The 60,948-nt window shown below is 49.7% G+C and overlaps 2 protein-coding genes across 10 annotated transcripts in view; both read right to left on the bottom strand.

The window, feature by feature from the left end:
- Window positions 1-3,935: 3,935 nt before the first annotated feature.
- On the bottom strand, window positions 3,936-47,882 carry VASP (vasodilator stimulated phosphoprotein). Of its 9 annotated transcripts, none has more exons than XM_083627502.1 (17): window positions 35,977-36,084; window positions 35,211-35,270; window positions 34,111-34,164; window positions 33,717-33,791; window positions 16,380-16,551; window positions 15,067-15,235; window positions 14,851-14,927; window positions 13,694-13,757; window positions 11,209-11,501; window positions 10,973-11,070; window positions 10,329-10,383; window positions 9,665-9,698; window positions 8,275-8,320; window positions 7,965-8,030; window positions 6,415-6,502; window positions 5,991-6,048; window positions 3,936-4,427 (listed from the first exon to the last, which is right to left on the bottom strand). In XM_083627502.1, exons 1-17 carry the CDS (start codon window positions 35,991-35,993, stop codon window positions 4,390-4,392), a joined length of 1,464 nt encoding a protein of 487 aa, XP_083483628.1. In that variant the 5' UTR covers window positions 35,994-36,084; the 3' UTR covers window positions 3,936-4,389. The 9 variants fall into 9 exon arrangements, with proteins under 9 accessions (XP_083483628.1, XP_083483630.1, XP_083483629.1 ...); XM_083627504.1 differs by having other exon boundaries at window positions 9,665-9,695; XM_083627503.1 differs by having other exon boundaries at window positions 13,694-13,761; window positions 14,858-14,927.
- A 5,258-nt stretch (window positions 47,883-53,140) lies between these two features.
- Window positions 53,141-60,948, bottom strand: part of LOC310768780 (amino acid transporter heavy chain SLC3A2-like) — a 25,186-nt gene continuing 17,378 nt past the window's right edge. The window contains exons 7-9 of the mRNA XM_083627548.1: window positions 57,517-57,691; window positions 56,391-56,519; window positions 53,141-54,005 (exon numbers count right to left, since the gene is read on the bottom strand). Coding sequence (XP_083483674.1) covers window positions 53,655-54,005; window positions 56,391-56,519; window positions 57,517-57,691 — 655 coding nt within the window. The 3' untranslated portion in view covers window positions 53,141-53,654. The remainder of the gene's footprint in view (window positions 54,006-56,390; window positions 56,520-57,516; window positions 57,692-60,948) is intronic.

Here is a 60,948-nt window from a genome sequence, read left to right as displayed (position 1 = left end):
GACCGAACCCAAAGGGTGCTCATCAATGGTTCCTCTTCATCCTGGAGAAGAGTGACTAGTGGGGTGCCACAGGGTTCTGTCTTGGGCCCGGTCTTATTCAACATCTTTATCAACGACTTGGATGATGGACTCAAGGGCATCCTGATCAAATTTGCAGATGACACCAAACTGGGAGGGGTGGCTAACACCCCAGAGGACAGGATCACACTTCAAAATGACCTTGATAGATTAGAGAACTGGGCCAAAACAAACAAGATGAATTTTAACAGGGAGAAATGTAAAGTATTGCACTGGGGCAAAAAAAAATGAGAGGCACAAATACAAGATGGGTGACACCTGGCTTGAGAGCAGTACATGTGAAAAGGATCTAGGAGTCTTGGTTGACCACAAACTTGACATGAGCCAACAGTGTGACGCGGCAGCTAAAAAAGCCAATGCAATTCTGGGCTGCATCAATAGGAGTATAGCATCTAGATCAAGGGAAGTAATAGTGCCGCTGTATTCTGCTCTGGTCAGACCTCACCTGGAGTACTGTGTCCAGTTCTGGGCACCACAGTTCAAGAAGGACACTGACAAACTGGAACGTGTCCAGAGGAGGGCAACCAAAATGGTCAAAGGCCTGGAAACGATGCCTTATGAGGAACGGCTAAAGGAGCTGGGCATGTTTAGCCTGGAGAAGAGGAGGTTAAGGGGTGATATGATAGCCATGTTCAAATATATAAAAGGATGTCATATAGAGGAGGGAGAAAGGTTGTTTTCTGCTGCTCCAGAGAAGCGGACACGGAGCAATGGATCCAAACTACAAGAAAGAAGATTCCACCTAAACATTAGGAAGAACTTCCTGACAGTAAGAGCTGTTCAACAGTGGAATTTGCTGCCAAGGAGTGTGGTGGAGTCTCCTTCTTTGGAGGTCTTTAAGCAGAGGCTTGACAACCATATGTCAGGAGTGCTCTGATGGTGTTTCCTGCTTGGCAGGGGGTTGGACTCGATGGCCCTTGTGGTCTCTTCCAACTCTATGATTCTATGAGTCCGACAGCTCTTACCATCAGAAAGTTCTTTCCAACGTTTAGCTGGAACTTCCTTTCTTGTAACCCGAGTCCATTGGTTCGGGTCCCCTCCTCCAGAACAGGAGAAAACAAGCTTGCTCCATCTTCATGGCAGAGCCCTTGAAATATTCGAAGGGGCTCAGTCTCTTCTTTCCCAAGCTGAACATACCCAACTCCTTCAACCGTTCCTCACAAGGCTAGCTTTCCAAACCCTTGACCATGGGTCTTTTCCTCTCCTGGCTAAACATCCCCAACTCCCTCAACTCTTCCTCTGAAGTTTCAAAACGCGGTCTCCCTCCTCTGCCCACCTCCCAGCCTGTCAACATCCTTACATTGTGATAATATAATAATAATTTATTATTTATACCCTGCCCATCTGGCTGGGTTTCCCCAGCCACTTTAGACAGCTTCCAACCGAATATTAAAAACAATGAAGTGTCAGACATTAAAAACTTCCCTAAACAGGGACGCCTTCAGTTGTCTTTTAAAAGTAAAATAATTGTTTATTGCCTTGACATCTGATGGGAGGGCGTTCCACAGGGAGGGTGCCACTACCAAAAAGGCCCTCTGCCTGGTTCACTGTAACTTGGCTTCTTGCAGTGAGGGAACTGCCAGAAGGCCCTCGGAGCTGGACCTCAGTGTCCGGGCAGAACGATGGGGGTGGAGACACTCCTTCAGGTATACTGGGCCAAGGCCGTTTAGGGCTTTAAAGGTCAGCACCAAAACTTTGAATTGTGCTTGGAAACGTCCTGGGAGCCAATGTAGGTCTTTCAAGACCGGTGTTATGTGGTCTCGGCGGCCGCCCCCAGTCACCAGTCTAGCTGCCGCATTCTGGATTAATTGCAGTTTCTGAGTCACCTTCAAAGGTAGCCCCACGTAGAGCGCATTGCAGTAGTCCAAGCGGGAGATAACCAGAGCCCAGAACTGGACACAGGACTCCAGCTGTGGTCTGACCAAGGCAGAACAGAGTGGGACTATGACTTCCCTTGATCGGGACACTAGACTTCTGTTGATGCAGCCTGGAATAGCAGCATTGGGTTTTTTCTGATGCTGCGTCACTCCTAACACCTGTGTCTAGGATTCAAAATGCCAGTTCATAGCTTCAGTCCTCAAAGCAGGAGGAGACCCCGTAATCCAGCGGTTCTCAATCTGTGGGTCCCTAAATGTTGTTGGACTACAATTCCCATCATCCCTGAGCTCTGGCCTTGCTAGCTAGGGGTGATGGGAGTTGTAGTTTGACAACATCTGGGGACCCACAGGTTGAGAAAGGCTGCCATAATCCTCATCAACTACCGTATTTTTCACTCTATAAGACACACCAGACCACAAGACGCACCTAGTTTTTGGAGGAGGAAAACAAGAAAAAATATATTCTGAATCCCAGAAGCCAGAACAGCAAGCGGGATCTCTGCGCAGTGAAAGCAGCGATCCCTCTTGCTGTTCTGGCTTCTGGGATAGCTGCGCAGCCTGCATTTGCTCCATAAGACGCACACACATTTCCCCTTACTTTTTAGGAGGGAAAAAGTGAGTCTTATAGAGCAAAAAATACGGTACCTCCCATTTCTTATCCATTTGCAAACACACACCAGGAAGGGGTTTTTCCTTTCTGCCATCCCACATACAGTTCTCTGAGCCCAGTGAGAGCACCCCCAGTAAGAGAGGAAAAAACCACGCAGAGGCCCTTTTTTTTTGCAATTTTACAAAAAAGGAAAAGATTTATTCCTAGAGAAGTTTGGTGCATGTGCCCAAGACCCTAGTGCCGATTTGCAGGTGAACATGTGCGGTGAGGCCAGAGGGTGGGCAGAAATACCCGGCAGTTCAGTAATAATAATAATAATAATAATAATTAAAAAAATCAAAATATAATATTCCATCCAGCTAGACAAAAAAATAACAAAAGTCAAAAAATTACAGCTCAGTAGAAAAGCCAAGAGCCCTGCCTTGCTTTCCCCTCGGCGCTTCCCGATAGGAGGCAGAGGGGAGCGAAATCCTCTTTTTTATTATTATTAAAAATAAAAACAAATCATTACCCAGAGAGGTGAGAGCAGAGAGATGGGTGAGTGGGTGGGGTTGAGTAAAATATTTTTTTTCAGAATGAGCCCAGCAAGAGAGAACATGTGAAATGAGAAAAGGTACTAGGAAGTGGGGTGGTAATTATTATTATTTGGGGAGGGGGACGTGGAAGCTGTCCTTTTCAGCAAAGTGGTCCATCTTCCAGGGGTGAGCATGCATGACTAGCGAGGAGGGGGGGCGTGCATTGCAAGTAAGGGTGCCTTTTTAAAAATAAAAAGGTTGTGGTTGGCAACTAGGTGGCGGGAATTTGGCCCGGATCAAATTGCCAGCAGCGGGAACGCTGCGGTTTGTCACCCTTCCGCTGGGGAAAATATATAACTGTGCCCCCAAACTACAGAGAAAGTTCTGGCCACCTTTTTTTTTTGTTCCTTGGTCCCCTTATCGCAAACCCAACCCCTGGCGTCGTGTCTGGAAGAAGGGAGGGTCCGAGAGACCTACTGCCTTAGCTAAAAAGGGAAATGTTGCTGGTTTAGGTGAGGAAGGAAGCTCAGGAAAGTCAGGGCAGGTTTGGCCTTTGGGGCAACCTGGTTGCCGACCACTACCTTCAAAGGAAAGGAAACTTCTCCAGTTTGGTTAAGCTGACAAAATTCCCTGAAGCCCGGGAAAAGCAGGTGTTTCTCGTGCCACTGACCCCCCCATAATGTCAGAGGGTGCCTGGCTGGGCTGCCTGCGCACGCCCCTTCCCATGCCATGGTTTTTTTGGGGGGCGGAGGAAAGAAAGGAAAAACAGACACAGGCATCTTGGTCCAAGCATGAAAAAGGATGGTTTGCGGGTGATGGAGAGTCTAGCCCTCTCTGGGAATGGCACAGTGTTAAGTGGTGGCGGGAGGGGGGGGAGGAGCCAGTTCCGCCAGGGAAACGCACCCCCCCTTGCACACCTCCCGCGGGAACAAGCCCCTCGTTGTGGCGGGGGGGGGGCGGGGAGGAAGCAGAGGAAGGAGGGGTGTTGCTATTGCTCTGGGTAAGGCACAGGTGGGGGTCCTGCCCTTCCTGGGGTGGGGGGCTGCCACAGATTCTCCTTTCCCCCCCTCCCCGGAAATTGCACAGCGGGAGCCTGGGAGCCGACGGGAAAAGGTGTGTGTGTTGTGTGGAGCTCATCTGGTGCGTTTGTGGGGGGGGGCGTGGGGAGAAAAGGGGTGATCAAGTTCGTTCTTTTTATCTTCTTCCGCTTTTATTCTTTCCTGCACGTTTCGGAGGACTGAACTGCGGGCTCCTGGAGGCACCGGCAAGTTGGGGGGGTTTCTCTTTCTTTCTTTCTTGTGGGGGGGCACTAAGGAGACCCCCGCTTCCGTAGCTCTGTCACAAATGCTGCGGAGAGAGAGAGAGAAAACGAAAATATGAAGCCGGGCCCTTTCAGCGATCCAAAATATTCCAGTGCTGTCTAGAAAAGCCAGGCTTTTCCAACCACTGGGAGGCCTTTGCATAGCTGCTTCAGACTACAACTCCCATCAGCCCCTGCCGGCACAGTCGATGCGACACTCTGGCTCATGGGAGTTGTAGTCAACACAGCTGGAGAGCCCCAGGGTGGGGAAGACAGCTGTAGGTTATACATTGGTACCTCTGCATGCAACCAGGATCCGTTCCGGAGCCCTGTTCACATCCAGAGCAGAATGCAACCCGCGTCTGCTCATACGCAGGTCGCGATTCGCCGCTTCCGTGCATGTGTGTGACATCATTTTGAGCGTCTGCGCATGTGGCGAAACCCGGAAGTAACGTGTTCCGTTACTTCCTGGTCGCCGCGGAGCGCACCCCGAAAACGCTCAACCCGAGGTATGACTGCATACCGTATTTTTCATGCCATAAGACGCACCTAGTTTTTAGAGGACGAAAACAAGAAAAAATATACTCTGAATGAAACAGTGGATGTATGATTTTTGTGGTTCATGCTGTGGCCACAGACATGTGATTTGACGGTGAGTTTGGGGTAGCCCAATGCAAAAATCCTGAGGATCCATGTGGATCCGTGCTTTGTAACCACGTTTTTGCGCCATTGCGGCCCCACGAAACAGTGGGTTGGGTGCAGGCTGTAGCCATGGACATGCTATATGATCTGATGGTGAATTTGGGGTGACCCAATGCAATGAGGACCCATGGGCTTTTACCTCCCCCCTCCCAGGCAGCCTCCTTTATCACTAGAGTCCCTTATCTCTCTTCCGATCCCACCAATCAGCTGTTTCCTTTCAACACTCCCTTCCCTCTTGTTTGCCTTAGTGTCTTTTCCTTAACTGGAACAGTTGTTTTGCTCCTCCTTTTCTTCTAATTTCTCTCCTCATTGCTTTCATCTTCCTGTCTCCTCTCCTTGCAAGTTTGCTGTCTTTACCTCCCCCCTCCCAGGCAGCCTCCTTTATCTCAAGCGTCCCTTATCTCTCTCCCGATCACTTGCCGATCAGCAGATTTGTTTCAACACCCCCTTCCCTCTTTCAAAAAGAAAAGTTACAGATAGGTAGCCGTGTTGGTCTGCCATAGTCAAAACAAAAAATTTTTTTTCCTGCCAGTAGCACCTTAAAGACCAACTAAGTTAGTTCTTGGTATGAGCTTTCGTGTGCATGCACACTTCTTCACACTTGAAGAAGTGTGCATGCACACGAAAGCTCATACCAAGAACTAACTTAGTTGGTCTTTAAGGTGCTACTGGCAGGAAAAAATTTTTTTTGTTTCAAAAAGAAAAAGCATGATCTGCTTTTTGCCCCTGGGCAATTCGGCTCCAGGGACCACACATCCGCTTATTAAGACGCACAAACATTTCCCCTTACTTTTTAGGAAGAAAAAAGTGTGTCTTATTGAGCGAAAAATACGGTATATATAGAATTTATTTTGTTAAATTTATATGCCACTTATTTTTTAAAAAACCCAAAAGCCTTCATAACTTACCTTGTATGATCTCCTCTTTCATTTTCTGTAATTCCCGCCGGACCTCCTGCAAGAGTTCCTAGGGTGGGGGTTGGAAAGACATGCATTTAGGGCCCAGAGGGAAGAGGGAGAAGACAGACACCCCCTCCAACAAGTCTGGCACCAGGGAAAGAACACAACAGAACCCCCCCAACCCGCCTAAAAAGGAGTATCTTTGAAATAATCATTAGCTGATCATTAGCTGATCTGTAAAAAATGTTACTTGGGAAAAAAGAGCGAGAGACATTGTACATACTTTTGTAAACCAAGAAAATCTTTAATTAAAATAAAATAATAATCATTAGCTGAGATTCCTGCATTGCAGGGGGTTGAACTAGATGACTCTAGGAGCCCCCCTTCTCTGGTTCTAGGTGACGTTAGCTTGGACCCAAAAAGGCAGGTTTACCTGTTTCACCCGTTCCAGCTCCGACTCGTCTCCTCCACCGCCGCCACCAGCAGGTTCCGAACCGGTGATCGCTCCGGCGGATTTCATCCTGGGGGTGGCGAGAAAGTAAAGGAAGGATTTCAGGGGGGCAAGCTAAGCTTTGCAGCATCAGACCCACCAAACAGGCAGCTGCCATCGAGTTTTCCATGAATGCAAACAGCTGCTTCGGAAGGGGGGTTTTCCCCTGCAGGAAAACCACCCCCCTCCCCGGGGCTGCTATTTCGTTAACAAAAACCAGATGCGTTCGTTGCAAAAACCAACAGCCGATCTCGTTTGGCCCTAAGGGAGCACCAATAACGAAGTCAATAACTGATAATCATATTGTGATTATTTTATTGTGTTTCTATCCCACTTTTATTTCAAAAGTGGCACTCCAGGTTCTCCCCCTCCCTCATTTAATTCTCCCCCACAAACAGCAACAGAGAGATGCAGCGACAGTGAGCTTTGTGGCCGAGTGGGTGATTCGAATCCAGGTCTCTCCTCGGTGCCAGTCCAACGCTCTAACCACTGTACCACACTGCTCGGGAATGGGGCTGGGTGGGAGGCAGCCTGCATAGCCCTCATACAGGAAGTATTTGCCTATGGGGCGGGGGGAACACTGTGGGGCAGGTTTGCTTGCCTCTCTCCCTGCCTTGCAAGCTTTCCTTCTGCAGAAAAAATTCTATTTTTCGTTGGCAACAGAAACGCCCCCACCCCCCGTGCTTTTCTTAAATGCCACAGAGTCCCGGAATCAGCTCAGAAAGCTGTGCTTCGGTGCCAAACTCCCATCAGCCCAGCCACGGAGGAGAATGGGAGTTGTAGTTCAGCGGCGCCTGGTGGGGGCACAGATACGTCTCCACCCAGCCCGGTCTTAAAAGAAACCCAGCAGTGAGAGCTAAGTGAGCACCCTCTGCTCACGGAAGGCTCCAGGCACGTTTGAAGTTGGCCGCGATTCCTGCATCACGGCAGGTTGGGCTTGATGAGCCCTGGGGTGCCCTTCTATGGTGCTACGGGGGTACTTAGCAGATATGTCTATCCTCCACCAGGGCCTGGGCCTTCTCAGTGATGGCTCCAACCTGGTGGAATGCTCTGTCCCACGAGACCAGGGCCCTTCAGAATTTAACCTCCTTCCGTCGGGCCTGTAAGACAGAGCTATTCCACCTGGCCTTTAATTTGAATTCAGCCTGATTTCCCTTCTCTTCCCTCCCCCTCCCCTTTTATGAAGATCACCCACTCTGGGATCCCACAGCTAATTCTCCCCTGGCCTCCTCGCTGGCCCAAGTAGGACCAATTCAGCCAGCTAGCCCTGGAGATTATCTAATTGATTTTTGAATTTTATTGTTATTTATGTTTTTATACTTTATTTTATGCTGCTTTTACAACTCAGTGTTTTAAATTTGTTTTTAGCCGCCCTGAGCCCGGTTTTTGAACCGGGTGGGGGGGGTATAAATAAAAGTTTATTATTATTATTATTATTATTATTATTATTATTATTATTATTATTTTATTATCCAGCCCTCCCTGCCTGATACCTAGACTGGCCGAACTGTGGACGGGCCGCAGCTGAGGGCGTGGTGCTTCTCTGGGTCACAGTTGTCCTGAGCGTTGGGGGGGGCAGAGAAGAGAAAGACTGAGACACAGCTTGGGTGGGGGGCAAGCAAGATAGCCGCCCCCCCACCGCCTGCTCCCCACTTTGTGGGTCAAGGAGGGAGAGAAACACGGCACACAAATAAAACACAAACACACCAATTCCACTGGCTTCGTGGAAACTTGGTGCCAGGGAAAAGGGTGGGGTGATTTCAGAGAAATTCAAAATGACCATGATGGACAGGTGTCACTTACCTGGGTAGCGTCGTGCTGGTCTTCTCCCAAGGCCTGCGGAAGGAATCTAGGACAAAGCAAGGAGGGAGAGGATGGGTAGGGGGCTGTGGAAGGCAGAGGCGCAGACCCCCTGGACTTCCTGTTGAAGCCCCTGCTTAGCGTTCCCCAGGCGCCTGGGAACTCTAGAGCGAACGGCCCTCGCGTATCTCCAAAGAGACCGGCTGCTGGATCAGGCCAAGGGGGGCCCATCGAGTCCAGCGCCCTGTTCTCACAGCGGCCAATGGCCCCCGAGAACGCAGGAGTCCAGATAGACTGCTCCTGGACCTGGAAGCTCCTTAAGAAAAGCCCAGCTTCTGGATTCATGATGATCATTTTAACTATTTATACCCTGCACATCTGGCTGGGTTTCCCAGCTTCCAGCACCTATAAGGGACCCCTGACCATTAGGTCCAGTCATGGCCGACTCTGGGGTTGCGGCTCTCATCTCACTTTCTTGGCCGAGGGAGCCGGCGTACAGCTTCCGGGTCATGTGGCCAGTATGACTAAGCCGCTTCTGGTGAACCAGAGCAGTGCATGGAAACGCCGCTTACCTTCCCGCCGGAGTGGTACCTATTTATCTACTTGCACTTTGACATGCTTTCGAATTGCTAGGTTGGCAGGAGCAGGGACTGAGCAACGGGAGCTCACCCCGTTGCGGGGATTCGAACCGCCGACCTTCCGATCAGCAAGCACTAGGTTCTCTGGTTTAGACCACAGCGCCACCCACGTCCTACCTTACTAGTAGTCAAATACTACCAGCACATCATATTCATATAGTTTCCTTTAAGCATACAACGCGCCAAGAATTTCAAATCAGATTTCCATAATCTTTCCCAATCTGAAAGCTGGATAAAGGTAAAGGTAAAGGGACCCCTGACTGTTAGGTCCAGTTGTGGACGACTCCAGGGTTGTGGCGCTCATCTCGCTTTATTGGCCAAGGATGCCGGCGTGCAGTTTCCGGGTCATGTGGCCAGCATGACTAAGCCGCTTCTGGCGAACCAGAGCAGCGCACGGAAACGCCGTTTACCTTCCCGCCGGAGCGGTACCTATTTATCTACTTGCACTTTGACGTGCTTTCGAACTGCTAGGTTGGCAGGAGCAGGGACCGAGCAACGGGAGCTCACCCCGTTGCGGGGATTCGAACCGCCGACCTTCTGATCGACAAGTCCTAGGCTCTGTGGTTTAACCCACACGTAATAAATCTATTCCAGTGTCCTCTTCTCCCCAGGGACAGCCAAATGCCTCAAAGGGAAAGCCGCAAGCAGGATTTGAGCCCAGTAGCCATGGCAAGCCACGAGGCGGGTCTTCCAGTGGCCTGAGGGCCTAGTGCCCACTCTAGTCTATCGCCCGCCTTCTGTGCCCCACTGCCTACCTGTGGTCTTGGCACCAGCGTCCGTGTCGTTTTGCTGGGGGGAAAGAAACAGAGAGGGCAAATGAGACATGAGAAGCCACCAGCCTGAGTCCCACACCCAGGGGGACCCTCCTGCTCTGCAAAGCAAAAACCAGAGAGGGACGCCAATCGCTGCCTCTCAGCCCAACCCGCCTCCCAGGGTTGTCGTTGTTGTTGTAGTGAACTGGGGACGGGGAGGGCAATGTTTGCCACCTTGCAGGAAAAGGTGCCATATAAACTGGCCCTACTACACAGGAGCCAATAATGCCCCTTTTCTGCATTTGCAAGAACTCGGTTGTTTGCCCTTTGGAACTCCCTGCCTCATGAGATGGAGCAGGCGCCTTCACTGTACCCGTTTTTTGGGCGCCAGCTGAAAACATCCTTGTTTAGACAAGCCTGTGCAGACACTTAGAAAGGTAATTTTTTAATCTGTTCCATATTTGGTGGGATTTCCCTTGATTTTATTTGTCTTTCATATATCAATTCGAGGTGTGTTTTTCTTTTCAATCCAGCGTTGGGAAAACTGCATTGCAATAATAAATGAATGAATTTTGCAAGGGGGGTGGAATGAATGAAACCCAGATTTCTAAACTTCTGGTTCTCAAACTGGACCCTATGGGGCAGGGAAGGGGAGCCGGGTACTTACGGGACCTTCATCTTTCTTTGGAATGGGTTTCTCACCCTGATCCGCAACTTTCCTCCTGGGGAGATGGGATTGGGGGGGGGGGGGGAGAGAGAGAAACAGGTTGTTCAAGATCGCCTCACTCCCTAGATGCCGTCTCATCGATCTATGGAAGCAGCCCTGTCACAGAACACCCCTTCTGCGTTTGTAATAAATCCAGCTTTTAGTGCAGCGGCTAGACTCTGGAACTCTCTGCCACTTGACACCAGGCAGACGCCTTCTCTGTGCGCTTTTCAGCCAAACGCATTCTTGCTTATCAAATTACTACACTTGTGGGGCACCCTGTTCCAAGCAGGGGGCAAGACGAAGAGAAATCAGGAGTTTGGCTAGCTTCTCCTATTGGGAGAAAAACAGGCCTTGCTTGAGCCCAAAAAGGGGCTCCGTCTCGCCTGGGTCCTCAGCCCTACCCCTGGAACTGCTGCCAGGGTCTGACCCTGGGCACTTTTGCATGATGCACCACAGAGCCAGGATCTTTCCCTTGACAAATAGAGAGCTAAGTTCGTAGTCCTCAAGATTTGTCCTGGATTTGAATAGGAAGACTGGCACTCTGCGCCACTGCGCCAGGCCCCCTCGCTGCCACCCACCCCGCGAGGTTCCTCCGCACTCACCGCCGCGCCAACATGGCGCTCATTTCCTCCATGAGCCCCCCGCCTCCCCCTCCACTCGGCGGGGGCGCCGCGCCAGCCGCGGCCTTTGGCGCCTCCTCCTGCGGAAGAAGAACAGGGTCAAGGGTTAAGGCCAAGGCGCCGAGAGGGTGCCCAACTACAACTCCCATCTACAGCCTTGGGGGAAACCGGGCGCCTGAACTACAATTCCCGCCGCCCGCGGAGCTGTCTGTACTCACCTTGCCCACTTTCTTGAGCTTTGCCCCTGCGAGGGCAGCAGCCAAGCCGGAGGGGGGGCCGCCCCCCCCTGCCGGGCCCTGGGGAGGCGGGAGGGGCGGTGCAGGGGGCGGCCCCCCTCCCGGAGGTGGAGGGCCAGGGGGGCCAGGCGGAGGGCCGGGCGGCGGCGGAGGCCCCGGAGGTGGGGGTGGCCCCGCTGGTGTTCCTGGAGGTGGGCCCGGGGGCGGGCATGGCGGGGCGGGCGGGGGTCCTGGTGGGGGCGGCGGTCCTCCTCCCGAAGGGGTCCCTGCAGGCACTGCAAGAAGAGAGGTTTCAACTGTGGCTCCAGCACGGCAGGGGGTTGAGCTGGATGACCCCACGGGGTCCCTTTCCAACGCTACACAGTTCTGCAGAATGTGGGGTTGCATCCATAGAGGGGCAAAGTGAGGCACCTCATCGCTGCCACCCCACAAGCACCGAACACCTGTGTGTCCAGCCCAAGATACTTTCTCGGGTGACATCCGCACGTCACATTTAAAGTACTATGATACCTCTTTAAACAGCCTTGGCTTCCCCCAAAGGATACTGGGAGATGTAGTTTGTTAAGGGTGCTATTTCCCCTCCCACAGCCATGATTCCCAGAGCTCCCTTCCCCCTCCTAGAACTACAACTCCCAGAACTCCCTCTTCCCCTCCTAGAACTACAACTCCCAGAACTCCTCCCTCAGAGAACTACAACTCCCAGAATTCCCTCTTCCCCTCCCAGAACTACAATTGCCAGAAGTCCTCCTTCCCCCTCCCAGAACTACAACTCCCAGAACTCCCTCGTCCCCTCCTAGAACTACAACTCCCAGAACTCCTCCCTCAGAGAACTACAACTCCCAGAATTCCCTCTTCCCCTCCCAGAACTACAACTCCCAGAACTCCTCCCTCAGAGAACTACAACTCCCAGAACTCCCTCTTCCCCTCCTAGAACTACAACTCCCAGAACTCCTCCCTCAGAGAACTACAACTCCCAGAATTCCCTCTTCCACTCCTAGAACTATAATACCCAAAGCTCCCTCTTCCCCACACAGAGCGACAATTCCCAGAGATCCCTGGGAAGAGGGGGAGACTGTTAAAACCACTCGGAGAATTGCACCTCCGGGAGGGGAGTATAGGGTTCTCCTGACAACCCCCAGCACCCTCCACAAACTACAGTTCCCAGGATGCTTGGAGGGCCGTACTGCTTTAAGCATAGGTGACGATGTGAGACTGAGCATTTAGTGACCACCGGTATGAAATTTACGGCATGTAATGCCTTAAGAGAGAATATTATGAAAATGATATACAGGTGGTACATGACACCAGTCAAGCTTGCAAAAATCTATCATTTGCCTGATAATAAATGTTGGAAATGTAAGGAGGTTGAAGGTACATTCTTTCACCTTTGGTGGACGTGCCCAAAGATTAAGGCTTTCTGGGAGATGATTTATAATGAAATGAAAAAGGTATTTAAATATACCTTCTTGAAGAAACCAGAGGCTTTTCTCTTGGGCATAGTCGGCCATTTGGTGCCAAAGAAGGATAGAACTTTCTTTATGTATGCTACAACGGCAGCAAGAATACTTATAGCAAAGCACTGGAAGACGCAAGATCTACCCACTCTGGAAGAATGGCAGATGAAGTTGATTGACTGTATGGGACTGGCAGAAATGACTGGCAGAATCCGCGACCAGGGAGAAGAGTCGGCAGAAGAGGATTGGAAGAAATTTAAGGACTATTTACAGAAACATTGCAAAATTAATGAACTTTGAAAGATGCTGGATTGAACTTATGTGGTCTCTAGCTGTTATGGTAAAAAGAATTGGGATAAATATTGTTTAAGTTACAAAATTTAAGAAGTTGATTGGAAAATAAGGTGTTAGTTAAATGGAATGTTAAGAGATTAGGATTTGCTGGATAAACAATTTGAACTAGAAAACAAGAAGGGGAGGTATGAGGAAGTCAAGGAAACATGTTATTGAAAATTGATATTGAAATTGATTTGTTTTTAATATCTTTTTTTCTTTTTCTTTTTTGTTTGTATAAAATTGAAAACTCTAATAAATATTTATTAAAAAAAAAAAGAGAGACTGAGCATTTAGCAGAACGCCCTCCATCCCATTCTCCCCCCCCCCCCAAATCCTCAGCCTGGGCGCGTTAATCCACACTAAACCAATTGTTTATTCTTCAGGTGCTCAGAGGCAGGCCAGCCTCCCCCCACCCACGGACTTCCCTTTTGGGAGCGAGGTCACCCCACTTATGTTGGGGGGGGGGAGGCTTTGTCGAGGGCACCCCCCCACCCTGCAAAAAACCCCATAACCCTCCAGGCACATTTCCAAGTCTCTCCCCGGAGCCATTACCAGCCAAGGTCCTGAAACAAAAAAGGGGTTTTGCACCCCACACCCGCCTGGGAGAGGGAGGGAGGGAGGGTTGGGGTCACCCACTGGATGCTGCTTGTCCCCCCCACCCCACCCCAGGGACCCACCTGAGATTGTCACCCGCCTCTCTCGCTCAGCCTGCTCCTGTTGCTCCCTCTCCAGCTGCTGCTGCTGCCTGGAGTTGGGGGGGGGAAAGAAAAGAGAAAATCAGGGCCCCACTGCAGTCGGAGGGCCCAGGAGAGGTGGCTGGGCAGGATGAGGCCCACCTGGGCTGGGTCCCCCACCCTTCCCTGTGTTCAGCCCCCTCCCCAATTGCTGCCACTTACTTCTGCGGAGGCTCTGGCAAAATCCCGGACACTGCAAAGCCACACATGGCTGGGGCAGGTGGGGGGCGGCCCCCCAGGAACGGGGTGCTCTGCGCACGCTGGGAACAGGCGGCCGGAATGGAGGCAGCAAGTGGGGCAGCCGGGTGACCTGATGACCCCTCAAGCCGATTAGCAGCTAAGCTGGGAACGCCCTCTGCTGCGCATGGAGGCATGAAGGAGGGCTGGGGGAATTTGCAGCAATTGTCCGCTGACCTGTGTACCGGATCGGACCCCCAGTATTGCCTGCACAGGCTGGCAGCTGCTCTCCAGGGTTGCAGAGGCAAGGGTCTCTCCCAAGGGTCTCCCCCAGGAGAGGCTACCGTTGGGGACTGAGGTTGCTGCATGCCCTTTCCATTCTGGCCGAAAATGAATCGGAGCAAAATAAGGAGGCGCGATTCGCACTGGGGGCCGAGGGAAGGAAAAGCTGGCGGGAGGGAGACCCACTGGATTTGGGGAAGAGGGGCTCGGTTACAGTGTCCACCTCAGGCAACGGACTCAATCGGGTGGCCCTTAGGGGTCAGCTGCTTCGCAGCCTCAGTTTGCTCAGTCTGTAAAATGGGCACGGCAGCAACCTCAGATTCGCGGGGATTTGTCGGAAAGCCAAGGACTCCTTGAAAACATGCAGTGGTTTAACAAAGTGCAAAAGGAGATGTGAACGATGAAGTTGTTGTTGTTATTATTATTATTAATAACCATTCTATGATCTTAAAGGAATTGAGGCTTGTGCCTCTTTTGAGGGCACAAGCACCGAGGACGCGGCCTGGGCCTGCCTCTGCCAACCTGGCGCCCACCAGCCCCTGTGAACCTAGCTTGGTTCAAACTGGAGTAGGCAGAGGCCCTGCAATGCATTGCTCAGGGCAGTAAAACAACGCAGTAGCAGGGAGTTCCGCAGAGCACACCAAGTACCTTTTCTGCTGCTCCGCCATTTCTTCCGCCGTGGGGCCGTTCTGGATGGGCCGTGGAGCTGCAGAGTTCCCTGCAGGGTGTGAAAAAATCAGGATTTAGAGCCAGTTTGGCAGACCAGACCAGGGCGGGTCTCGCCCTTCTCCCTTGCAAGTTTAAGGCCCTCCTGGCACCCCCAGGAAGATGCCCCAATTCTTCCGTCTCCCCCTCACCTGAATCCAGAGCCTCCAGGGCAGCCATCATCCCGCCAGCAAACTGGCTAGCGTCCTCTTTGGTGCCAAAGTTGAGCCCCCAGACTTGGCGGGCATCTCGCCACTGGTGAAAGTTGGGCGTAGCCTGGTTGTATTTTAGCCCTTTCACGATCGGGCTGTTGATGACCACCTTTGGGAGAGGGAAGGGGGGGTAAAAAAGAAGCTGAGCCAAGAGGGATTTTGCCAACTTGGTGCCCACCAGCTGCCACATAAAGACTACAAAGCCCATCAGCCCCAGGCAGGGTGCACAAGCATTTTGGACCCTCCCCTGGCACCAAACCCGACCCCTTTCCGGTGCCAAGACCTGACCCCTTTGACGTGACCTGAGAGCCAAGCAAGGCTCTGCTGCTCCTTCGGTTCCTTCCTTTTGTAACGGCAAGACATTCAGTGGTTCAAAGTAAGAGGATGGGAAAGTCAGAGCCACAATCTCCCTTCCACGTTTGTAAGAAGTCGATATTTTAGTGTGGCACTTTTGGAACTCCCTGCCTGTTGACAGCAGCCTCAGTTTGCTCCGTCTGTAAAATGGGCACGGCAGCAAACTCAGATTCGCAGGGAGTTGTCGGAAGGCCAAGGACTCCTCGAAAACATGCAGCGGTTTAACAAAGTGCAAAAGGGGATGTGAACGATGAAGTGACCTAGCCAGCCCCCCCCCAAAACCCTTCCCCTCCCTCTCCTCTTTGCAGGGGGTTGGAAGTCGATATTTTAGTGTGGCACTATTGGAACTCCCTGCCTGTTGACAGCAGGCAGGCGACTTCACAGCACCCTTTTCGGTGCACGCTAAAAACATTTATTTGTACCTGGAGAGGTTGGGAACATTGACACGTGCGTCCATCTGGTTTTTAGTTTACTGCTGAATTTAATTTTCTTCTAATCTATTAGCCTGTAATTTTATAGTTTCGTAAACAGCTTTGAGGCAGGTATAAATTCTACGAAATTACGTAAATAAATAGGGGAGAGCCCCGAACACAGACCCATGCACCCCAGGAGAGGGGAAAATAAAGAGAAAGAGCCCTTTTGGGTACCAGAGCCAGGGGGGTTGCTATGGCGACACTGGAGATGCTCTAAGCCAGGCTTCCTCAACCTCAGCCCTTCAGGTGTTTTTGGCCTACAACTCCCATGATCCCTAGCTAGCAGGACCAGTGGTGAGGGGTGATGGGAATTGTAGTCTCAAAGCATCTGGAGGACCGAAGTTGAGGAAGTCTGCTTAAACATCACAGGAGGGAAAGACCTCCCCTTCCCTCCCTCATCTTTGCTGTGGGGGGGGGGGTCCTTACCTGTTGGTCCGGCTGCATCTTTCTCCCCACGACCCTGAACGTGTTGTTGACCGGGCTGTGGTAGATTTGGATGCGGCTGAAGGCCTGGGGGCCGCTCCCCGCTGGCACCCATTTCTTGTTGGCATCATCATACAGCATCACAGTGGCTCGGGTGGTGCAGACGACGGACTCACTGGGTTCAGGGAGGTGGGGGAAACAGGAAGGAGAGAGTGAGGCTAAGCCAGAGCACAAAGACCCCCACCAGGAAAAGTGTGGGGCAACACAGACACACACGCTTTGAGGGTACCAATGTAAGGTATATCATCAGAAGAACTGGGCTTCTATATGATCCTGGCACCAAGGATCTCTTTTTTGCATCTCTTTTTTAAAAAAATAATTCTTACTGAATGATTTTATGCTACAAAAAAACATTACAACCATACTACCACAAAATATAATTGAGAAATAAAAATTACATACAGAAATATTTTGTTTGTTATGTGTTATTTACTGTCTTATTTTCTCCCAAACACTCCATACAAAACACAGTGAAAAATGATAATAATGAAAATAAATATTTCCCCCCTTTTTTATCTTACAAAATCTTTTCTTCAATTTTGACTTCCTGTCAAGTCCCATCGCATATGTTTTATCTTACAATTGAATGTACACAAAACAATAAGCCTTTCTATATAAATTTTCGAATACATTCAGAAAACATAATAAGTCCTTAATTGTTATCCACCTCCTTTTACTTCCTTTGTCACTCGAATGCTAATTGCAGCTCAATGGGAAAAGAGCCCAGAATTTTACACTGGGCGCTGGGTAGCACTTAGTCCGAAATTGAGATACAATGGAGAAAATTAAACATAATTTGAGATTTCAAGAGGGATGACCTGCATTCTTTGGCTACATATATAGCAGAATCGTCATTTTTCAAAACAACTATCATCGCAGGCTGGCACATCTGGAACTTCACTCGATAATTCCCTTATTTATTTCACAAACTACCAAGTAACGTCAACGTTCTTTACAGTGGCACCTTGGTTCTCAAGCGCCTTGGTACTCAAACAACTTGGAACCCAAACACTGCAAACCTGTTCCGGTTTGTGAACTTTTTTCGGAAGCAGAACATGCTCTGTTTTGAGTGTTATGCTTCTGATCTGAGTGTTACGCTTCTGTTTTGAGTGCTACGCTGACATCTGTTTTTGCTATATATTTTTCATTATTGCAGCTTTCATTTTTGTTTTTGTGACTGTGCAGAACCCAGTTCAGCTGCTGATTCATTGATTGTGTAACTGCAGTACATTGTTTATTGCTTTCATTTTATGGATCGATGGTCACGTTAGATAGTAAAATTCATGTTAAGTTGCTGTTTGGGGGGTTGTTTTTAAAAGTCTGGAATGGATTAATGCATTTTGCATTGCTTTCTATGGGAAAGCGCACTTTGGTTTTGGAACGTTTTGGTTTTGGAACGAACTTCCTGAACGGATAAAGTTTGAGAACCAAGGTACCACTGTACTTAGATTTTCATTATTTTGACCCTTGCGTACGCATTCCACATGCTTATTTTCCAGTTTTGTTCTTCATCTTTTTATTTTCAACACCTGCTGTTCTGTTATATATACGCATCGTAAAATGAAATAAAAAATATTTACAAACACACACACACACAAAATATCCCAGCCCCGAACTTCTTTTAATACAGTCAAATTTAGCATAGTAGCTGGTAAAAAGTAGGTAGAAACTTCCCCACCCCCCATTCCCATCTGAAAAAACATTACCCAGGGAAGAGGAAGGAGCTGTTCCACTAGCATTAAGCAAATTGCATTTCTCAATTATGCAAATATGAACAGAACCCTATTCTTCTCTGTGCTCAGTTTTAAAAGAGAGAAGTTGACAGTCTGAGGACTGCAATGTTTATTTATTTAAAAGCTTTCTGTATTCATTTTCTGACAAAACTGCCCCCCAACGCATAAATAAATGAGTTCTTAAGGCCCATTTCACAGACACCAGAGATGAGGATTGCCTGATATCACTCGGAAATGGGTTCCCTAACTGGAGCGGGGGGGGGGCTCAGAAAAGGAGATGTTCCTTAAGAACTTGCTCTCAATTTGTGGACTCCATCTTTGACCCAACAGCCATCAGGGTTGCCACTTTTTTTATTAGAAAACTGGCCTTGCTCCTCTGCATCCTAACATGCCAAAAAAAAGCAAGTGATGCTCTCCCCTGTCTATTGAAGAAGCATCTCTTTGCTGGAAAATTTTAACTTCCCCGTAAAAAAAAAATCACTCGCAATTGATGTGCATGGCTGCAGTTAAAGGCAGAGGAGCAGGAGCAAGAAAAAAAGTTGGCAACCTCAGCTGAGATTTTTTTCCACGGAATTCAGAAGCATGCCTTGGGAGGCCTGTCACAAACACAGCGAGACCTGACACATGGCCTCCATCGGTGTGGATGGAAAGTTCTGCAAAGCATCAAGTCACAGAAGCCCCAAACAACAGGCAGGAGAAATGTACTGTTGGCAGAGAGAAGAGTTTCCGCAGCCCCTTCTGCCTGGATTCACCAGAGGTCCGGCCTTATATGGGTCCTCAGGGGCCAGTGGTGGGGAGGGGGGCACAAGCACGTGCTTGCCCCTGGAGCCTCTGGCCTTCTTCCTCTTGTCTCCAGCCTCCCCTGCTCCCTCCAGCTCTCCTGCTTTAACAGCACCGGGGGCCAGGCAGAAATCCAGCAGGTACAGCTCACTTTGCCACGGACAGCTGCCCCTGTTGAATGGCTGCCTGCTCAAGGCAAGATGCAACAGGGCAGGAGCAGCAAGATGGCTGAGAGTCAGCCAAATATGTATATATACCCAACGGGGAAATGGGAACCAACAACGCCTGACCAAGGATAAGATTTGGAGACTTGTGGAAGAATTACCAACGAAAGAAGATTGGAGGATGAAATTGATGGACTGTGCAGAACTAGACAAACTAACGGGAAGAATTCGAAACCGGCGGGACCAGAGATTCACAGAAGATTGGCGTAAATTTACGGACTATTTGAAAAGTAGCTGTGATGACCAGATTACATTTGTAGGTTTGCAGGACGTTTTGTAAGGGGAATACTTGGAAATATTGCATTATTGAATGAAAAGGATGACGTCAGTGATGATAATTAAAGGCAATATGAACTTAAGAAATGCGGAAGAAATTATAAAAATGGAAGGTCACCAGACGTGCTGATGGAAGTCCAAAAAGATCGTATAAGATGTGAAATTTGGTGAAATGTATAATAACTATTATGTTTGAAAATTAATAAAAATTATATATATATAAAAAGATTTGGGGACTTGTGAAATAGGTTTGGGGACTTTGAGAAAGGCGGCCCACATTTTAAGCCACCTATTCTACAATTAAGTTCATTGGCTGGCCAATCACATTCTCTTTCAGCCAAACCCACCTCACAGGGCTGTTGTTGCGAGGGATAAAGGGGGGAAAGAATGAGGCAACACCACCCTCAGCATCTTGGAGGGTAAACTGGTGATAAATAAATAGGTTGGGAGGGATGAGGGAAGCCGTACTCCTCTGCCCCAGCTGGCTGCCGGGGATTATGGGAGTTGTAGTCCAATGCTACCTGGAAAAGCCACAGGTATCCCTCGCTCCTGCCTTAACCCAGCTTCCGGTCTGAAGCTCAGTGAAAACCAGGTGCCTTTGGGGAAATCCCCAGGCAGGGCAGGAGTGCAACAACACACGCATTTTGGCTAGTAGCCACCGATAGCCCTCTCCTCCTTGATTTTAAAGCCATCCCTGCCTCATGTAGGAGGGAGTTCCACAGGCTAACTCTGTGCCGTGTGAAGAAATCCTTCCTTTTATCAGTCCCAAATCTTCCAACATTCGTTCTTTTCATTCTATGTTGGAAGATTTGGGACTGATAAAAGGAAGGATTTCTTCACACGGCACAGAGTTAGCAAGAAGAATGGAAAAAATTCAAGGACTATTTAAAGAAATATTACAAAGTTAATGAAAGTTAGAATGATGTTGGATTGGAAAGTAAATGGTTACTATTAGCAATGGTTATGACAAGGAGAATAAGGAAGAATAGTCTAAATCTAAATTAAAATAAGGGAAGATTTGCTGAACAATCGATAAGAATTTGGAATACAGAAAGGGGAGGCATGAGGAAGTCGGGGAAGATAGGATATGAAATTAGGATATGAAATGATACATGTTTTTTGTTTTGTTTTTGTTTTTGTATGTTTATGTTTGTTGTATTGTCTTTATATGGAAAAATAAAAATATTATAAAAAAAAAAAACAAATCTTCCAACATTCGGCACCCGTTAGTTCCAGTGCGGTGAGAGAGGGAGACGAAATTTTCCTGACGCTGCTTTCTCCATGCCATGAATGATTTTACAAACTATCATGTTGCCACTTACACAACTTTCCTCTAAACTCAGAAGTCCCAAATGCTGCAATCTTTTATTCGCAGGAGAGTCCCTCGCCTTGATCATCACGGATGCTGTTTTCTGTACCTTTTCCAAACTCTACTATGTCCTTTCTGAGTTAAGGCAACCAGAACAACACACAGCGTCCCAAACATGACCAGATCACAGATTTATACAACAACATTCTATGAGCAGTTTCATTTTGAACCCATTTCCAAATTATCCAATTATCTGGTTATCTCCCGCTTGGACTACTGCAATGCGCTCTCCGTGGGGCTACCTTTGAAGGTGACCCGGAAACTACAACTAATCCAAAATGCGGCAGCTAGACTGGTGACTGGGAGCGGCTGCCTAGACCACATAACACCAATCCTGAAAGACCTACATTGGCTCCCAGTACGTTTCCGAGCACAATTCAAAGTGTTGGTGCTGACCTTTAAAGCCCTAAATGGCCTCGGTCCAGTATACCTGAAGGGGCATCTCCACCCCCATCGTTCTGCCCGGATGCTGAGGTCCAGCGCCGAGGGTCTTCTGGCGGTTTCCTCAGTGCGAGAAGCCAAGTTACAGGGAACCAGGCAGAGGGCCTTCTTGGTAGTGGCTCCTGCCCTGTGGAACGCCCTCCCACCTGATGTCAAAGAGAACAACAACTACCAGACTTTTAGAAGACGTCTGAAGGCAGCCCTGTTTAGGGAAGCTTTTAATGTTTGATGTATTACTGTATTTTATTATTTGGTTGGAAGCCGCCCAGAGTGGCTGGGGAAGCCCAGCCAGACGGGCGGGGTATAAATAAATTATCTACTACTACTACTACTACTACTACTACTACTATTATTATTATTATTATTAATCATCATCCCTAGCATGGAATTTGCCTTTTTTCACAGCTACCACATACTTGACGTCTTTGTCTACTTACGACCCCAAGGTCTCATTCTTGGTCAGTCCCTGCCAGTTCAGACCCTGTGAGCATAGGTGTGAAATCTACAGAGTTTTTTTGGCCTGACATGCCTCATTTTACACTGGTTTACAACAAATTGCATTTGCCACCTTACCACCCATTCACTTAGTTTGGAGAGGTCCTTTCGGAACTCCTCGCGGTCTCTTTTTGTTCTAACGACCCCGAAGCACTTTAGTGTGATCAGCGAACTTGGCCAGCTCACTCCTAACTCTAGATGGTTTATGAAGGGGTTAAAAAGAGCAGAACCCAATTCTGACCTTGGGGGGGGGGGTGCGGAGAGAAAAGGTTTCCACTTTTGACTTCTCCCCCGTTGGAGAAGTGTCCATTTATTGCTTACTGCTACTTAACTGTTTCCTGATGCACAACAGAACTCAGGAATCGTCGGCGAGGCATTTTGTCAAGAACCTATTTGAGAGTTCAAGCACCCTAAGTCACGTCTGCTTATATGCTTGTGTGTGCGTTTTTTTAAAAAAAAATTATTATGGTCAGAGACCAGCTTATAAAACACACTTGGGGGTACAACCCCAGAAGGAAAACAAACTAGATGATGGATTTTTCGGAGCTAGCTGACCTGACTGGAAGAGTCCGTGGCCAGGAGGAGGAGGAGTACCAGGAAGAATGGTCGAAATTTAAAGACTATTTAGTTAAATATGTCAAGTTAAATTAAATGGAAAAGCTTGCAAATACCAGATAGGCTTAGGATTGAAATACGTAATGTGATGAATTAATATGTTTAATGCTAAATTGGAAAGAAAGAAAGAAGTTAATTTTATAAGAATACTGGTTTTGGAAAGCCGTTAAAATGATATACACTGAAATTCAACCAGGGGGATATGAGGAAGTCGCTTAACAATGTTAAAAAGATTAGTCTTAATAAAGTTAGGATTTTTGTTTGTTTGTTTGTTTGTTTGTTTGTGTGTTTAAATTTTTTATGGAAAATCAATAAAAAAATTTGGGGGAAAAACAGAAGGAAAACAAACATTTAAATCAATGTGCAACAATAAATTTAAAATTTATAAATGCGATAAGTGTATAGACGCTTAAAACTTTAAGATAAGCTACCGCAGACAGATGACCCACGGTCACCCATGGAACAGAGTTTGGGGATTTTCTTAACAAACTAGTTTGTGTTGAGGGATGGTCTGTGCCTACAGATCTGTACACAGAATCTGGCGACCGTCCGGGTTGTCTTCTGATCTTTGCCTAACAGGAAAAGTCTAATTTTTGGCTTTTCCAGGAGGTCAGCGAGCCTCACCAGCAGGGGATCAATGGTCTCACTCCGTGCCTCTTCATAAAAGGGACATCTAAGGAACAAGTGCTCTGGGCTTCCTATCTCCCCCAATGAACAGGCGCAAAATCTCTGAGCATACGGGACTTTTTTAAAAGGCTCCTTCCAGGATATGCTCGTTTAAACTCAGAGAACTCTGACAGCTTTGGGAGACAGGACTTGTCCTTGCAGAAGCCATGCTGCCTCTGCTTGAGCAAGGCTTGTTCTTCTATAGCCTTGATTTTGTTGTTGTTGTTTAGTCGTTTCTGCCTCTTTGTGACCCCCTGGACCAGAGCACGCCAGGCCCTCCTGTCTTCCACTGCCTCCCGCAGATTGGTCAAACTCATGCTGGTAGCTTTGAGAACACTGTCCCACCATCTCGTCCTCTGTCGCCCCCTTCTCCTTGTGCCCTCCATCTTTCCCAACATCAGGGTCTTTTCCAGGGAGTCTTCTCTTCTCATGAGGTGGCCAAAGTCTTGGAGCCTCAGCTTCAGGATCTGTCCTTCCAGTGAGCACTCAGGGCTGATTTCCTTCAGAATGGAGAGGTTTGATCTTCTTGCAGTCCATGGGATTCTCAAGAGTCTCCTCCAGCACCAGAATTCAAAAGCATCCATTCTTTGGCGATCAGCCTTCTTTATGGTCCAGCTCTCACTTCCATACATCACTACTGGGAAAACCATAGCTTGAACTATACGGACCTTTGTTGGCAAGGTGATGCCTCTGCTTTTTAAGATGCTGTCTAGGTTTGTCATTGCTTTTCTCCCAAGAAGCAGGCGTCTTTTAATTTCGTGGCTGCAGTCACCATCTGCAGTGATCATGGAGCCCAAGAAAGTAAAATCTCTCACTCCCTCCATAGCCTTGATTGCTTTATCCTTAATGATACTTCCCAGCAGTTGAACTTCGCGCAGCGGAATGGGTGCAGAAATATATTCTGGGGGAAACCCACATGCCGCTCAGGGGAATGGAGTCACCCTGCCGCCCCCCACCTCCTGTCGCAAGCCTCAACAGCTCCTGACCTCTGTGTGGCAACCGCGCAGCTATCGCTTAACCCGGGGGTTTCTGCAAGAGGAAGCTGAAAAAGGCTTGTCAAAAAAACCATGCGCAGAAATGTTGGCCAAGCAGACGCTCCACACTGGGCTGCTGAACTCTCCTGATCTTGCAGAGACGCTGGGGGCCGGGGGGGGGGCAGCATGTGCAAACATGAAGCCTCAATGGATAGAGAACTGGATCCGTATGACCAGACCCAGGTACACACACACTCCATCTCTGCACAGGTTACAACGACTGGCTATGGAGAAGTCTCTCTCTGCCTCAGTTCCCCACTCTGTAAAATGGCCTACTGCTCAGAGGAAATGCAGCGGCTCATAAAATATACTTTGCAGATTTAAAGTGTTGCAGAAAGGGTTAGCTGTCCAAAGGCACTGCTAAATCTACATTAAAAGATTTATCAGCTCCAACTGGTACGCAGGCTGAGACCCTCCCTGCCCACAGACTGTCTCGCCAGAGTGGTGCATGCTCTGGTTATCTCCCGCTTGGACTACTGCAATGCGCTCTATGTGGGACTACCTTTGAAGGTGAGCCGGAAACTGCAACTAATCCAGAATGCGGCAGCTAGACTGGTGACCGGGAGCAGCTGCCGAGACCATATAACACCGGTCTTGAAAGATCTACACTGGCTCCCAGTACGTTTCCAAGCACAATTCAAAGTGTTGGTGCTGACCTTTAAAGCCCTAAACGGCCTCGGTCCAGTATACCTGAAGGTGTGTCTCCACCCCCATCGTTCTGCCTGGACACTGAGGTCCAGCGCCGAGGGCCTTCTGGTGGTTCCCTCATTGCGAGAAGTGAGGTTACAGGGAACCAGGCAGAGGGCCTTCTCGGTGGTGGCACCCGCCCTGTGGAACGCCCACCCGTCAGATGTCAAAGAGAAAAATAACTACCAAACTTTTAGAAGACATATGAAGGCAGCCCTGTTTAGGGAAGCTTTTAATGTTTAATAGGTTACTGTATTTTAGTGTTCTATTGGAAGCCGCCCAGAGTGGCTGGGGAAACCCAGCCAGATTGGGGGGGAGTATAAATAATAAATTATTATTATTATTGTAAAATGTATGAGGGCAAGCGGGAGGGCAGGCCACATGGGGACGTGTTTAACATACAACTGCAGGGTTCTGCACAACAGATGCAAAATACGAGCTTATCTGCAACCAGGAAGCCCAAATTCCAAGGCTGGGCTCAGTTATGAAAACCAAAGAAGAAAGGTGTTTGCAATTTAATCCGTTTAAGTAGTCCAGGGCTGCCAGTCCACCAAAGGGGGAGGAGGAAAGAAAGGGGTTGTGCTTGGAAAATGGAGGAGCATCCTTGCGGAATGTTTCCATGCAGAATGCTGAGGACTAGAACCTTGGGAGGCAGGTGGGAAAGAGAAGTAACTCTATAGGGAACGGGTGGCAGTTTCTGGACAGGACCCAAGGCGCCTGGGCATGCAGACCACTGTGTGCCCCAGCTGATTTCCACAGCTCTCTCTTCTCCGCACCCAATCATACCCCCCCCCCATGCACACAAAGCTGTCAGGTGAGTTCTTCTCCTCCACCTTCCTCTCTTAGAACAAGGGTGCTCAGAGAATTGTGGCAACTGGCAGAACAGGAAAAGCAGCCAGGCTGGCAAGGACTCTGTGTGTGTGTGTGTGCGCGCGCATGTGTATTTTACTGTCTGGGGTCTTCATGCGCAAGGAGGGGGGGTATAGAAGGAGCTGATAGACTGCAACGGGGCTGGGGGGGAGAGGCTGGCAAAGGTCTGGGACATAGAAACAGCCTGAAAACCACACCATTTGTGTGTGTGCGCACACATGCATGTGCCAAAAAGAGCCTAAGAGCCCGAGTGCCGGATCAGGCCAATAATGGCCTGGTCGCCTCTTCTCACAACCAAGCAGATGTACACAGAAATCCACAAGCAGGATCTGAGCGCAAGAGCAACTCGCCCTCTCCTGCCACAGCCTTGCTGCCACAGAGTGTGCATAGCCAGCGTCCATCGATAGCCCTCTCATCTAGCAAAAGAGGGGAGATTTTTGCCCGTTAGGTCTGGGCACTCCCAAGAAGCTTGGTCGAGCCCCCGCTCTTACCTACTCAGATTTAAGGTGCTGGTTTTGACCTTTAAAGCCCTTCACGGCCTAGGACCCTCGTACGTACGGGACCGCCTCTCCCGGTCTGCCCCACGGAGGACCTTAAGGTCCATAAATAGCAACACCCTAGAGGTCCCAGGCCCTAAGGAAGTCAGGTTAGCCTCAACCAGAGCCAGGGCCTTCTCAGTGATGGCTCCGGCCTGGTGGAACACTCTGTCTCATGAGACCAGGGCCCTGCGGGATCTGATTTCTTTCCGCAGGGCCTGTAAGACAGAGTTGTTCCGCCTGGCCTTTGGCTTGGAATCAACTTGATCCCCTCCCCCTCTTTCTTTTTTCCTTTCTCCTCCTGTGAAGAGGCTGCATTTTAATGTTTTAATGTTGTATTTTAATCTTGTTATTTAAGTTGTATTTCAATCAACTTGTTTTTATTATTGGTTGTTAGCTGCCCTGAGCCCGGTCTTGGCTGGGGAGGGCGGGGTATAAATAAAATTTATTATTATTATTGTATGGTTTTCCCAGTAGTGATGTATGGAAGTGAGAGCTGGACCATAAAGAAGGCTGATGGCCGAAGAATTGATGCTTTTGAATTACGGTGCTGGAGGAGTCCCATGGACAGCAAGAAGATCAAACCTCTCCATTCTTAGGGAAATCAGCCCTGAGTGCTCACTGGAAGGACAGATCCTGAAGCTGAGGCTCCAAGACTTTGGCCACCTCATGAGAAGAGAAGACACCCTGGAAAAGACCCTGATGTTGGGAAAGATGGAGGGCACAAGGAGAAGGGGACGGCAGAGGACGAGATGGTGGGACAGTGTTCTCGAAGCTACCAGCATGAGTTTGACCAAACTGCGGGAGGCAGTGGAAGACAGGAGTGCCTGGCGTGCTCTGGTCCAGGGGGTCACGAAGAGTCGGACACGACTAAATGACTAAACAACAACAAAAAACACACACACACAAGAGGAAACAACAACAATGCACACCAATCTCTGATCTTTGTCTTCTGGGTTTCTGGGGGTTTTCCTGTTGTTATTCTGTCTCTCACAGCTACAATAAACCTACCATTAAAATTATTGGACTGGTCATTTCTTTGTTAGAGGGCAAACGGGCAAATTTAGCAGGAGATCAAATATGTTTGCCCCCTCACTGTACAATCCCCATCATCCCTGACCACTGGTCCTGCTAGCTAGGGGTGATGGGAGTTGTAGTCCAAAAGGAGCTGGAGACCCGAGTTTGGGAAACCCTGGATCCTGGGATCCTCCCTTTGGAACACAGCAACAATTATTATTATTATTACTATGGTCTTTCAGGTTCCTGCCCTCCGCACTGCCAAACACAGAAGCCCTTGCACACACAAAACACCGGGTTCTCCCGCAGCTCAGCTTCCCTCCAGGCACCAAAGGGTGAAGCGGAAACAGCAGCCGCTCCCTTAATCCAAACAGGCAGCGCCAGGCCTGGGCCATGATTCCTGCCTCTGGGCTGCAGGCGAGTTGTGGCACAGCTCCGACTCTGCAGGAGCAGGAATGGGGAGCGGGCGAGAGGCAGGGAGAAAACAGGCAGTGTACAACTGGAGAAGACCAGAACAGATCGGCTGGAGGAAACTGAAGGAGCGCTTTTCTCTGAGGGCGAACTCAAGAGGAGACTTTGCAACAAGTACTTTAGACCTAAGCAGGGCTGGGGAGGTGGCGCTGCAATCCAACATGGCAAGGAAGACAGGCAGGAGTGCAGCTCCCCAAAGAGATCGGCTTTTAGGAAACAGAGTGTGTGCATAGTAATAATAATAATAATAATAATAATAATAATAATAATAATAATAATATTTTTATTTATACCCCCCCCAGCCAAGACTGGGCTCAGGGCGGCTAACACCAGGTATAAAAACAATTGATTAAAATACAACTTAAAAACAAGATTAAAATGGAGCCTCCTTTCAGTAGAAACTCAAATCAAAAACTTTTTTGGGGATGAAAACATCAAGTCTTCACCAAAGCCAACTATCCAGACTGGTCCTAGGTGGGCCAGAAAAAAGCCAGAGAAGTCCCCAAATAAGAGTTCCATCACAGAAGGAGAAAGGAAAAAGGAAAGAGGGGGAGGGGATCAAGTGGATTCCAAGCCAAAAGCCAGGCGGAACAACTCTGTCTTACAGGCCCTGCGGGAAGAAATCAGATCCTGCAGGGCCCTGGTCTCATGAGACAGAGCGTTCCACCAGGCCGGAGCCATCACTGAGAAGGCCCTGGCTCTGATTGAGGCTAATCTGACTTCCTTAGGTCCCGGGACCTCTAGGGTGTTGCTATTTATGGACCTTAAGGTCCTCCGTGGGGCAGAGGCGGTCCATAGGTATGTGGGTCCTAGGAAGGTTTCTTTTAATCTTTGCAGATCAAGCATGTGCTCAGCTGGGCGGAGGGAGGGCAATACCTGCCTACACCGAGAGGCAGTGTGGTGCAATGGTTAGAGTGTTAGGCTAGGACCTGGGAGCCCAGGGTTCGAATCCTCCACTCGGCCATGAAGCTCACCAGCTGATGTTGAGTGGCAGCCACCGCCTCTCAGCCTAATCTACCTCACAGCGTTGTTGTGCAGATTAAATGAGGACTAGGAGTTTGACGCGGGTGGTGCTGTGGTGTAAACCGCAGAGCCTGGGGCTTGCCAATCGGAAGGTCGGCGGTTCGAATCCCCGCAATGGGGTGAGCTCCCGTTGCTCGGTCCCTGTTCCTGCCAACCTAGCAGTTCGAAAGCACATCAAAGTGCAAGTAGATAAATAGGTACCACTCCAGCGGGAAGGTAAACGGCGTTTCCGTGCGCTGCTCTGGTTCGCCAGAAGCGGCTCAGTCATGCTGGCCACATGACCCGGGAAAACTGTCTGCGGACAAACGGCGGCTCCCTCGGCGAGTAAAGCGAGATGAGCGCCGCAACCCCAGAGTCGTTCGCGACTGGACTTAACGGTCAGGGGTCCTTTACGTTTTTTAGGAGTTTTTTTAGGGCCTTCTCGGTGGTGGTGCCCACCCTGTGGAACACCCTCCCACCAGATGTCAAAGAGAAAAAGAACTACCAGGCTTTTAGAAGACATCTGAAGGCAGCCCTGTTTAGGGAAGCTTTTAATGTTCAAGAGGTTATTGTATTTTAGTGTTCTGTTGGAAGCTGCCCAGAGTGGCTGGGGAAACCCAGCCAGATGGGCGGGGTATTCATAATATATTATTATTATTATTATTAGCACAGAATGACAGAGTTGGAAGGGAACCTGACCCTCTGCAATGCAGGACACATGCAGCCGTCCTATACGGGGATCAAACCTGCAACCTTGTTAGGAGACACCCGAGTTCAAATCCTCCCCTGGGTGCAGCCACTGCCTCTCAGGCTAAGCCCTACCTCGCAAGGTTGTTGTGAAGATGAAACAGGGAGTAGGGGGAGCGCTTTGCACCCCCTGGAGCTCCTGGGAGAAAAAGGGGGGATAAATCAGCAATAAATGAGGAACAGGCAGGCAACATCCTTCTGGTTTCAAGCTGAGAGCGACAGGGGGTGGAGAGGGACCCAATCCACCTCATCCTCACCCCTCCCAGGTTGTGTTGAGCAACAACCTCAGCCCATCATGCGTCCCCAGCTCACGTCCGGCTCTCGCAAGCCACAGGTCCCTTCACAATCTCACCACGGCCGCAGTGACGCAAGGTACACTTCCGAGACTACCTCGCTTTTAAGAGAGAAGGCAAAGACCCAAACCGCCCGGAGGAGGGTTGCGCAAGGCCGGAGAAGCCCCGAGGTGTGGCTCTGCAGCTGCTGCCAGCCAGAGCTGGCACCTGCAAGGCAGAAACTGGGTCCCTGCAATGCCACCCGCGGGCACTGCGGAGCAGGTGGATGGGTGCATTGTTCAAGATGGACATATATCTAGGTGCAGAGGAAGCTGGAGGAGACTTGGTCAGCCTAGGTCAGTGCTGCATGCACTGGCTGGCAGGGGCTTCCCAAGGTTCAGACAGCGGGCTTTACCAGGAAATGCCAGGGGTTTCCTGCCTGCAAGGGCTCAGCCTCCGTCTAAGTAAGGTGCCAGTCCTCGTGGAGTTTAGCAAAGGGCTGTTTTAAACAGGACGCTACCGACTCAGACCTAGCTCAGCCTACACTGGCTGGCAGCTCCAGGAGACGCATTCAGGGATTGAATCTGGGACCTTCTGCACGCCAAGCAAGGGCTCTGCCAGCCCTTGGAAGGTGGCAGTGCACCGTCAAAAATTCCAGGCGGGTCTGAAGTCGAGGCAGTGCGGTGTAGTGGTTAGAGTGCATCAGACTAGGACCTCGGAGAGACCGGGGTCCGAATCCTCACTCAGGCATGCTGCTTGCGGGTTCAGTCACAGCAACCCTCAGCCTAACCTACCTCGCAGGGTTGGTGCAGGGATTAAATGAGGAGGGGGAGGAGAACCAGGTACCCCACCCTGAGCCCCTTGCAGAAAAGGGTGCAATATAAATGCCAAAAATATAAATAAAATCCAATTCACACACACACATTTTGCAATGGCCAATGTTTCTCAGAAACGGCTTGGGAAACCGTGGCACAGCAACACCCAGAATCCTTTGAGACGCATCTAATCGGATGTTGCTGTTGAAACCGCTGCGACATTTTCTCTCTATCCCATCCTCTCTCCCCCTCCAGCCGTCGCATTTTTCCCTTTGCAAAACGTTTGTTTGCATTCTGGGGTCAGGCTGCAGGCCCCAGAGCAAAGGTCTCTCTCTTTTTCTCCCTCCAGCTCACAAATGGAGGAACATTTGCTGCGAGAGGAAGGTTTTGTGCAATGTGGAACTTGCTCAGCCAAGTATCCCAAGACACAAAAATTACAGCATAAATACTTTCATAACCTCATGGGGGGGGCGGCGAGAGAAAGAGGAAGACCTGCAAACACGACTCCTGGGTCCTGCAACTTACAAGTCAACTCAAGTAGTTCCCTTGCTTCCTTCTGCCTCAGTTTCCCCTCTACGTAAGAGACACCTTAGCCTCTTCTTACAGACCCCTCCAGGCCAAACAGGGGTGGGTGCAGGGTCTTATCAAAATAAGCCCAGCATTTCATAAGGTAAGTGTGATGCCCTGTGGAGGGGGGTGGGGAGGCTGCAACCAGGCCTTCTGCACTCCAATACAGCTGCCCAGCAGGGTCTGGGCGTATAAGATTTAGGGTGCTGCCTGATACCAAGTTCAGGTCAGCGTTGTCTACTCTGACCGGCAGCTCTCCAGGGTTACAGGTGAAGGACACTCCCAGCCCTATACCTTGGAGATCCTGCCAGATGGAAACTGGGGCCTTCTGCATACCAACCAGGTGTTCTACCCAGAGAAATGGCCTAGGAACTGCAAATGCCAGGCCAGCGCTGCAACCTGGGCACAAACCCCCATGCCAAGGCCGCCCCCCCCCAAGCAGCTATAACCTCTGGTGGATCCTGTCCCAAGGTGAAAGACTTCTGGGAAAAGATTTATAATGAATTGAAAAAAAAATGTTGAAATATACATTTACAAAGAAACCAGAGGCCTTTCTTCTTGGAATAACAGGTTTGGAATTGCCCAAGAAAGATGTTAAATTATTTTTGTATGCCACAACTGCTGCTCGTATTTTGTTAGCTAAAAAGTGGAAAACCCAAGAATTACCAACAATAGAAGAATGGCAGATGAAGATGATGGATTTTTCGGAGCTAGCCGACCCACCCGGAAGAGTCTGCGACCAGAAGGAGGAGGAGTATCAGGAAGAGTGGAAGAAATTTAATGATTATTTAGTTAAATTTGTTAAGTTAAATTAACTGGAAATAGCTTGCAGATACTTAATGGGCTTAGGATTTTATTTATGTTAAGTGATGAAGTAATAATTAATTCTATAAGGCGAAGATTTAAGGATGTTAAAGTTAAATTTCATAAAAATTGGGATTTGGAAAACCGTTAAAAGGACATGCAATGAAATTCAACCAAGGGGAAGCGAAGAAGTCACTTAACAAAGTTAATAACTGTGATTTTCAATAAGGCTATGATCTATGTTTGCTTTGTTTGTTTGTCTTGTGTGTTTGTTTGTTTTTTATAATATTGTGAAAATCAATAAAATTTCTGGGGGGGGGGGGGGAAATATAACCTCTGGTGGCTCAGCTCAACACCGGCTGTCCGAACCAAAACATGCCAGAGGTAGGCAGTGAGGCTTTTGAATCCCAGTTGCTGGAAACCTCAAGAACTGCTTGCGGGTTTTCCCTGGCCCCTAGGAGAACAGGATGCTGACCCGTCCTGATCCAACAGCCCAGCTCTTCTAATGGAGCCTCCAGCTCCAGGGGCAGTCTATCTCTGCATCCCTAGGTTCTATGGGGTATTTGGCCTCTGCGAGAAAAGGAGGCTGGAATAGACTGCTCCTTTTAGGTTCAGAGGGCAAACAAGACCTACCCGCTCTATTTCAGGAAAACAGAGCGAGGTTAAGTGAGGGGGGGCAGTGCGGGAAACAGGCTGCCCCCCCTTTACTCTGGCAGCGACTGAAAGAATAAGAATTGGCACCTGGAACGGCCAACCGGAAAAGAGGCGGAAGGAGGGAGGGCGGGAGAGCAAAAAGCAGCCTTTGCCCATATAAGGTAGACTTGAAGGACAGGCCGGATAATGTGGGAATGCAAGGCGGTTGGAGGAGGCGGGGAGGGGCCCAAAGACATCCTGCGCCGTTCCCCCCCCCCCATCAGCAACCCTGCCTAAGCAAGGAAAAGCACCCCCAGCCCAGCTCAAAACATCCTGACATCATCCATCGCCTCCATTCTCTCCCCAAAGCAACCAACGTCCCCATAGGTATTCACAAAGGAGTTGTGTTTTTTTGCTAGAGAGGGACTCTTCTTTGCCTCCCCCCATCCCAACACAGACACACTCCCCAAATTCCAGACTTGTGAGCTGGAAGCATTGCAAACTGATGGGGGGGGGGGTGGCTGAGTTAAATTTGGGTCGGGGGGGGGGGGTCCAGAAGAGAGCAACAGACAAGCAGGTACGGTTCGACTCAGGACTGCTTTCCATGTTCCTTTCTCCAACTTGGTTCCAAAAAAAAAGTGGTGGGTTTTTTTCGAGAGGGGGTGGGAATTGGCAGAGCTGCACAGCCTTTGTTTTCTGCAGTGGGACAAGAGCGGCTCGGGGCTTGGGGGGGCGCTGGAAAAAGACATTTCCACGTATAATGGGAGTGTGTGCGGATTTTGGACGGCGTTCAAAGTCGTTTGGAATTAGCTGTGTAAACATCCCCCCCCCCTCCCCGAACGCTGATCATGCACAAGAAACCGTCAGCTCACTCCCAGTTGGAGAAGGCGGCCCTAGATGGGGGAAGAAGTGACCCCCCCCTCCAAAAAAAATTATATTCTCTCCATCAGTGCACTCCTGCAATCAATATATATGGGATTTCCCCCTTTCAGAAATCTTAATGTGTTGCACACAAGACATCGCCCCATGTGTGCCACCCCAGGAATTTTTTTTCCTGCTGCCCCCCCCCCAAATTTAGGCAGAGGGTGGCAAAGTGGGGAGCAGGAAGCTCTCAACCCTTCCAATTGGGACAGGGAGATTCCCTCATCCTGAAATTCAAAGCCCTTTCCTAGAGCTCAGAAGAGTATCTGTAGTGTTGCACCCCCCCAAAAAAAATTCAGTCGCACCTGGGTTTCTCTGCCTGTTTCACTTCGACTTTCTTAGCGGGTTCCGGGGCAGGAGACTTCTTCCCCAGCGTAATCCTGCCAAAGGGAAGCACATTCCTGGTCTCTGGGGGGGCTAGAAGCCCAGGGAGACCCCCAGGAGAGGGGGGGTTTGAGGGTGGTCCTCAGCCCCCTCCCAACCAGGCCTTTTGGGACGATGCAAAAGGCGGCCGCAGAAGGACGTTGTTTCCAGGCCCGCAACCGCAGGGCCAGGAGAAAAATTAAATAGCTTTGCCCCCCACCCCACCCCAAAAATGCATCTTGCAAAGGGCAGAAGTGGGGGGCAAACCAGCCCCACCCTGCGCCCTGCCATTGATAACTCCTTGCCCCCCACCCTGACCCAAATACTCATCCGCACTTGAGTTGCGTCGAATGGTGTTGGTCTTTGGCCTTGGGGGGGTCGGGAGCCTTGCTGGAAACGGAGAAAGTCAAAGGTCACAGAATCGTGGGGTGGGGAGGGAACCCCAGGGGTCATCCATCCCAACCCCTGGTGGAAAACCTCCATTGGTGGAGAAATTGCCACCTTCTGAGGCCAAGGAAGCCAGAAAGCCCCCAGACTCCAGGAATCAGTCTAGAAAGGAGAGGGGTGTTTAAAACCATTCCTAAGAGTCAGAAAGCAGAGGCCTTTCTACTTGGAATAATAGGAATGGAATTGCCCAAAAAAAGACGATTTTTGTATGCCACCAAAGTGGCAAGTCTGCTGTTAGCTAAAAATTGGAAATTCCAATGGTGGAAGAATGGCAGGTGAAGATGTTGGAATTTTTGGAGCTAGCCGACCTGACTGGAAGAATCCGCGACCAGAAAGAAGACGGGAAGAAATTTAAGGACTATTTAGCCAAATATTGCAATATAAATAATTAGAAGTCACTTGAAAAGGACCAAACAGGCCGAGGATTAAAATAAGATTCAATTGTAAGTAAGTTGGATTTAGAATATTAAGGAAAGAGAAGAAGGTAGTTAATTGTTGGAAATAATTTTAGTTGAAGAATGATATTGGAGAGCTGTTATACAATAAAATTCAGAAGGTAAGAATTTGAGGAAGTCAATTAACAATGTAAGATAACTTGGGTTTTTCAAGTGATAGGTGTTTAAATTTGTCTTGCTTTTCTTTTCTTTTTTTAGTATTGTAATGTGTTTTCTCTTGTGTGTTTTCTTCTATGTTATATTTCTTATAATTGTGAAAAACTTAATAAAGAATTTGGGGGGGGGGAAAATAAAATAAAACCATTCAAGGGGGGGGGGGCAATTTTCAGGTTCCAGCCAGGGGCAGGTCCAAAACTTCCAAGATATTCTTTGGGGGGGGGGGGTGAGATTGCTTCCATCCCTAGAATACACAAGAATCTCGGGTACCGCTCTCAAAGGCCTCTGTAGGTTTTGTGAGATAAGGGTGGGCACCCCAGGATAAGGAAGTTTTGGGGGGGGCTACATGTCCCCCACGCAGGCCCAATCCATCCACACCTGAGCACTGTGCCATGCTTCTCCGCTTTGGGCTTAGACGGCGGGTCAGGAGCCGGAGATCTGTCAGAGAGCAAAAAAAACCCAACAAACCACAGGTCGCCTATGGCGAACGGAGGGGGAAGCAAGGCGACCAGCGGTGGCCCCCCCTCCAAAGTGCTGGGAGCAGCCAAAAGCCAGGCCTTGGGGCTAGAGGGGTAAGATGAGCCTAGATCTTGCCTGTGCTCACCCCTGGAGAGCATCAGTAAGGAGGTGAAGGCGGGGGTGTTCCAGAGGCTTATCCCCCCCCTGCAAAAAAACTCCTTTTCTTCCTCCTCCCCCCCTGAGCAGCCTTGTATTTGAGACGGCTGAGTCACTTCCTGAAAGGCGTGCAGCTTTTCCGGCCTTTTCCAGCTCAGGACAATTTGGGAAAAGGGGGGGGCCAGCAAGACTTAGGACTCTTTGTGGGGGGGGGGGCAAGAAACACCCCCCCCCAAAAAAAACAGAACTGACAGAATATCAGGGCTGGCCCTGGATGAGAAGGTGGAGGAGAGGGAAAAGGGACAGCTGGTCATGGGGGGGGCGCAATATGGGGGGGGGAGAGAAGGGGCTGCAATCCATGTCGCAGTTTCATGTTTAGCGGGGGGGGGGGCAGGGAGAGCATGGCGGCATTTCCACAGGGCAGAATACAACCCTTGCTTGCGGCTCCAGCCCGCTCCCCTACACCCGGGAGGCCAGCAGAGCAGAGGGCCCAATCCGGGGGGGGGGCGGGGGGAGATGGCGAAACAACCTTCCAAAGCGGCCCATGATGTCCGACGTGGTGCCCCCGCCGCGCCCGGCCCGGGTGCAGGTCTCTCTGTCTCTCCCACCAGCCCGGAAGACGTGCCAATTGGAACTAAGTGCTGCGTCACAATGCAGCTGGCACCCGGAACCTGCGACCCCCCCAAGAGGATTCCGGCACTGGGGGGCCCAGAGACTCGGGGTGAGGCCAGGCGGTTGAGGCAGCTCAGGCCATTAGGCCATTGGCCCATCTAGCCAAGCCCCCTGTTCTTACAGTGGCCACATACCCCAAAGAACCTAGGAATCTAGATAGACTGCCGCTGGAGCTGGAGGTTCCATAAGAACCCGAGAAGATGCCCACGGGAAGCATGCAATCCGGGCACGGGGAGTAGCCACTGAATATGCCCAGTCTGAGGTTGGTGGCCACCACCCACCCCAGCCTCCTGTGGCAGCGAGTTCCACAGGTTAACTCTTTGCAGCAGAGGCAGCAGCAATGGCATTTTACTATTGTACTGTGGAGAGTGTATTAACTTATGGTCTCTGTGTGTGGTTTGGGAGCTGCACAGTCAGGGAAAAAACAATGCTGTCCAGGGTTGTAAAGACTGCGGAGAGAATAATTGGGTGCACTCTTCCCACCTTGGATCAAATCTATGCTTCCAGGTGCCATAAGAAAGCTGCAGAGATAGCGCAGGATAGTACGCACCCCGGAAATTATCTCTTTCAGTTTCTGCCTTCTGGAAGAAGGTACAGGGTTATAAAGACCAGGACCAGCTGCCTGAGAAACAGTTTCTACCCAAATGCAATTCTGGTTCTAAACGCAGCATAAGGGGTCTCTATAGTATAGTGTATTTTATAGTATAGTGTATTTTAAAATGGGGTTTCAGAGTTTTTAGGGGTTTTTATAGTATAGTATTGTGTACGGTATTTTAAAATGGGGTTTCAGAGTTTTTAGGGTTTTTATATAATAATATTTATTGCTTTTCCAACAATTTAAACAAAACAAAACAAAATAAACAATACAATACAATACAAAAACACTCCATAATATAACATAAAAACACTACATAACACTAACACATTAGACTAACAGAACTAAATAAAAATAAAAACAATTTAAAACACATAGAGTTTTTAGGGGTTTTTATAGTATAGTATAGTATATTTTAAAATGGGGTTTCAGAGTTTTTAGGGGTTTTTGAATGTTTTATGTAGTTTTTCAATTTCATTGTTCTGTATGGGACAATGACAATAAAAATATCTATCTATCTATCTATCTATCTATCTATCTATCTAGAAGTCCTTTCTTTGCCCTGTGGTGGGGCAATACCCTGGGCCTTAGTTTGCAGAACACGGCGTCCTGGGGCTCGCTGTTCTGGCCGGCTCATCCCTAGCAAGCTACGTTTGGGCTGACGGCACTTAGTCATTTGAGGAATGAGGAAAAGGGGCTTAGCAACCCGGCGCATGAAGCTGGCTCCAGTGCAAAATGAAGTCAACCCTTTTAAACGCCGAATCTTCACCTCCCGTGTCCCCTATGTCCGGCGCAGCTGCATCGGGAAAGAACGCCCCAGGATCCTGCTTCCGACAGAGGACAGCCAAAGTATACGATACGATATACAATATCTTTATTGTCATTGTCCCATGCAGAACAATGAAATTGAAAAACTACATAAAACCTTCAAAAACCCCTAAAAACTCTGAAACCCCATTTTTAAATACAAGATACTTCCATAGAGTTTCCTTACATTGCGTTTAAAACCAGAATTGCATTTGCGTACAAACTGTTTCTCCGGTGGCTAGTCCTAGTCTTTATAACCCTGGACCTTCTTCCAGAAGGCAGAAGCTGAAAGAGATCATTTCCGGGGTGCGCACTATCCTGCGCTATGTCTGCAGCTTTCTTATGGCACCTGGAAGCATAGATTTGATCCAAGGTGGGAAGAGTGCACCCAATTATTCTCTCCGCAGTCTTTACAACCCTGTACATTGTTGTTTTTCCCCTGACCGTGCAGCCCCCAAACCACACACAGGGACCATAAGTTAATACACTCTCCACAGTACAATGGTAAAATGCCATCAACAGGTCCTTTGAGAGATTGTTTTTCCAGAGGATTCTCAGAAAATATAACCTCTTCTGTGCTCTCGTCATCAGGTCTTTACTGTTTTCTCCCCAGGTTAGGTCGTCTCTCAACTCCATTCCCAGAAATCAAAAGGTGTCCTAGAAGCTCCCAAGCAGATAAATAGGTAAAAAAAAAATAACTAAAATGGTGTTGGATTGGAAATAAGTGGTATTAGTAACAAAGTTAATAAGAATATGCAAAAAAGAATTGATAATGGATGAAAATACTGAGTTATAAAATGTTAAGTTATAGAGATAAGATAAATGAAAGAGGGTAAGGATTTGCTGATTTGATTATTTAAATGGGAATACAAGAAGGGGAGGTATGAGGAAGTCAAAGAAACAAGCAAATGAGTTTTAAATTATGAAAAAGAATTGTTTTTAATTTTTTGTATCTTTTTTGTGTGTGTTTACTCTTATTTTTTTCTTGTTTTTTTATTATGTGTTTTTGTATATCTGTTTTTGTAAAATCTTAATAAATATTTCTTAAAAAAAAAATAGAAGCTCCCAAGCAGAGCACAAAGGCAACACACACAAACACACTTCTGCTACTTTTGTCCTCCGTCCCCAGTACATCAAATTTAGAGGTAGACACTCTCTGAACATGGAGGCTCCATTATCATTCAATTCAGGGTCTTTGTTCCTGGCTGATGGACCAAACCACCCCCGTGAATTTGTCTAATCTCTCTATCTCTCTCACCAGAAACATTTTTACTTCGCATTGTAGGAGAGGATATTAACAGACAGGACTAGAAATTGTTTTTAGATGCAACAACAGCAGCAAGAACATTATTAGCACAAAAATGGAAGCAAGAAGAACTGCTGACCAAAGAAGAACGGCAAATGAAATTAATGGACTATGCAGAATTAGATAAATTAACAGGAAGGATTCAAAACCTGCGGGATCAGAGATTCTTAGAGGACTGGAGTAAATATTTGAACTATTTGAAAAGCAATTGTGACGAACAGATTACGCTAGCAGGATGGCAATAAGTTCTGTAAGGAGGACTTTGTGAAATATTGCAAGGAAGGCTTTGAAAAGAATTATTAGTTAAGGGCAATTAAAAGTAAAAGAGAAATTAAGAAATGCAGAACAAGTGATAAAGAACGGAAAATCTTCAGAGGTTGTTGATGGAAGTCTAAAATATTGTACAAGATAAGAAGTTATGTTAAATGATGGTTGGAATTTATATGTTAAAAATTATTTCACCGAAAGTTGATTTCGGAAGCTGCCTCTTCCCTTCCCGCCCCATCTCCTGGAGATGAAATGGAACCTTTTCTCGGAGGAGTTCAAAGTATTACCATTGCACTCATTTCAGTGGTTAAGGCTAAGCAGCCTTTAAAAATAGGAAGGTGGCAGAAGGGATCCCAAAGGGCATCTAGTCCAACCCCGGGCAATGCACGGTCCCCCATCTAATCTGAAACCCAACCGGACCCTGCTCAGCTTCGCAAACGTGCTAGCCGTTTTATTGCTGCACCACAAGGAGGAGGAACAGTTGAGGAGTCGTCAGCTGCGATTCCTGCATTGCAGCAGGTTGGGCTGGATGACCTTCAGGGGACCCTCCCAATTCTACGATTGCGTGATTTTGCCTTTTGAAAGGCTTGGTTTTAATTGGCATCTTACTGGGTATATGTGTGAGCCCACCTGGTGCTCTCAACCCCCCAAAAAAGTTCTGTGCCAGCCAGGGCTGATGGGAGTTGTAGTCCAACAAGATCTGAAGGCACCAAGATTGCCTTAAAGGCATAGGCCACAACTCCCTGGGAGCCCAAGGGTTAACATCCACTGGGCCTGCTTTTCCTCTTCCCAGTCTGTCCATGTACACAGTGGAAAAGGGAAATGGGACAGGCTGCTTCCTGATCTTTAGGTAATCAGCCAGGACTCATTAAATCGCCTGCAACATCTCAGACCCACAGTCAGTACTAAGCAACTCAGTCAAGTAACTGCAAAGCTCAGGGGTCTCTCTGGACTCCTGCCTGGGTTGCCCATTTTACAGATTGGGAAAGTTAAGGCAGGAGGGGGGAAAGGCTGGATCTCAAACAAGAGATGGCACGCACACACATGTGAGCACATAGACGGAGAAAGCGGTGTTTTTGTTCCTTGTTAAAGTGAAAAAAATGAAAATGGGACGCGGGTGGCGCAGTGATCTTAGCCACAGAGCCTAGGGCTTGCCGATCAGAAGGTCGGCGGTTCGAATCCCCGCGACGGGGTGAGCTCCCATTGCTCGGTCCCTGCTAACCTAGCAGTTCAAAAGCACGTCAAAGTGCAAGTAGATAAATAGGTACCACTCCGGCGGGAAGGTAAATGGCATTTCCGTGCACTGCTCTGGTTCGCCAGAAGCGGCTTAGTTATGCTGGCCCGGAAAAACTGGCCCGGAAAAACTGGAAACTGGCCCGGAAAAACTGTCTGCAGACAAATGTCGGCTCCCTCGGCCAGTAAAGCGAGATGAGCGCCACAACCCCAGAGTCGTTCGCGACTGGACTTAACGGTCAGGGGTCCTTTACCTTTTTAAAGTGAAAAATGCTGCTGCCTTTTGGTTCAGAAACCTTGCAAGGTTGCTAGTCTGGTATAGTGGTTACAGCGTCCAACTAGGACCTGGGAGAGACCAAGGTTCAAATCCCGCCCCTCACTCATCCATGACTCTCACTGGGTGCGAATTTGGAAACCAGTCATAACATAGAATTGGAAGGGACCCGAGGGTCATCTAGTCCAACCCAACTTCCTGTCGGCCTGGTCTACCTCACAGGGTTGCTGTGGGGGATTAAATGAGGCAGGGTTTAGGAAAAGCATCTCCCCAAGTCCTTCACATTAGACTTCAACGATTCAGTCCTTGCAATGCAAAACTTTGAGCTTAGTAGCTGGCTGAGCAGGGGGTTGGACTAGATGACCTTGGGGGGTCCCAGCTCTACAGTTCCATGTTTCTAAGCATCTTCGTTCCCCAAAGTGGCTGGGGGAGGGTTTTCGGGGGGAGCATGCAACATAACCCCCCTTCACTCCCAGACAGCTGGAAGCCTCTCAGCTGTTGAAAGATACCAGAAAGAGACCCCAAGTAGCAGACATTTGGGTGGGGGGGTGGGGGGAGAAAATAAAATCACCAGTTGCTGCAGCTGCTGAAACTTCTCAGGCCTCCCCCACAGCTCTAACCACTAGGCGCTGCATGAAGACGCAAATAAAACCCTGACCGGCCGCTGAAATCCGCTTCTCCTACCCACAGCTTTCAGTGCTGACCTGGTCTCCGGACGTGGAAGCCAGAAAAGCTGTGGGTTTTCAAGGGGTCGGGAAGGTGGGGGTTGTTTCTGCACAGCTGCAAATGCAGCAACGCCCCCCCCCCGCCATGACCCAGACCCGACAGAAAACTCAAGGGGCGGCTGAGAGCTCGGGGAGTCAGGATTCCTGGAGGGCTCTTTTGCACCTTGCAAAATGCAAAATAAAGGCTCTGCAAATGAGAGGGACAAGAAGGGCCTTTTGTGGTTTTGTTAGAAGAGGGGAGAGGTGGATTTGATGAGGTCCTGGAACTGCAGAGCTGAAAGGAACTCAAGGATCCTCTAGTCCACCTTCTGGTCCACAGTCCACCCCCAAAATGCAAGGTCATCTGTGCCAGGAAACTCTAATTGCTGATGTGCTGCGAACAACCTCGATAAGATTATCGTCTGCTGAGAAAGGAATAAAAACCTCCCTCCCCTGTGCTAACAGCAAGGATGGAGGTCGAGAACCACTGATGGGAGCTGGGTTCGAATCCCCGCTCAGCTGGGTGTGTCACTTTGGTTCAGTCACAGACTCTCAGCCCAGCCTACTCCGCAGGGTCGTTGTGAGGACTAAGTGAGGAGGACACCACCTTAGAAGAAAGAGGCAGGGGAGGGGGGAATGTATAAATGTAATCGTCAAAGATTTCTCAGTATATACCCGAGAGTCAACGAACTCTAATCTGAAACTGCTCCACATCACGCAACTTCTCTGTGAAATCAAGTTCCTGCCCAGAAGTTTGCAAGACAGTCAGTTCAACCCCAGCAGTGAAGGGGAACGAAGTCTCAGGTCAGCTACTCTTAACACAGACCTCCCCATTGGGCTGTTTCGGACTACAATTCCCATCAGTCCTAGCATATCAGCCAGGGATGATAGAAGTTGTAGTCCAGAACATCTGGAGACGGCACTAGGTTGCTGCACGGTCAGGGAAAAAACAATGCTGTCCAGTGTTGTAAAGACTGCAGAGAGAATAATTGGGTGCACTCTTCCCACCTTGGATCAAATCTACACTTCCAGGTGCCATAAGAAAGCTGCAGACATAGCGCAGGATAGTGCGCACCCCAGAAATGATCTCTTTCAGATTCTGCCTTCTGGAAGAAGATCCAGGGTTATAAAGACTAGGACTAGCCGCCTGAGAAACCGTTTCTACCCAAATGTGATTTTGGTTTTAAACGCAATGTAAGGATACTCTATGGAAGTATATTGTATTTAAAAATGGGGTATCAGAGTTTTTAGGGGGCTATCCAGGCTGGGATAGCAGGCTTGTTGGTTTTTGAATGTCTTGTGTAGATTTTTCAATTTTGTTGTTCTGTATGGGACAATGACAATGAAGATTATTGTATCGTATCGGAATTCTGTGTTTAAAATGTATTATTGAAAGACAGAGTTATTTAGCCTAAAGAAGCCAGGCATGGGGTGGCAGAGAATGAAGTTTTAGAGCCATCAGAATGAATGAACGTGGCTGAGTTAGGTCCATCGATTCTGAAAGGTCTATTCTGAGTAAAGCTTAGAGCTGGAAGGGATCCCCCAAAGGCCATCTAGTCCAACCCGGTGCAATTATGCAGGAATCGCAGCTATAAAGAATTGAAGGGAAGTCCCACCTCGATAACCTTTCAGAGCTGTTTGAGCGTGTCGTCAAGAGCGGAGACAGGAACAACCCAGTGGCAGACATGGCAAGCTTGGAGTTCCCCCAAAAAGAGCTTTTGACAAAGTCCGACACACCAAAAGCTCTCGAGGGAACTTAATCATGGAATAAGGAGACAATTCTCTAGTGACTCAAAGTCGTCTCACCCGGCGAGGAGTCAACCAAGGAAATGAATGGGCGGCCGTTTCAGAACATGCAGCGCACGACTGACCTCAAATGCTGCGAGAAAGAGATTTAAATAGGCACTGGACCCACTCACCACGGAGAGGTTTGAAGCCCACTCTTAGCCAGGGCAGCGAAGTGGAGCCTCCATCAACAGCAGCAGCCTACATGCTACACCGGCTGCCAGGATGTTCAACTTTCCCTTGTGGGCTACTAGAGATAACTGGATGACCGACACTGGAAACATGTCCGGAGGCCAGACTAGGTCATTCACTCTCGAGATAACCAGACCCACAGGTCAGAGGTCACACTCCCCATTTTTTTAAGAAAAGGCAGCATACAAGAGGATCTGGCTGATACTTTTGGGGTTCCTCCGGCGCTACTGACGAGGGAATCTGCACCCCACTGTTGACATAATACGGCGTTTTATGGCTTAAGTGAGGGCAACAGGTCTCTGGCCTCAAGGAGCTTACAGTCTTAAAATTAATTTAGCCTCCTCTGTGTACTTTGAGACACCCAGAGCTCGCCATTTAAATGAGCACTCAGTGTAGCCTCCCCAAATGAATGGACCTAGCTTAGCCACGTCCATCCATTTCAATGGGTATACCCCGGGGGAAGGGACGCGGGTGGCGCTGTGGGTTAAACCACAGAGCCTAGGACTTGCCGATCAGAAGGTTGGCGGTTCGAATCCCCGCGATGGGGTGAGCTCCCGTTGCTCTCTCCCTGCTCCTGCCAACCTAGCAGTTCAAAAGCACACCAGTGCAAGTAGATAAATAGGTACCGCTCTGGCGGGAAGGTAAACGGCGTTTCCGTGCGCTGCTCTGGTTCGCCAGAAGCGGCTTAGTCATGCTGGCCACATGACCCGGAAGCTGTACGCCGGCTCCCTCGGCCAAAAAAGCGAGATGAACGCCGCAACCCCAGAGTCGGCCACGACTGGACCTAATGGTCAGGGGTCCCTTTACCTTTACCTTACACCGGGGAAAACTTAGCCAACAACCACCACAACTCTCTTCCTTCCCATCCCAGGGCAACCTCAATGCCAGAGGGAACCCTGTCTCCAGATAGCACAAAACACCAGACAGGACTTTTCTCCAAAACCCTCCGAGGATTTCCTACTACACCAGCCATTTCCAAAATTCTGGGGGTCGCACACCACCCCCTTGGTCCCATAAACTCATCCCCAGCATTTTATAAAAAGCATTATTCAGAATAGCGGTTCGCACGGCCAACTATGGAAGAGAATAATAGAACTCAAAGCAGTGAACGGCACATTTATTCAGAACCCAAATAAAACTATTTAGTTTTGATTCATCTGAACAAAGTTCTTGGGCTTGCTCCAGGGACACCAGCTTTCCGAAGTCTGACGGTCATTTGCACCTCCAGTGACACCCCCCAACAAGGAATCCTGCCCACCCCCACTTTGGGACACCCCCCAAGTACTACACGCTCCCTTTCTCTGCATTTCCTCCTACTGAGACCAAGAACCCTGTGAGACCTTCAAGGCTGACTAATTCGGCAGTGATGCTGATGATGGCAGCCCAGGCAGCGATAAATCTTGTCAGCCTTTAAGGCGTCACTGCACTCCGTGTCTCTTGCAGCGAAGATGACAAACTGACCTCTTCCGGGTTGCTTAACCTGCAAAACACACCCTGCCTCCCCCACACCCCCACCCCAACTTTCCCTTCTCATATTGTAAGACTGCAGGCGGGGGCTGCCCTTTTAAAAAAATAAAATAAAAAATTGCAACACAGCAACTAGAGATCGGCTTATAGATAAGGCATATCATAAGATTTTAAACTCAGGGCCCCGCGCTTGATCTGAATCTACTTCCCCTACAGTTCACTTCCTTTTGCTTTCAGGGGATCGGGGCCACAGACACAGCTTTCAGTTGGATTAAGGAGGCGAGGGGAGAATGCCATTTATACCCCAGCTTTTTCAAGGAGCTCAAGACACGGTCGGCCAACCTCCTCATTTCACCCCCACAACAACCCTGTGAGTTAGGTCAGGCTGGGAGGCCGTGAATGGACCCCCCCAAGGTGACACTCGGTGGCCGAGTGGGGGTTCGAACCCTTATCTGACACGCCAGTGTTTCCCCAAACTGGAGTCTTCCACTGTTTTGGGACTACAACTCCTATCATCCCACTAGCTAGTTAAGGATGATGGGAGTTGAAGTCTACTGCTCTAACCACTACACCACACTGCCTCTTCCCTTGGTTTGGAACGGCTGGTACTTTCCAACTCTGCAGTTCTGTAATTCTATAATCTGGTGACTCGGGGATGGGAGCCGGGGAGGAATCTCCGAAAACTGCCGACTCAGGATGAACTCCCGCAGGCCCACTGACCGTCCGCGCCTCCTCGTCAGCCTAATTTCTGAAGGAGGGGGGCTGCTTGTCTCTCTCCCCTCCTGACCCCAGAACCCTTCCAGTTAGGCTCAGAAATTATCACACTGCATCAACGAAGCAGGGGAAAACACTCTGCACGTGCTCAAAAGCACAACCTCGCAAGTCCCAGGACACAGAAAATGAGGTGGGAGGGCTTAAGACCTCCATGAGACTTGAGACTTAAGATTGGGGGCAGCTTGAGCCTGGACAACCTTAAATAGCCTGCCTTGAAATAGGTTTACAATTCCAAACCTGCATTCGCTGAAAGAGACTTGGAGGTAGGTGGGGGTCTTTGGTGTGTGTGTCCCCCCCTCAACTTGAGGAAAGGAGCGAAGGGGGCACAACGGGGGCAGGAGCAGGGCCAGGATCGCAAGGGGAAGAGAGATTGAGCTTTGGGGTGCCCCTGACCCCCTTGCAATCCCTGAGAAGGGGGTGCAATGGTACAGAAATCCAGTCCGGTCATCTTCAGACAAGGATCCATTCAAGAGGACTGACCACTTCTCGGATGTCCAGCATTGGCCAGAACCTCTGGGAACTGCCGGACCAGCACCCCAAATTCGGGAAGGGTCTTGGGCTCTGGGAAAGATCACTTTCCCTGTCCCATCATAGGGGCGGAGCCGCCCCCTCTCAGGAATGCCCTCCTGGGAGAAAACAACTTCCTGTGTCCTTAAAGGGGGGGGTGTTATTTGTTCCTTAGGTGGGGGTTGCAAGGAACTAAGTAGCATACCCGGATCACAGAAACCAACCTTTGAGGTTCCTCCCCACTCACAACGGATCTGAGGTGTCGCGCCCCCCCCCTTCGACTTGACCCCTTGCAGCCCCCACCCTAAATCCTGACCTTCAGTCCACTATTGCAGAAGTAGGAAATGCCCCCCTCCGCCCCCCAAAAACTTCAAACTCCCAGCCCAAAGCCAAATGCATTCACAAGCCCCTGGGAAAGAATTTGCATTCCTCACAACGCCCCCCCCCCGCCCCACTTATGGAGGACACGAGGCAGCTGTGGGGCAAATCTATCCTTATCTCTTCCTGCTCCCCCCTTGCCCGGGGCGTGGCTCGTTTCCCTCCCCCCCCCCGGAGGAACTCCCCAACAAACTCCGCTGCCGTCCTGGAAGTCTCCCCCCTTATCTCAAGCGGGGGGGGGCCCGAGCGATGAAGTCACACGGAAGGGCGTGGCTTCAGACATCAACTTGGGGTGCCCCCATTCAACCCCTATGGGCTGCGTGTGTCCACAGTCATTCCGACCATAGGATTTTTTTTTTGGGGGGGGGAAGAAGGGAGACTATCATCTCTGGCCTCTTCCAAAGGGGGGGGGGAGTGCAAATCTCTCCCCCTATATTGGGGGACATTTCCCCACTTCCGGAAAACACGTTCAATTGGGCTTCAAACAGAGGGCAGAAACGACCCCCCCCCCATTTTTAAAAAAGAAGCTTCTAACAGTTTCTATGTTTTTTGGGGGGTGTTAATCTTTGCCACGTGCACCTCTCTCCCAAGCGGTTACAAAAGGAACCAGGAAAACCGCGTAATGTGGGAAGAGGGTCCCCCAAAACAGCAACCCCCAATGTTCCGGGTCCCCCAAAACAGCAACCCCCAATGTTCTAGGCACCCCAAAACAGCAGCCCCCAATGTTCCGGGTCCCCCAAAACAGCAACCCCCAATGTTCTAGGCACCCCAAAACAGCAGCCCCCAATGTTCCGGGTCCCCCAAAACAGCAACCCCCAATGTTCTAGGCACCCCAAAACAGCAACCCCCAATGTTCCGGGTCCCCCAAAACAGCAACCCCCAATGTTCTAGGCACCCCAAAACAGCAACCCCCAATGTTCCGGGTCCCCCAAAACAGCAGCCTCCAATGTTCCGGGTCCCCCAAAACAGCAACCCCCAATGTTCCAGGTTCCCCCAAAACAGCAACCCCCAATGTTCCGGGTTCCCCCAAAACAGCAACCCCCAATGTTCTAGGCCCCCCCCCGAGAAAAATAATCTGCGCTGGTTGCAGCCTCGACGGGAGGGCGGGGACCGGGGTGCCGCCGCGCTCCTTTCTTCGGAGCAGCCTCGGCGTGCCGCCTCCCGTCTCCCCGCTTGCTCCTTCCTCGGGGCGGGGAACCCAGACGGCGCCCCCCACCCCCCGAAACCCCGGCTCCCGCAGCCCAGACAACAAAGGCGCCCTTCTGCCTCCCTCCCTCCCTCCCTCCCTCCGCCGCGCCCGGGCAGCAGGTAGCGCTCACCGACCTCATGTCTGCGGGCTCCGTGCGCGGCGCCGCCGCTCCTCCGACTGCCGCTTCCGCCGGGCTGCCGCTCGCCCAGACCTGGCTGGGTGGGGACGGGGGTGGGGCCGCGAGGAGGCCGGGCCGGAGACCCGGAGAGGAGGCTGCCGTCGCTGCTGCCGCCGCCGCCGCCGCCGCCGGAGCTCCAGGCTCAGGCAGCAGCAGCAGCAGCAGCACCGGGAGCCCCCGGCGCCCCAGCAGCAGCAGCGTCCGCTCCGGTCCCCATCCGCCGCCCGCTTTCCTTCCTCCGGCCCGCGGCTACCTCGGCCCGGCCCGCCGCCCCCGCCGGGGGGTCATGGTCCCGATCCTGCCTCGCCAGAGAAGGAGGGGAGGCGGAGAAAGAGGGAGGTGGAGAAAGAGAGAGGGGCGCGGGCACGCGCGCGCGCTCCCGCACCAGCCCCGCCTCCCCCGCGCGCCCTCTTTGATGTGGTTACAATCTTGCCTCCCCCGCCCCTCACTTCCTCTTTTCCTTCCCTCTCACTTTTTTTCCCCCTTTGCTACATCGCATTCCGAAATTCCACTCCGCCGCCTCCCCCGCGCCGCGTTTCCACAATGCACCGCTCCGGCCCCGTCTTAAAAGGGGCGCGGCGGGGAGGGGGCGCCTTAAAAGGGCGATCGGGGGCGGGGGGGGCGGGGGGAGGGTTGTGGGGGTAAGGCGGGAGCGCGCCCCCGATGGGGACTTAAAAAAAAAAATATCAATTTTTTTCTATTGGTTTTCACATTATAAACAAACCAACACATAAGACAAACAAACATAAATCATAGCCTTATTGAAAATTACGCTTGTTAACATTACAAAAAAATTTTTTTTCCTTCCAGTAGCACCTTAAAGACCAACTAAGTTAGTTCTTGGTTACAGATAGGTAGCCGTGTTGGTCTGCCATAGTCAAAACAAAAAAAAATTTTTCTTTCCAGTAGCACCTTAAAGACCAACTAAGTTAGTTCTTGGTATGAGCTTTCGTGTGCATGCACACTTCTTCAGATACCAAGAACTAACTTAGTTGGTCTTTAAGGTGCTACTGGAAGGAAAAAAATTTTTTTTGTTTTGACTATGGCAGACCAACACGGCTACCTATCTGTAGCTTGTTAACATTGTTAAGTGACTTCCTCGCTTCCCCTCGGTTGAATTTCATTGCATGTCCTTTTAACGGTTTTCCGAACCACAGTTCTTATAAAATTTAACTGAAACATTGACATCCTTAGATCTTCACATTGTGAAATTAAACATATTAATTCGACGCTTAACATAAATAAAATCCTGAGCCAATTAAGTATCTGCAAGCTGTTTTCAGTTAATTTAACTTAATGTATTTAACTAAGTAATCATTAAATTTAATCCACTCTTCCTGGGAAAAGATTTATAATGAATTGAAAAAAATGTTGAAATATACATTTATCAAGAAACCAGAGGCCTTTCTCCTTGGAATAACAGGTCTGGAATTGCCCAAGAAAGATGTTAAATGATACGCCTCCACCTTCTGGTCACGGACTCTTCCGGTTAGGTCGGCTAGCTCTGAAAAATCCATCATCTTTATCTGCCATTCTTCTATCGTTGGTAATTCTTGGGTTTTCCACTTTTTAGCTAACAAAATACAAGCAGCAGTTGTGGCATACAAAAATAATTTAACATGGATGGGGAGACCTCTAACCAGTTTGCAAAGTATAATGACCAATTACAAGGGAGTCAATCAACCAGTTTATTACAGTCATAGACCCAGCAGCGACAAGATATTAAATTTAACAGAGCCTTGCTTGAGGCAGCTTTATTATCAAGTGAGTAGGTCGGTTACACCCATACATATAGCCGCTATGACTACACACTAAGCTTTTGTGTTATGCTTTTAAACTAGGGAATGATAATAATAACAATAACAATAATAATTTTATTATTTATACCCCGCCCATCTGGCTGGGCTTCCCCAGCCACTCTTGGCAGCTTCCAACAAAATATTAAAATACAGTAATGCATCAAACATTAAAAGCTTCCCTGAACAGGGCTGCCTTCAGATGTCTTCTAAAAGTCTGGTAGTTGTTCTCTTTGACATCTGGTGGGAGGGCGTTCCACAGGGCGGGTGCCACCACCGAGAAGGCCCTCTGCCTGGTTCTCTGTAACTTGGCTTCTCGTAGTGAGGGAACCTCCAGAAGGCCCTTGGCGCTGGACCTCAGTGTCCGGGCAGAACGATGGGGTTGGAGATGCTCCTTCAGGTATACTGGGCCGAAGCCATTTAGGGCTTTCAAGGTCAGCACCAACACTTTAAATTGTGCTCAGAGATGTACTGGGAGCCAGTGTAGGTCTTTCAAGACTGGTGTTATGTTGTCTCGGCGGCCGCTCCCAGTCACCCGTCTAGCGGGAGATAACCAGAGCATGCACCACTCTGGCGAGACAGTCCGCAGGCAGGTAGGGTCTCATCCTGCATACCAGGTGTATTATTGTTGTTGTTGTTTAATAGATTTGTCTACTTCCCTTCATCCAAAGAACACAGGGCAGTTCACAACATGCAGGATCTGGGGCCCACGTGTGAATGCATCAGCATTGTCCAACCTGGTGCCCCTGAGATGTTTTGAACCACAGCTCCCACCAGCCTCCGCCAGCCCCAGGCAGAACTGATAAGCCAAAGCTACATTCTGGAGGGACAGCAGCCATTTTGAGGGGGACAGAGTGGCAGGTTGCGCTCTTCTTGGTGGGTTTTTTGCCCACTTAGGGGCACCGTTAGATCTGTCACCATCGTCGGAGGCACAGGGGTCCTCAGTGGCTCACAAGACACTTCCTTCCACCTTTGGCTATTCCTTGACAGGGATGGCTTGGCCATGGTGGTGCAGCCCTTGGCAACGTCTCAGCTAGACTACTGCAATGTGTTCTACGTGGGGCTACCCTTGAAAGCGGTGAAGGTCCTGTGTGAGTGCCTGGAGGCGGTTAGAGGATGGATGGCGGCTAACAGATTGAGGTTGAATCCTGATAAGACAGAAGTACTGTTTTGGGGGACAGGGGGCGGATGGGTGTGGAGGACTCCCTGGTCCTGAATGGGGCAACTGTGCCCCTGAAGGACCAGGTGCGCAGCCTGGGAGTCATTTTGGACTCACAGCTGTCCATGGAGGCGCAGGTCAATTCTGTGTCCAGGGCAGCTGTCTACCAACTCCACCTGGTACGCAGGCTAAGACCCTCCCTGCCCGCGGACTGTCTTGCCAGAGTGGTGCATGCTCTAGTTATCTCTTGCTTGGACTACTGCAATGTGCTCTACGTGGGGCTAGCTTTGAAGGTGACCCGGAAACTACAACTAATCCAGAATGCAGCAGCTGGACTGGTGACTGGGAGCGGCCGCCGAGACCACAAAACACCGGTCCTGAAAGACCTACATTGGCTCCCAGTACGTTTCCGAGCACAATTCAAAGTGTTGGTGCTGACCTTTAAAGCCCTAAACGGCCTTGGTCCTGTATACCTGAAGGAGCATCTCCACCCCCATCATTCTGCCCGGACACTGAGGTCCAACGCCGAGGGCCTTCTGGCGGTTCCCTCATTGCGAGAAGTGAAGCTACAGGGAACCAGGCACCAGTCTGACCCTTATGTTTCCCTCCCCTTATGGTCTTGATCTATGGGCTACTTTTAAAATGAGGCTGCATTTTAAACTGCATTTTAACCTTAATTTTAAATTGGTCCCCCTCCATTATGCTTTTACTGTAATTTTACTGGTGTTAGCTGCCCTGAGCCAGGCTCTGGCCAGGGAGGGAGGGGTATGAATAAAAATTTTACTATCATCATCATCACCGTTATTATTAGGGACCACCTTGTCCCCCTGTACACCAGTTCTCCCATAGCCCTTTCGTTCCTATGCAAACTGAGGCCTAGAATCATCAAATTGGAATGGATCCCAGGGGTCATCTAGTCCAACCCCCACCATGCAGGAATCACAGCTAAAGAATCCCTGACCGATGGCCATCCGACCTCTGCTGAAAAAGCTCCATTGAAGCAGAGAGCTTGTCAAAGGAAAGAACTCCCGAGGCTTAAACCACCCCAGAAGAGGAGATTTCTGATCCGCTCTCTGCTCGTGGGAATGTGGGGAACTGGCTGTGGTTACTCTGTGTATGCTCAGAGGCGCCCCCTCTCTAGCTGGTCCCCTATGACCTTATGACTGAACAGGGCAGAGATGAAGGCCTGTGCAGACAGACTCCGGCTAGCCTCCCTCCCCTGTTTGTCTTGTGGGAGGGAAGACATTGTCGTCCAAGGGAGTTGGCGCTTGGAGAGCGTTGGCTACAATTATCTTGGCTCTGCCCCTCTGTGTGTGCCAGCTGCGGATCCAACCCCTTTCTCCACTCTGCATCTATGGGTGTGTGAAATTTGGAGCCTGAATTTGCCTGGAATCCCATAATCCCTCTTGTTTTTTGCATGGTTGTAAAAAACACACCTAGAGAGCATCTTAAAAACTAGAGACATCACCTTGCCGATAAAGGTCCGTATAGTTAAAGCTATGGTTTTCCCAGTCGTGATGTATGGAAGTGAGAGCTGGACCACAAAAAAAGGCTGATCACCAAAGCATGGATGCTTTTGAATTCTGGTGCTGGAGGAGACTCTTGAGAGTCCCATGGACTGCAAGAAGATCAAACCTATCCATTCTGAAGGAAATCAGCCCTGAGTGCTCACTGGAAGGACAGATCCTGAAGCTGAGGCTCCAAGACTTTGGCCACCTCAGGAGAAGAGAAGACTCCCTGGAAAAGACCCTGATGTTGGGAAAGATGGAGGGCACAAGGAGAAGGGGACGGCAGAGGACGAGATGGTTGGACAGTGTTCTCGAAGCTACCAGCATGAGTTTGACCAAACTGCGGGAGGCAGTGGAAGACAGGAGTGCCTGGCGTGCTCTGGTCTAGGGGGTCACGAACAAAAACACAACAAAAAACACACACACACAAGAGGAAACCTCTATCCCTGACCTCGCCGCATGACACATTTATTTGGGGTCTGTGGTAACCCCTTATGCTAGGCCCTGTTTACACCCTACATGTAAAGCTCTAGGTCTAGGATAACTCTTTACAACAGTCAAGGGCTCCAACTAAGCAGACATGTGGGAGATTTCCTTTATTTCATTTTAATGCCCAATGGCAGGGTTTTTTTAGCCCACACGGATGTGGCCAAAAGGAGGGTGGCATCCCATCATTCTCAGGTCACAGTTGTACCGTACATTTAAAGCATGCTATGTTGCCACTTTAAACAGCCATGGCTTCTTCCCCCACAAAAAAATTTCTGGGAACTGTAGTTTAAGAGTGCTGAAAGTCCCCAGTAGACCCCTATTCCCCGCGCAGAACTACAATTCCCAGAGTTCCCTGGGAAGAGGGATTGATCCTTAAAACCATTCTGTGAGGGGAATGGGTGTGTGTGTGTGTGTGTGTCTCCTAACACCTCTCAGCACCCTACACTTCCCAGAATAATTTTGGGGAAGCCATGGCTGATTAAAGTGGTCCCACAGGTGAGTCTCACCAATCTGCATTATAAGGACCGTATTTTTCACTCTATAAGACGCACCAGACCACAAGACGCACCTAGTTTTTGGAGGAGGAAAACAAGAAAAAAATATTCTGAATCTCAGAAGCCAGAACAGCAAGAGGGATCGCTGCGCAGAGAAAGCAGAAATCCCTCTTGCTGTTCTGGCTTCTGGGATAGCTGCGCAGCCTGCATTCGCTCCATAAGATGCACACACATTTCACCTTACTTTTTAGGAGGGAAAAAGTGAGTCTTATAGAGCAAAAAAATACGGTATGTATATGCATCAGTTACAATATCCAATGGGATAGGAGCCTCTCTTCCATTGGTCGATAGCAGGGTGGCCGAGCGGCCAATAAGAGTTCCTTCTGCGTCCCATTGGCTGCCAGCTGTGTGGACCGGATTCCGTGGCAGCCAATCACTGCCCGCGTCCTCTGGGCACTTGGAGGAGGACAGCTTGGTGTGGCGTCAGCCTCACTCGGTCCACGTTGCTCTCGGGCTGGGGCTCAGGGTGGGTGCTGAAGAGAACCTTGGCAGGAACCAGGAAGTTGAGCTGGTTCAGGCTGAGCTGGAGGGGTCGCGGCCCCAGGTTCAAGACCACCAGGATTGCGGAGCAGGATCCGGGCCGGAGAAAGGCGAAGACGTCCTCCGAGTGGCCGGCAAGGGGCAGAGGGATGTAATCGACGCCGTGTAGAGCGAACGAGGTGGCGTGCAGAGTGAGGAGAGTGTGGTGCAGATTCTCCAGCAGAGCCCGGTCAGAGCTTCCTTCCTAATTGAGAGAGCACAGAAACAGCCTCAGACCACTGGCCCACCTAGTGTGCTGGTCCCGACGGTTAACCGTGCGGCAAGGTCTGAGTCCAGGTCGAGGGTGCGGTATGGAGGCTGTTCGTCAAAGCTGAAGCAGGGTCCAAGGCAGGGAGTTGGGTGAGGTCAGAAACTCTGGCAGAAGAGCAAGGCAGGAACAGGCTACCAACAATGTTGCTCCCGCAACTTGGGACTGGGGCTGGCTGGCTTTTATCTGCCCCGAGGCACAGGGCGGCCCCGGTCCACAGGTGACTCGCCTCTCCTGGCCTGGAGGCGAGCCCTCCTCCTGCGGGAAGTTAGTTCCCTCCGCCTCTCTGCCCTGAGCCTCTGCAGCTCAGGAGAGGCTGGAGGGTTCCCGGACCCAGAGGCAACCTCAGCTTCCTCTGCCGGGGCTGAGAGTGGAGCACCTGCAGGCAATGGGTCCTCCATCACCTCAGGAGCCAGAGCAGACTCAGCTGGTGCCTGCACCTGAGGATCCAGCACAGGTGAGGACCCCAGCTCAGCTGGTTCTGGAGGCGGGGAATCCCGGGCAGGCTGGGATTCCTCAGGTTCAGCCTCCGAGTCTGAATCCCAGGCCATCACACCTACCTCCATACTGTCTACACTGGCAGCAGCTCTCCAGCGTTTCAGGCAGGGTCCAGGCCTACCTGCAGATGCCAGGGATCGAACCCAGAACCGTTTGCGTGTGAAGCGTATACGCTGCAGCTGCATGAGGGACGTCCCGTCGAAAAACACATACAACAGGATTCTAGTCCTCATCGCTATGAATAAGGGGCTGATTTAAATAGGGGGTCAGTGGTGCCATCAGACCACAAGTCAGTGTTGCTCCGTTTGGGCTGGATCAGTGGCTACCAAAGGGGGGGGGTAGGATCACCGAGGTGGGGTGCTAAGAGTCAAGGGGGCAGCAGGAGGTATGGGCGTACTTAAGGGTTGCGTAGGTTGGGGAGCAGGCCAAGTGGCGAGGGCAAATCTCTGGAGTTTCAGAGAGGGCACACTTACAGCCCTATAGGAAGATGGAGAGGCAGCATGGTGTAGTGGTTAGAGTGTCACACTTGGACGGGGAGAGAAAAATACAATAAAACATCAGACATTAAAAACTTCCCAAAACAGGGCTGCCTTCAGGTGTCTTCTAAAAGTCATATAGTTGTTTATTTCCTTGACATCTGATGGGAGGGCATTCCACAGGGCGGGCGCCACCACTAAGAAGGCCCTGTGCCTGGTTCCCTGTAACCTCACTTCTCACAGTGAGGGAACCGCCAGAAGGCCCTCGGAGCTGGACCTCAGTGTCTGGGTAGAACGATGAGGGTGGAGACGCTCCTTCAGGTATACTTGACCGAGGCCGTTTAGGGCTTTCAAGGTCAGCACCAACACTTTGAATTGTGCTCGGAAACGTCCTGGGAGCCAATGAAGATCTTTCAGGACCGGTGTTATGGGGTCTCGGCCGCCGCTCCCAGTCATCAGTCTAGCTGCTGCCTTCTGGCTTAGTTGTAATTTCCAGGTCACCTGCAAAGGTAGCCCCATGGAGAGCACATTGCAGTAGTCCAATTGGGAGATAACCAGAGCATGCACCACTCTGGCAAGACAGTCTGCGGGCAGGGAGGGTCTCATCTTGTGTTCCAGATGGAGCTGGGAGACAGCTGCCCTGGATACAGAATGGACCTGCGCCTCCATGGACAGCTGTGAGTCCAAAATGACTCCCGGGCTGGGCACCTGGTCCTTCAGGGGCTCATTTACCCCATTCAGGACCAGGGAGTCCCCCACACCCGCCCACCCATTACAGCTTGTGCAAAACCCACCTTTTTCTGCATTGGACACCCCTCTTGATTTCAGCTAGTCCATCTGCCAGAGCCTGTCTTCACAAGCAGGGGAAGTCCCCAACTCCAGTATACCTGAAGGAGCGTCTCCACCCCATCGTTCTGCCCGGACACTGAGGTCTAGCGCCAAGGGCCTTCTGGCGGTTCCCTCACTGCGAGAAGCCAAGTTACAGGGAACCAGGCAAAGGGCCTTCTCTGTGGTGGCTCCCGCCTTGTGGAACGCCCTCCCAGCAGATGTCAAAGAGAAGAACTACTACCAGACTTTTAGAAGACATCTGAAGGCAGCCCTGTTTAGGGAAGCTCTTAATGTTTAAAAGACCACTGTATTTTAATATTTTGTTGGAAGCCGCCCAGAGTGGCTGGGGGAGCCCAGCCAGATGGGCGGGGTATAAATAATAAATCCTATTCTATTCTAACTCACTGAAGGTTTGAGACATGTAATAAATGAATAAATTCTGGGGATTCAACCCAGCGGACATGCTTTAGCACTGAGCTAAAGCCCTTCGCCAAGTGTGAGACAATGGTCTGTGTCTCACCGTGGACGCATTCTGCATTGGAACAGGGGATCCTTCGCCACCTTGCAATAGCGGGACTCCTGGAAGGGTGAGCTGGAGAACTCCCAACATCTCTCCCAAGCCAGCCTTCAGTGGGGATCCCCATGGCACCTGGAAGAGAGAGAGAAACAGAGAACAGAAAAGGATGTGGACCCCAAACCAAGGCCTTGACTCGTTTACTGGTTTATTTTTTTGCACAAGGGATTATTTGGGTGCCTTCTCAGCATAACAAATCCTCTTGTACAATTGTAGATTACAAGCAACTTGTGCAAAATACAATTTACAGCTTGGGAGAAGGTTACAGAATTAGGATTCAAAATTCACAGCATATTACAGGGTGAAAGAAAATTATATGAAAACGATGCACCGTTGGTATTTAACTCCTAGTAAATTAGGAAAAATGTATAAAACCGAGTCAAATGTATGCTGGAAATATAAGGGGAAAGAAGGCACCTTCTATCATATGTGGTGGAAATGTAAGGTAGTAAAAGGATTTTGGGAAATGATATATAATGAGTCGAAAAAAAATGTTTAAAATAACCTTTTCTAAAAAAACCAGAAGCTTTGCTTTTAGGAATTCCAGGTGCTGAAATCCCAAGGGAGCAGAAAATACTATTTATGTATGTGACCATGGCTGCGCAGATGTTATTGGCCCAGAGATGGAAAGAAGATAAAGTCCTGATCAGAAAAAAATGGCAGATCAAGTTGGTGGACTTTGCCAAAATGGGTGAAATGAAAGGAAGAATCAGAAACCAGAAAGACCAACATTTTAATAAGGAATGGGGAAAAATTTATCACTGATCTCCAAGTCCGTTGTAAACAGTTAAAATCGTTAGTAAGATTGGAATATCGCTTGTAGTTTAATGGTGAACATTGGATACAATGGGGAGATAAAATATTTTGATTATTATAAAAAGATGCAGGAGGAAATGATTAACAATAGGACCCACAAAGGGAAGGAGGAAAGCCCAAGAGGTTCCTTGTAATTTTGTTTTTAGGTTGGATATGTGAAAAATCTGAAAAACCAAATATTTTTTAAAAAATAATAATTCAAAAAGCAGCTTGCACCAGAGAAGTTTCACACAGTCCAAGCAAAGTCCCTCCTCACCATCCAGCCGGGCCAGGGCATCCGCGGGTGCCCCAAAGCCCCTTCCACCTGTTGCGCCAGTCCTTGGGCAGTCAGGTTCCTCTCGGCTCCCAGCAGACGGCAGCAGAGGATGACGCTGTCAGGCACCCGGCAAGAAATATTGCACCTTTCGCTCTTGTCCCGGACGATCAGGACCCTGAAAGAGATGCATGTGAAATTAACCCTGTCACTGTTTTGCAGGGCGTGTGGTGAATTGCAGATTTCAAATGCTTGCTGCTTCGACACTGTGATGGCCTGGGAATCCGATTCAGAGGCTGAACCTGAGGAATCCCCATTGCGGGGATTCGAACTGCCAACCTTCTGATCGGCAAGTCCTAGGCTCTGTGGTTTAACCCACAGCGCCACCCGCGTCCCTCGCACCCCAACCTACGCAACCCTTAAGTACGCCCATACCTCCTGCCGCCCCCTTGACTCTTAGCACCCCACCTCGGTGATCCTACCCCCCCCCACTTTGGGAACCACTGATCCAGCCCCAACGGAGCAACACTGACTTGTGGTCTGATGGCACCACTGACCCCCTATTTAAATCAGCCCCTTATTCAAAGCGATGAGGACTAGAATCCTGTTGTGTGTGTTTTTTGAGAGAAAGTCCCTCGCACAGCTGCTGCATGTACGCTTCACACGCAAACGGTCCTGGGTTCAATCCTCGGCATCTGCAGGTAGGCCTGGACCCTTGCCTGAAACACTGGAGAGATGCTGGCGGTCAGTGTAGACAGTATGGAGGTAGGTGTGAAGGCCTGGGATTCGGATTCGGAGGCTGAACCTGAGGGATCCCAGCCTGCACAGGATTCCCCGCCTCCAGAACCAGCTGAGCCAGGGCTGGGGCCTGAGCCTGAAGGGTCCTCACCTGTGCCAGATCCTCAGGTGCAGGCACCAGCTGAGTCTGCTCTGGCTCCTGAGGTGATGGAGGACCCATTGCCTGCAGGTGCTCCACTCTCAGCCCCGTCAGAGGAAACTGAGGTTGCCTCTGGGTCCGGTAACCCTCCAGCCTCTCCTGAGCTGCAGAGGCTCAGGGCAGAGAGGCGGAGGGAACTAAGTTCCCGCAGGAGGAGGGCTCGCCTCCAGGCCAGGAGAGGTGAGTCACCTGAGGATCGGGGCCGCCCTATGCCTCGGGGCAGATAAAAGCCAGCCAGCCCCAGTCCCAAGTTGTGGGAGCAACATTGTTGGTAGCCTGTTCCTGCCGGCATCCTGTCCTGCTCTTTCAGAGTTCCTGACCACGCCCGGCTCCTTGCCTTGGACCCCGTTTCACCCTTGACGGACAGCCTCCATACCCCTGACCTAGGACCAGACTCAGACCACACCACACGGTAACCCCCCCCCCCCCGGGACCAGCACAGACACAAGACTTTTTTTTGCAGTAAGGGACACGGCAGGGGTTGCTTCCAGATGACCTGCTTATGGTGCATGCACCAAGGGGGTTATACGATGTTATGTCCAGCAATAACACAACATTTCCCAGTGCGTTTCGCCATGGCTTCCTCATTGCGAAAAGTCTGCTTTTCTTTTTAAAGGGGGAAGTGGGTTTGTTGCGCAAGAGCAGCAGATTGGCTGTAACCGTGCAACCCGAATTGCTGGTATGCATTTGAATCCCACCTAATAATAATAATAATAATAATAATAATTTTTTATTTATACCCCGCACATCTGGCTGAGTTTCCCCAGCCACTTTGGGCGGCTCCCAATCGAGTGTTAAAAACAATACAGCATTAAATATTAAAAACTTCCCTAAACAGGGCTGCCTTCAGGTGTCTTTTAAAGATAAGATAGCTGCTTATTTCCTTCACATCTGATGGGAGGGCGTTCCACAGGGCGGGCGCCACTGGAACATGCATGCATTGCAAAGTGCAACGTGATGTCATCTGACCTCCCTACAAACCAATCCGAATGAATTCTAAATAAAAAATGGACATCGCAGAATCTCCCGGCTAACTATGTGCAATGCATTTGGGACGAATGACGTCGGGCATTTGGGGGTCAGTCTAGATGATGCCCTGAGTACCTTCCAGTCCTTGGAGTCCTGTGCCCAGTGCTGGTTGGAATCTATTGGAGAAGGCTGCTGGGCTCGCCGCACAAGTTTTTGTAAAGTCATTATCTTGGCTGGCCACCTCAGTGTCTCCATCAGCATCACAAAAGAATGAGCTAGGTTGCAACTATGTGAGTGGGCCTTCCAGGCTAATGGGTGGAAAGAGGCTGGAAGCTGGAGACACAGAGACCTGCTAGCTCTGTGCTGGACCTAAAGCTGCAACTAATGTAGAAGCAATTAATGCAGACCCCCACCCCACCCCTATTTTCCAGGAAAAGTCCTGGATTTACAGAAGCCGTCCTGGTTTCTGATTTGATCCCGGAATGTCCTGCTTTTCCTTAAAGGTAAAGGGACCCCTGACCATTAATGAATTTAAGAAATTATTTAAATTTACTTTTTAAAAAAAGCCGGAGATTTTCCTTCTAGGAATACTGCCCATAGAAATAAAGCAAAATACAAGACCACTGCTTATGTATTCAATTACGGCTGCAAGAATACTGATAGCCAGAAGTTGGAAAAGTGAGACAACAGCTACAATAAAAGATTGGCAATCACTCATGCAAGAGTACTTTCAATTAGCAAAGCTGACCGGAAAAGTTAGAGGAGCCCCAAATCAAAAAATATACAGAGAATGGAGACAATTCAAAGAGTATATAAGATTATACTGTAATAATGACATTATCCTAGCAGAACTGAATGATGAAAAGGTAAAGGGACCCCTGACCATTAGGTCCAGTCGTGGCCGACTCTGGGGTTGCGGCGCTCATCTCGCTTTATTGGCCGAGGGAGCCGGCGTACAGCTTCTGGGTCATGTGGCCAGCATGACTAAGCCGCTTCTGGCGAACCAGAACAGCGTACGGAAACGCCGTTTACCTTCCCGCCGGAGCGGTACCTATTTATCTACTTGCACTTTGACGTGCTTTTGAACTGCTAGGTGGGCAGGAGCAGGGACTGAGCAACGGGAGCTCACCCCATCCCGGGGATTCGAACCGCCGACCTTCTGATCGGCAAGTCCTAGGCTCTGGTTTAACCCACAGCGCCACCCACGTCCCTTACTTATATATAATAAACAAATGGAATAAATATACTAGAAAAATATACAGGAAAAGTTATAAAACAAACTGTGTGACAAAATTAAGATAATAGAAAAAGTACGACGAGAATGGTTGGAAGTTTCTTTCAGAAGACTCTATTAGATAAGACAGGATGTTATCACCAATGTTCATTTCTTATTGTTAACTCTCTTTTGCTTTTTTATTTTATCTTTTTTTCTCTTACAATTTCGTGTTTAATTTTGCTGTAACTATTTGTAACATATATGTAAGATGATATTTTAAATCAAGAAAGACGAATTATTGAAAGGAAAAGAA

This window comes from Podarcis filfolensis, assembly GCF_964270895.1.
Source record: "Podarcis filfolensis genome assembly, chromosome: 8".
Lineage (NCBI taxonomy): Eukaryota > Metazoa > Chordata > Lepidosauria > Squamata > Lacertidae > Podarcis > Podarcis filfolensis.
The sequence above is the reverse complement of the archived record's forward strand: the minus strand, read 5'-3'. Positions and strand labels throughout refer to the sequence as shown.

Bases quoted from the DNA above. Each gene is read 5' to 3' on its own strand.
- VASP (XM_083627502.1), bottom strand. The intron at 10,384-10,972 runs GTGAGTGCGGAG...CCATCTCCCCAG, and splicing joins AGCGCCATGTTGGCGCGGCG to GAGGAAAGTTGCGGATCAGG. The intron at 8,031-8,274 runs GTAAGTGACACC...CCCAACGCTCAG, and splicing joins ACCAGCACGACGCTACCCAG to GACAACTGTGACCCAGAGAA.